Below are 72,089 nucleotides of genomic sequence, written 5' to 3'. Positions count from 1 at the left end.
TACATATCACTCTTCGGTGTCTTTGCTCTCCTTTTGCCCTTATACATCAGACTTCTGTGTCTTTGCCTCTCCATGTGCCCTTACATATCACTCCTCTGTGTCTTTGCTCTCCCTGTGCCCTTACATATCACTCCTCTGTGTCTTTGCTCTCCCAGTGCCCTTACATATCACTCCTCTGTGTCTTTGCTCCCCCTGTGCCCTTACATATCACTCCTCTGTGTCTTTGCTCCCCCTGTGCCCTTACATATCACTCCTCTGTGTCTTTGCTCCCCCTGTGCCCTTACATATCACTCCTCTGTTTCTTTGCTCTCCCGGTGCCCTTACATATCACTCCTCTGTGTCTTTGCTCTCCCAGTGCCCTTACATATCACTCTTCGGTGTCTTTGCTCTCCCTGTGCCCTTACATATCACTCCTCTCTGTCTTTGCTCTCCCAGTGCCCTTACATATCACTCCTCTGTGTCTTTGCTCTCCCTGTGCCCTTACATATCACTCCTCTGTGTCTTTGCTCTCCCAGTGCGCTTACATATCACTCCTCTGTGTCTTTGCTCCCCCTGTGCCCTAACATATCACTCCTCTGTGTCTTTGCTCTCCCAGTGCCCTTACATATCCCTCCTCTGTGTCTTTGCTCTCCCAGTGCCCTTACATATCACTCCTCTGTGTCTTTGCTCTCCCAGTGCCCTTACATATCACTCCTCTGTGTCTTTGCTCTCCCAGTGCGCTTACATATCACTCCTCTGTGTCTTTGCTCCCCCTGTGCCCTTACATATCCCTCCTCTGTGTCTTTGCTCTCCCAGTGCCCTTACATATCACTCCTCTGTGTCTTTGCTCTCCCAGTGCCCTTACATATCACTCCTCTGTGTCTTTGCTCTCCCAGTGCGCTTACATATCACTCCTCTGTGTCTTTGCTCTCCCTGTGCCCTTACATATCACTCCTCTGTGTCTTTGCTCTCCCTGTGCCCTTACATATCACTCCTCTGTGTCTTTGCTCTCCCAGTGCCCTTACATATCACTCTTCTGTGTCTTTGCTCTCCCTGTGCCCTTACATATCACTCCTCTGTGTCTTTGCTCTCCCTGTGCCCTTACATATCACTCCTCTGTGTCTTTGCTCTCCCTGTGCCCTTACATATCACTCCTCTGTGTCTTTGCTCTCCCAGTGCCCTTACATATCACTCTTCTGTGTCTTTGCTCCCCCTGTGCCCTTACATATCACTCCTCTGTGTCTTTGCTCCCCCTGTGCCCTTACATATCACTCCTCTGTGTCTTTGCTCTCCCTGTGCCCTTACATATCACTCTTCTGTGTCTTTGCTCTCCCTGTGCCCTTACATATCACTCCTCTGTGTCTTTGCTCCCCCTGTGCCCTTACATATCACTCCTCTGTGTCTTTGCTCTCCCAGTGCCCTTGCATATCACTCCTCTTTGTCTTTGCTCTCCCAGTGCCCTTACATATCACTCCTCTGTGTCTTTGCTCCCCCTGTGCCCTTACATATCCCTCCTCTGTGTCTTTGCTCTCCCAGTGCCCTTACATATCACTCCTCTGTGTCTTTGCTCTCCCAGTGCCCTTACATATCACTCCTCTGTGTCTTTGCTCTCCCAGTGCGCTTACATATCACTCCTCTGTGTCTTTGCTCTCCCAGTGCCCTTACATATCACTCCTCTGTGTCTTTGCTCTCCCAGTGCCCTTACATATCCCTCCTCTGTGTCTTTGCTCCCCCTGTGCCCTTACATATCCCTCCTCTGTGTCTTTGCTCCCCCTGTGCCCTTACATATCACTCCTCTGTGTCTTTGCTCCCCCTGTGCCCTTACATATCCCTCCTCTGTGTCTTTGCTCTCCCAGTGCCCTTACATATCACTCCTCTGTGTCTTTGCTCTCCCAGTGCCCTTACATATCACTCCTCTGTGTCTTTGCTCCCCCTGTGCCCTTACATATCACTCCTCTGTGTCTTTGCTCTCCCAGTGCCCTTACATATCACTCCTCTGTGTCCTTGCTCCCCCTGTGCCCTTACATATCACTCCTCTGTGTCTTTGCTCTCCCTGTGCCCTTACATATCACTCCTCTGTGTCTTTGCTCTCCCAGTGCCCTTACATATCACTCCTCTGTGTCTTTGCTCTCCCAGTGCCCTTACATATCACTCCTCTGTGTCTTTGCTCTCCCAGTGCCCTTACATATCCCTCCTCTGTGTCTTTGCTCTGCCTGTGCCCTTACATATCACTCCTCTGTGTCTTTGCTCTCCCAGTGCCCTTACATATCCCTCCTCTGTGTCTTTGCTCTCCCTGTGCCCTTACATATCACTCCTCTGTGTCTTTGCTCTCCCTGTGCCCTTACATATCACTCCTCTGTGTCTTTGCTCTCCCAGTGCCCTTACATATCACTCCTCTGTGTCTTTGCTCTCCCAGTGCCCTTACATATCACTCCTCTGTGTCTTTGCTCTCCCAGTGCCCTTACATATCACTCCTCTGTGTCTTTGCTCTCCCTGTGCCCTTACATATCACTCCTCTGTGTCTTTGCTCTCCCAGTGCCCTTACATATCCCTCCTCTGTGTCTTTGCTCTCCCAGTGCGCTTACATATCCCTCCTCTGTGTCTTTGCTCTCCCTGTGCCCTTACATATCACTCCTCTGTGTCTTTGCTCCCCCTGTGCCCTTACATATCACTCCTCTGTGTCTTTGCTCCCCCTGTGCCCTTACATATCCCTCCTCTGTGTCTTTGCTCCCCCTGTGCCCTTACATATCCCTCCTCTGTGTCTTTGCTCCCCCTGTGCCCTTACATATCACTCCTCTGTGTCTTTGCTCCCCCTGTGCCCTTACATATCCCTCCTCTGTGTCTTTGCTCTCCCAGTGCCCTTACATATCACTCCTCTGTGTCTTTGCTCTCCCAGTGCCCTTACATATCACTCCTCTGTGTCTTTGCTCCCCCTGTGCCCTTACATATCCCTCCTCTGTGTCTTTGCTCCCCCTGTGCCCTTACATATCACTCCTCTGTGTCTTTGCTCCCCCTGTGCCCTTACATATCACTCCTCTGTGTCTTTGCTCTCCCAGTGCCCTTACATATCACTCCTCTGTGTCTTTGCTCTCCCAGTGCCCTTACATATCCCTCCTCTGTGTCTTTGCTCCCCCTGTGCCCTTACATATCCCTCCTCTGTGTCTTTGCTCTCCCAGTGCCCTTACATATCCCTCCTCTGTGTCTTTGCTCCCCCTGTGCCCTTACATATCCCTCCTCTGTGTCTTTGCTCCCCCTGTGCCCTTACATATCACTCCTGTGTGTCTTTCCTTTGCCCGTGTCCTTACAAATCTCTCATCTGTGCCTTTGCTCCCCCTGTGCCCTTACATATCACTCCTCTGTGTCTTTGCTCCCCCTGTGCCCTTACATATCACTCCTCTGTGTCTTTGCTCTCCCAGTGCCCTTACATATCCCTCCTCTGTGTCTTTGCTCCCCCTGTGCCCTTACATATCCCTCCTCTGTGTCTTTGCTCCCCCTGTGCCCTTACATATCACTCCTCTGTGTCTTTGCTCCCCCTGTGCCCTTACATATCACTCCTCTGTGTCTTTGCTCCCCCTGTGCCCTTACATATCCCTCCTCTGTGTCTTTGCTCCCCCTGTGCCCTTACATATCACTCTTCTGTGTCTTTGCTCCCCCTGTGCCCTTACATATCACTCCTCTGTGTCTTTGCTCCCCCTGTGCCCTTACATATCACTCTTCTGTGTCTTTGCTCCCCCTGTGCCCTTACATATCACTCCTCTGTGTCTTTGCTCCCCCTGTGCCCTTACATATCCCTCCTCTGTGTCTTTGCTCCCCCTGTGCCCTTACATATCACTCTTCTGTGTCTTTGCTCCCCCTGTGCCCTTACATATCACTCTTCTGTGTCTTTGCTCCCCCTGTGCCCTTACATATCACTCCTCTGTGTCTTTGCTCTCCCAGTGCCCTTACATATCACTCCTGTGTGTCTTTGCTCCCCCTGTGCCCTTACATATCACTCCTGTGTGTCTTTGCTCCCCCTGTGCCCTTACATATCACTCCTGTGTGTCTTTGCTCCCCCTGTGCCCTTACATATCACTCCTCTGTGTCTTTGCTCCCCCTGTGCCCTTACATATCACTCCTCTGTGTCTTTGCTCCCCCTGTGCCCTTACATATCACTCCTCTGTGTCTTTGCTCCCCCTGTGCCCTTACATATCCCTCCTCTGTGTCTTTGCTCCCCCTGTGCCCTTACATATCCCTCCTCTGTGTCTTTGCTCCCCCTGTGCCCTTACATATCACTCCTCTGTGTCTTTGCTCCCCCTGTGCCCTTACATATCCCTCCTCTGTGTCTTTGCTCTCCCAGTGCCCTTACATATCACTCCTCTGTGTCTTTGCTCTCCCAGTGCCCTTACATATCACTCCTCTGTGTCTTTGCTCCCCCTGTGCCCTTACATATCCCTCCTCTGTGTCTTTGCTCCCCCTGTGCCCTTACATATCACTCCTCTGTGTCTTTGCTCCCCCTGTGCCCTTACATATCACTCCTCTGTGTCTTTGCTCTCCCAGTGCCCTTACATATCACTCCTCTGTGTCTTTGCTCTCCCAGTGCCCTTACATATCCCTCCTCTGTGTCTTTGCTCCCCCTGTGCCCTTACATATCCCTCCTCTGTGTCTTTGCTCTCCCAGTGCCCTTACATATCCCTCCTCTGTGTCTTTGCTCCCCCTGTGCCCTTACATATCCCTCCTCTGTGTCTTTGCTCCCCCTGTGCCCTTACATATCACTCCTGTGTGTCTTTCCTTTGCCCGTGTCCTTACAAATCTCTCATCTGTGCCTTTGCTCCCCCTGTGCCCTTACATATCACTCCTCTGTGTCTTTGCTCCCCCTGTGCCCTTACATATCCCTCCTCTGTGTCTTTGCTCTCCCAGTGCCCTTACATATCCCTCCTCTGTGTCTTTGCTCTCCCAGTGCCCTTACATATCCCTCCTCTGTGTCTTTGCTCCCCCTGTGCCCTTACATATCCCTCCTCTGTGTCTTTGCTCCCCCTGTGCCCTTACATATCACTCCTCTGTGTCTTTGCTCCCCCTGTGCCCTTACATATCCCTCCTCTGTGTCTTTGCTCTCCCAGTGCCCTTACATATCACTCCTCTGTGTCTTTGCTCCCCCTGTGCCCTTACATATCACTCCTCTGTGTCTTTGCTCCCCCTGTGCCCTTACATATCACTCCTCTGTGTCTTTGCTCTCCCAGTGCCCTTACATATCCCTCCTCTGTGTCTTTGCTCCCCCTGTGCCCTTACATATCACTCCTCTGTGTCTTTGCTCCCCCTGTGCCCTTACATATCACTCCTGTGTGTCTTTGCTCCCCCTGTGCCCTTACATATCACTCCTCTGTGTCTTTGCTCCCCCTGTGCCCTTACATATCACTCCTCTGTGTCTTTGCTCTCCCAGTGCCCTTACATATCACTCCTGTGTGTCTTTGCTCCCCCTGTGCCCTTACATATCACTCCTGTGTGTCTTTGCTCCCCCTGTGCCCTTACATATCACTCCTGTGTGTCTTTGCTCCCCCTGTGCCCTTACATATCACTCCTCTGTGTCTTTGCTCCCCCTGTGCCCTTACATATCACTCCTCTGTGTCTTTGCTCTCCCAGTGCCCTTACATATCACTCCTGTGTGTCTTTGCTCCCCCTGTGCCCTTACATATCACTCCTGTGTGTCTTTGCTCCCCCTGTGCCCTTACATATCACTCCTCTGTGTCTTTGCTCTCCCTGTGCCCTTACATATCACTCCTCTGTGTCTTTGCTCTCCCTGTGCCCTTACATATCACTCCTCTGTGTCTTTGCTCTCCCAGTGCCCTTACATATCACTCTTCTGTGTCTTTGCTCCCCCTGTGCCCTTACATATCACTCCTCTGTGTCTTTGCTCCCCCTGTGCCCTTACATATCACTCCTCTGTGTCTTTGCTCTCCCTGTGCCCTTACATATCACTCTTCTGTGTCTTTGCTCTCCCTGTGCCCTTACATATCCCTCCTCTGTGTCTTTGCTCCCCCTGTGCCCTTACATATCACTCCTCTGTGTCTTTGCTCCCCCTGTGCCCTTACATATCCCTCCTCTGTGTCTTTGCTCTCCCAGTGCCCTTACATATCACTCCTCTGTGTCTTTGCTCTCCCAGTGCCCTTACATATCACTCCTCTGTGTCTTTGCTCCCCCTGTGCCCTTACATATCCCTCCTCTGTGTCTTTGCTCCCCCTGTGCCCTTACATATCACTCCTCTGTGTCTTTGCTCCCCCTGTGCCCTTACATATCACTCCTCTGTGTCTTTGCTCTCCCAGTGCCCTTACATATCCCTCCTCTGTGTCTTTGCTCCCCCTGTGCCCTTACATATCACTCCTCTGTGTCTTTGCTCCCCCTGTGCCCTTACATATCACTCCTCTGTGTCTTTGCTCTCCCAGTGCGCTTACATATCACTCCTCTGTGTCTTTGCTCTCCCAGTGCCCTTACATATCACTCCTCTGTGTCTTTGCTCCCCCTGTGCCCTTACATATCACTCCTCTGTGTCTTTGCTCCCCCTGTGCCCTTACATATCACTCCTGTGTGTCTTTCCTTTGCCCGTGTCCTTACAAATCTCTCATCTGTGCCTTTGCCTCTCCATGTGCCCTTACATATCACTTCTGTTAGTTTTTGCTCTTCTTATGTCCTTGCGTATCACTCCTGTCTGTCTCTGCTTTCTCAGACGCCTTACATATCACTCTTCGGTGTCTTTGCTCTCCTTTTGCCCTTATACATCAGACTTCTGTGTCTTTGCCTCTCCATGTGCCCTTACAGATCACACCTCTGTATATTTTATTTTCCCTGTGCCCATCCCTCGCAACCCCCTTTGCCTTTATCCACCACTTCTACATCCTTTGCCCTCTGTGCCCCTTCTGCATCAGTCGCTGTGTCTTTCCCTCTCCTAACTGCTTCACTTTTGCCTTTAACTTTATCTCGTATCCATCGCTCTGTCCCTTGCTCTACTTGGGACCTTATAATAATCTGTTAGTCTCCGTCCTCTTCCTGTGCACTCATGCACCTCTCCAGAAAACTTAAATAAAACCACCATTCTAAGGGGCTGCTAACCGTATCTACCTGCCAAAAATTAACCCATATCCCACAGCACTCTATCTTCAACCACCTCCTTCATCACACTCTACATCCTGCAACGCGTCCTCAGACCCCTCTGATCTGTCACAAAGGACAAAAAAGCACTCCCCCACACAAGATCCCAACAATACACCCTGCCTACCACTCATCCCCCACTGTGCAGCCTGCTACCCGCCTGAAAATGCGCTACCCCGCACTGCAACGGGATATGAAGCGCTATGAGAGTGACACAATACGCTACCTTATCTCTTCCTATCCATCACTTACCCATCTCTCCTCAGCTTCCTTCCCTCTCACTGTGTTGCCACGCGCCTCTCTGTCATTGTGCCTCTCTAGCTTCCCCTGACCCTCTTGTCCTCTCATCTCCCTCCCTCAATGCCCTTCTCCTACCCTTTACTCTTCTCATTCACCCCCTCTCACCCGCCCATCGCTTTGTCACTCCTGACTCACTTTTAACCTTTAATCCCAATGCTCCATCGCGTTCTCCGTTTCAAGCTGCTGTTTAGTTTCTTCCCTCTATCTCTGCCCCTATCCGCCCTCCTCTTTGTCTTTCGCCGTGCCATTTGACCCCCCCCAGTCTAGTCTTTATTCTCCTCCGTCCATATTGTCCCTTCCTGCTCACCCCTGTGTCACTTTTCCCCTCTCCAAATGTAACTCTTATCTCTGTGCCCATCCCACGCAAGCGGTTACTCGCCCACAGTCCACTGCGCCAGAGCCTCAGAGGCGCCATACCATGGTACCGGGTGCCATCAACTCAAATATTACTTTCACACAAATGCACGTCTTAAGTGCAGTAACCCCACGTGCTGCCTCCTCAGGCAAAATGCACAAACCACCATAAAGCCACTACTCCCCCACACTACACACAGAGACACTGCACTGGTCACTATTATGTGGATGTGGATTACAAATATGGATTATTATTATAAATACCTGTCACCACAGAACTCAAGTGCCCAGGTCTACATGTGGGCAGCTCATCAAATCCACGTTTTTTTCTATGTATTCTGGGACTGGCAGTCCTGTATCTCTAATTAACCGGGACTACAAGTCCCACAATGAAAAGGCTAAATTTAGACTGTGTGTGCGCCTAGAAGCGCGAAACTTGTCAGCTCTGCACTCTTTCACCATGAAAGACTCAAGACCCTGACCCCCTTCCACCCCGCCCCCAACCCTGCCTTCTGTGGAGGACCATTGCATGATGCGTCAGCCACCTTAACCCCCACACACTTTCTCCCCTATACAGGGGCGTAACGCAGGCCCCCGCAGCCCACGCGGTGCGGGGGGCCCTAGCTCCAAGGGGCCCCCTCAGCACTAAACTCTGGCCTGGAGAGCTCCTGATTGAGCCCGGAGGGGGCCCCCCTAAGTACCGTGCAGGGAGGCCCCTCACTTTTCGTTACGCCAGTGCCCCTATACCCATCCTCACCTCACCAGAGAAACTATTCAACGCCTCTTCAACAAAGACATGACAGGGACCCTGACTCTTACCAAACCTAGCCTTTTTGGAATCTCTGGCATATGGGTTGAATTGTAAACTGAAAGTAACAACGCTGCACCACATGCTTAGAGGTCGTTTTAAAAGCAATTTCCTTTTGCCTTAGCTGCGTTTTCATGTTTTACTACTCCGAGACCGAGACTCATTTTGTTTTCATTGTTAAGATATCTCTGTCATGCTTTGGTGTACGTCTATTCCCTCTTCAGATAATTGCTGCTGTAACACCTGTTTTGCGAGCTGCATTATCATTTACATCATGTAGTCAGTGTACTTTGTGAGCATAGCGGTATTCTTCATTTCCAGTCCCTTTCCTTGTTTTGTAATTATAGCTTCATCCTCAGCACAAATCCCCTTCTACCTGACTGGTGTTCTCATCTTTCTCTCCAGCCTTTGCCGCATGACTGATGTAGCATCTTCCACGTCTTAAAACCGAAATGAGGGGCCCCGTAGGTGTGCCATAAAAAGCACAAAGAACCAGCAACGAGCAATCTGATGAAACCGTATCACACTTTTCGCGCTAAAAATGTCAATAAAAAACGGATCACTGTTTTTTTTTGAGTTGTGAAAGTTTCAATTTAATATGTTAGATGATATAACTATATCGGGCAGCATTTATTAGTATTCCTAATCTGGCTTTACCTTACAATTAGAAAGATTTATGTAGGAAAGCTCTCACAATGATGTAGTGAGTTTGTCAACAGGCACTATTATCTATAGAGTAACATGATACTCTAAAGCACGTAATAAGAAGTGTTCACCTATTTTCGCTGTTAAGCAAAAGTACGCAGAGTGAGGTAAAGTCATGGTTTGCCAAGAGTAACATCATTCAAGTAAATGGGAGCAACAATCTGAGCTAAAGCTGCCTGCCTGCCTGGCCGGTGGCCAATGGTGGCCACCGCCGGTATGCTCAAGGGGGGTCGGGGGGGAGGGTGTGGAGTCATGGGTGGGGAATTAAACTGTTAAAATAGTTGTTCACCTATGTTCACTGCTAAGCAAAAGTACGCAAAGTGAGGTAAAGTCATGGTTTAACAAGAGTAACATCACATCATTCAAGTAATTGGGAGATAAAGCTGCCTGCGCACACAGTCGCCATTGAGACCGATTCAGAGCAGAATATTGCATGGCTCATTCTACAATAGAAGCGGGCTTCACAGAATGGAACTGACTTGCATAAAATGTGACATGTAAGAGTTCTTCCCTGCATATAATTTGTAGATGTAGACCGATGTAAAGGTACTGGAGGGACATAATTGCCAAAATATTCATTATTCTTGAGAACGAAATCCCGATGATGACACTCCAGTTTGTAATACTAGGAATCCCTAATGATGCTGTGCTGCCCAAAGCCAAGCTCTTATTCTCTGTACTGGTGGTGTTCATGGTAGCTTAGTGACTTATTTTAGTGCCCGGTCCTATTTTCTGTCTCATTCTAACTCTGATATTTCTTTGTGGCATACCGTTGTGGGGAATGCTGTTGTGAGCCCGGCTATAGTCAAGATAGTGGCATTTCTCTACAGTATTAGATGGATGTGAGCTCTTATTTGTACATCTGAGAAAAATGCCACCATGAACTATGTGATAGGTGGCTATCTGTCAATCCTGGACTGCGTTGATGTTCTGTCTATTCTGCACAATAGGCCTGTTTTATGTTTATGTGTGTTACTCTTTAGCAGCTAGCGCTATTAGGAGCTGGATCAGCACTTCTTCAGCTGCGGGGGCCGTCAAACCTATCGGGGAGTTCACAACTGTTTAGAAAATTAAATATCAGCAGGTAAATCCAGTGCATATACAAAATAAAACAAAATTGAAAGTTTAACAATTGTGTGAATTTTAACTAATACTAAAAATTAAGTTGGTATTGTTACCTTGATTTGTGGGAGCAGCACCAGTACGGCAAACGGAATCAAGTATGGATGATTAGTGGCCTCAATTGAAGCAGCACTGGTATGCACCAGTAAAAAATAGAGCATGAATAAGGAGCCAAAAATACAAAGTGATATTGTTGGACTTGGCCCTTTTTGGCTAAAGTTCCCTAAACTTTTGCTTCCCCCCTAGACCTTTTTTCGGACTTGGTGTTGCCAACTTAGATGCTTGGGACACTTTACCACCCCTAATCAGTGTCAAAGTGTAAGTGCTCCCTGTATACCGTATATTGTTAAATGGTTGTCCATGATTGGTATGTTTGCCTTACTTGTAAAGTCCCTAGTAATGTGCACTATGTGTGCCAGGGCTGGTAATGCAAATGTTAGTAGTGGACCTGCAGCACTCATTGTGCCACCCACACAAGTAGCTTTAAAGAGGGAACTCAGGCCTGCCACTGCAGTGCCTGCGCACAGTTTGTTAAACTGCCATGTTGTTCTGACAACTCACTTGCCATACTTTACCCTTCCCTTTCTGTGCACATCAGACACCCCTATGGTAGGTCCAGGGTACTCCCTGGGCAGGGTGCAGTGCATGTGAAAGGTAGGACATGTACAAAGGTGTATACCATGTCCTGACAGTGAAATAATGTCCATTTTGTTTTTCACTGTTGAAAGGCCATCTTGCCCATGTGATAGAATGGGGAGGCTGAGCAATATGTTTTCCAGACTATCTTCCCAAAGGCTTAATGTGGAGAGGTGAAGTTTAGTGTGCCTGACCTCACAATGTAATAACACGTCTTTTTATGAAGGTGGTTTTTGCATTGTGTATTTAGAAGGCACTCTTTTAGAAGTGGCTGGGTTTTTGTGCTCTAATATTTCTGTGTGTCTCTGGTTGGTTGTGGAATGACTGTCTGGATTTGAAAGAGATAGGATCGGGGGAATGTCTTGACCCAGGGGAGGAGGTGAGACAGGAACAGGCTGACCTGCATTTGGAGTGTAGGGGGAGGAGTAGCCCCTAGAGGCAAAGAGGACTGGGTTGCTGCTATAAAACAATTGTCCCATCTGAGAATCCAGACCCCCTCTAATCAAAGGAAGAAGGTGTCACTGGCAGGGAGGCACTCAGAACTGTTTTGAACAGGGGTCAGTGCCCCCCTGAACCCAAAGACTTCAAAACCATTTAGGGGTATAACTATGAGAGCTGAAGCCCCTGAACTTTGGAGAATGGCTTGATCAAGATTGAACAAGACTGGAGCTACTTTGTGGTCAAGAGGAACCTTTGCCAAGGAAGAAACAACTGAATTGACTGAAGGAAAGGACTGTGCCTTGCTGTGTGTTCTGGGGCTGGCCTGCAGTTTACTGTTTTAACCAAGAAGAGGCTAAAGGGACTTTGCAGTGGGCTGTGTCCCTCTGCTTGAAAGGACTTTGCTGTGCTTTGTCCTGAAGTAACTTATCCCCAAGGGCCTGAGGTGAGCTGGCTCCCTGTTGCAGAAACTCAGGAACACAAACGTTTCCAGGTGAGTCTGTGTGCGTGTGCTTTTTGCAGCCTGAGACCTTCGTGAGGACTGCCTTGTTATCGTGCACACCCGGAATCCAAGTGAGTCTCAGCGACGCTGTGTGCCTGTGCTATGTGCAGCCTGGGACCTTCGTGAGGATTGCCTTGTTATCGTGCACCCGGAGTACAAGTGAGTCTCAGCGACGCTGTGTGCGTGTGATTTGTGCAGCTGAGACCTTCATGAGGATTGCCTTGTTATCGTGCACCCAGAGTTAAAGTGAGTCTGAGTGATGTTGTGTGCATGTGCTTCTTGCAGCCTGAGACCTTTGTGAGGAGTGCCCGCTGATCGTGCAGCCGAAGCTCAAGTGAGTCTCAGCGACGCAGTGTGCATATGCCAGGTGGCAGCCTGAGATCTTCGTAGCAGTAGCGGCCTGCACCGGCAACCCCAGAGGAGATGAGCCGCCGGCCCGAGCCCGCCGTTGCCAGAGTGGGACCTCGAGTCAACGTCATCAAGGGAGGATCCCAGTCCCTCTGCCCGGAATTCACATAGATTGCATCAAAGGCCCAAGTCGCTGGAGGCGGAGAGGAGAGCGAGGTCGCAGCCCCCCAGGTAAGGTGTGTCGACGCCTGGGGCGGTGTGCGGGCTCGGAGGGAGACGTTCTCGGCCTCTCTCATTCCGGCAGGGCGAGCCCCTGCTTCGGCTCATATCGCGGCCCATACTTGCCAAGGGAGTGGCAGTACCGGGGCCGGAGTGCGGAGCTGCACTTTTTGTTACACCATTTTGTGTTGGGGCAACTGTTGACAGAGGTTGACTGCGAGTCAGAAGGAGTAGCGGAGAGACCACCTAAGGCTCCGTGATCAGTGCTGGAGTGTATTACGCATTGCATTATTTCTGTATAACGAAGTACCTGATTGTCGTATTACATATTGCATTGTTTCTGCATAACGAACTACCTGATTAGCGTATTACATATTGTGTTATTCCTCCATAACGTACTACCTAGTTAGTGTATTACGCGTTGCATTATTTCTGTATAACAAAGTACCTGATTGTTGCATTATGCATTGCATTATTTTTACATTGCAAAGTGCCTGATTCTAGCATTACACTTCATAATATTGTATTAGGACTGCAGTGGAATGTTTAGAAGTGCTCATTAATATCGCCAGAACTTACGAGGACTGGCTGGCCTAACAACCGGCCAGGAGGAATATTGCAAATACGCATATGTTGGATTTATATCTTGTGGTCTTACCGTGTATCTTTTTATATACATTTATACTCGTTTTTATGAAACTCGTGTGGAGTCCATTTGTGGTGTCATCATTGGGTTGCTGTGAGCATGGTTGCAAATACTTTACACATTTGCCTTGAAGATAAGCCTGGTTGCTCGTGCCAAGCTAGCAAGGGGGTGAGCAGGGGCTATCTCAGAAGGTGTCCTTCCTTTCCCTGACGTGGAAACGAGGGTCCCTATTTGGCCTAAATTCCTACCTCAGCCAACCATGGATCCCGGGTCTAACAGATATGGTAGAGTCTAGCACATTGCATCATCAACTAGAAATAAATCTTTATTTTGATAAGCCCCAACCTTCCCGTTATAATTCAAGTTTTGATTTTTGCATTAGCGGCTTCTATTGGACGGGGGTGGTGGGGCAGGGGTGGGTAGAAAGAAAAAAAAAGGGGGGAAAGCACTTACCTTGGAGCAGCCGGCCACCACCTCTCCTCCATCCTTTTCATCTTCCTTCTTCCTGTCTCCAGTCGGGACATGTCTCCAGTCCCGGCAGCAGGAAGCACCCAGGCTCCTCTAAGCCAATTACAACGCTACAATGCAGCATTGTGTTTGGTCTGAGCACCGCCGTTCAGGGCTCAGACGGCAACAGGGAGCCTGTGCATGTTCCCCATCGGGCTGTGCATTACAACCTAGTGTGGACCATGCAAAGCGCGCATGACTGTTTGGCGGGCCAAGACGGCTGGCCAAAGAGTAATACGCATTTAGGGAGTGCTAAGGCAGAGGGAATCGTAATTATCATTTTATTTTTCCTATTGCAGTCAATGGCGGGTGGGGCTGGCAAGGGGAGGCGTGGTTTACGCCTCCCCTTGCCAGCCCCACCCGCCATTGACTGCAATAGGAAAAATAAAATGATAATTACGATTCCCTCTGCCTTAGCGGAGGAGCGCCACTGGATTTTTGCATATTTTCTGTTTGTAAATTAAAAAATTATTTCACAATTTGTGTATTTGTTTAATGTATACTTCTTTGTAAAGTTTTATATATTGTTTTTGAGGAAGTTAAAATCATAGTAATTGTGTTAAGTGGGGATCACCAGCTTCCAGTTGTGATCTGGGGATCATTTTGTGGGTAACTGGGGTTAAGGGGTGAAGGATAAATATCTACAATCGGGGATGCAAATTATGGGTAGGCCAGAGGTCACTGGCAAAGGATTGTATGTGACTAAATTGTGGATGAAATATAAACCTACAAAAATATTTCACCCACTAAATCAACTACCACTACATTATCAAGATAAGTATATATTTACTTTTCTCACTTCCCCATCCACTTAGCTAGACTTATCCTGCAATATTGTGGTAGGTTGGTATTGTGACATATGCATAGTGGTATTCCACTCTAGGTAAATAACTTAAAGGGATCAAAGCACTAAAAATTATAGATCTTTAACTAAAGATTGGTAATTGTAGGCTTTACCAACTCCTTGAGATAGCTATGAGAACAAGGCCATCCAGGATTGGCCTAAGAAGCACATTGCGGTATACCAGATAGGATTCATAGAGCCAGATGCAGTCCACCAGAGATGCAGATGGGCTCAATGGCAGCAAAAGGATTGGAAGCAAGGCAGAGCACAGTGCATTGAAGAGAAGACAAAGGAGACGTATGGGAGAAGGAGGTCAGCACAGAGGAAATCCATGATGACCTGAGAAGAGGGAGCAAGGGATAAGCGGTGGCGGATGCGCTGCACAAAAAAGTTTACAGCGCAGTGGTATTCCCAGGACTTGGGTGGATCTGGGACGGTGATAACCTCAAATGATGAGGCAATGTGTCCCAGAGAAAAGGTACAAACAGTATTTTAACACCTTAGCCGCGGTGGGATTTACCGCGGTGCGCTGAGTTTTTTTTAAACCCGCGTTACATGACGAGCTCAGCTCGTCATGAGTGTACGAGAGGTGTACCTCATGACGAGCTGAGCTCGTCATGAGCGTAGAAGGGGTTAAAATACAGTCAAATAAAGAAAGGACTGACTCAAAAAGTGAGTTCTTGTTCGGACTTTAGGAAACACCATGAAGCTTTATTACAGAATTTAACAGGGCACACTACAGAAATAGTAAAGTGCAGATGCAGAAAATCTCATTTAAATGCATAAACCATTGTCACGAAGGCTCTCAGTAATAGAACACTGCAGAATTATAGGAAAAATCAGTAATAGGCAAAGTCTCAAATGTGTAGCAAAAACAGTAAGAAATCAGGCAGCATCCCTAGTAGCATAGGAAAGATCTAAAAAAATGTTCTGGGTTACCCCGAAATTCATGGCTTTATCTAGCCCTTTTCTCCATAGAAAAGCCTTAGAACAGCAACATCGCCATGGTGTGAGCAAATATTTACGTTTTCAATAAATCAAATTACAGATTTAAAAAGTTCCCATAACCCTACCCCCTTAACTATAACCTTAGTTGCATTAACATCAGTGAGCCATTGTGAATGAATTAATTACTGTGTGCACGTGGAAGATCCTTGGAATCCGTTACAAAGCTGAGGCCCTTTTTCTTGAACAGTGCCATTTAGAAATACACAGTTCCTTATCTTGCTTGACTATGTTTAGCAGAAACATGAACAGAAAGCATGATCATGTGACATTCATTTTAGACAAGATGGCATTGAGGCCTAACTGAGGCCTGGTTAGCATAAACCAAGAAAACACCATAACAAGTCGTAACAAATTTGTTTCAACTGCATTAGTTCCATGTCAGTATGCACCTGTGAATTTGAGTGTGCGCTGCAGACTATTAATAATGCTGATTTTAAATAAAATGCACAAAAGCATCATCAGGGGAAAGGAAGTTGTGTAACTTGGCAATAGTTTACCACAATTGCAGGTTGCAAAACAATAAGGTACAGGGGCATTGGTTACTAGGTGCACCTTTAGAGGATTGTGGGTGCAACTCTAGAGGGTTTGGTGTGCAGCTCTGTCAAGACTGGTGTGCAGCTCCTGGTTGACAGCTGTGCAGCTGAATCTGAACGGTGTGTTGACATTGAGGAGTGGGATGCAGTTCTTGAAGAATTGGGGTCATCCCTTGATTCTCCTAGCCTGCTCTGGAAGGAACAGAAACAGTTCTTGGTTGATGGAGGCAGCAAAGAACCGGTGCAGCTCTACAAGGAGCTGTGGAAGGTATGGGATGCAGCTGATGGAAGGTTGGACTGGGTACCACTCTGAATGGATCGGGCTGCAGCAGTTGGAGGACTGGGCTGGTCTGTGAGGATCTGGGGTGCACTGATGGAGGAAAAGAGGTGATGCTCTGGATGAATTGGAGTGCTGCACTGGGGGGACAGGCATTGGGCAAAGCCTGGACATCAGCGGGTACATTTTGGGGAGCTGTGAGCACAGATCTGCTAGCAGAATGCAAGGCCATGCCAGCACCTGACGTCCCCTGGCACCAGTGATGAACCTGATCAGGGCACAAGAAGATGGACCATCACTCTCACTTGGGGCCCGATGTAGGTCACCAAATACCGGTCGGTAACGGCCGAATTCGGCCGTTACCGATCGGTATTTGGTGATTGAGATGTAGGGGGCTATATTTTACAGATTCGGTAAATTTACCGATTAGGTAAATTTACCGAATCTGTAAAATACCGAATCGGTAATTTTTCCGATTCGGATAATTCCTGATGCACTGTTTCCAGTGCTACAGGCCTTTCAGATTCGGTATTTTACCACCCAATCCAATTGGGTGGTTAAATACCGAATCCAGGTGTGCATGCACATGTGTGCATGCACACCTATGCCATGTGACAGACAGACATGCCCTTAGGGCATGTCTGTGTGCCACATAGCACACATGCCTGTATTTGGGATGCTAGAGGGTGTCAAAGTGACACCCCCTGCACACTTGCTAAAATCGGTATTTACCGAATCTGTAAATACCGATTCGGTAATGCCCATTGATTCCTATGGGCTTCAATGCCCATAGGAATCAATGGGCATTACCGAATCGGTATTTACAGAATCGATAAATACCATTGTATCATATCGCGTTCAAGGTAACCAGCGGTGTACAGGCTCATTACCACCCTCGCCTAGTCCCTCCGAACTCCCCGACCACCTCTCTCTCCCCAACCCCCTTCTGCCCTCTTTTTCTAAGCTGTCGCTGCAGCGTCTAACACGAAGGGGTTTCTCACTGCTGGGCTTTGCCGTCAGGGACATCTTAAGGATTTTTGGGGCCCTTGGCCAAACTTATTTTGGGGTCCTCTTTTTGGAACAGCTTTGAATTTATGATCCAATTCGAGCTCTTGCATTCCCTCTTTGGCCAGGTCAGTGCAGTGCAGTGCACGTGCACACTCGTCTAAATTCTAAATATGTTTAAGTCTAATATTCAGGGATAGTGACGTGTGTTTTCAATACTGCAACAATAAATCTGTGGTATATACTCACACACAACCCACATTAAAAGTAAATTAAAGGAAACTGTATTTAAATCAATCTCTTTTAAGAATTATTCAAGGGCATCAGGGCAGAACAGAGCTGGCTCTATCAGGGGCCCCCCTGAAAGGCTGGGGCTCAGGGCCAGAGCCCACTTTGACCAATCCTTAAAAGGTCTCAGTTCGCAGTAAGGTGCCGGCAGGGCGATGCGGACGCTGCTCGTTGGCTGGCTGACTCTGCCTTCCTCCGTTGCTATGGAAACCGGCTTCGTGTCCCCGAGGTACCTGTCTTTATTAGATTCCACAATTGGCTCGTCCCACAGAATCGAGTGATGGATGTGGCGGCCTCCGGCTCTGAGGCCCGGCGCTGCTTGTAGTTTAGTGTACAATGCCTGTGTGCACTGCCTGTGTGTGCGCAAAGCCTTGGAGGGCGCTGCCCGTGTTTATGTGGCGTATAGGTGAGAACTGCATGTGTCAGCGCTGCCTCTATGCCCCCCCCCCCCCTCCGCAAACTAGGTGTCATATCTGTAGGAGCACACTGTACTCTACGTGTGCGAACAACGTGTGTGCGCTCGCTGATAACGTGCCAAGTGTCAAGTTCATTCTGCCCGCGTGTGCAGTCAGCGGAACTGCCCTTGTTTGCGCGGCACATGGGCGCGTGATAACTTCATACGAGCTGTTCACGCGTTGAATGGTGTGCCAGTGTCCCCGACTGGAATTCCTCGTCCTCGTGCGTGGCGTCACCCCACCACTTCCGTGCAATGCCGAGTTAACGACCCAGTAGTGAGGAACAATAATGTATATTTCCGGCATTGTCGAGCCTTTTACCGGTCATGAATTCCACCTGCTTTTGGTAGGTGGAATTGAGCCCAAGCTTTACCGCAGGCCTGAATCTGGGGCGCACTAAAAACAAGCATTGGCAAATCCAATAGATCTTGCCATTGGAAACTATTGGCTTTGCCAATTCCTTTTAGCCATGCTTTGCAGCATGGCAAAAAGCTAAAGCAAAAAAACAAAACGTCATGGCCACATCATATTGCGTTCTCTATTATTCATGAACGACTACAAAATGGAATGGGCACCATTTTTTTTTACATTTTTTCCATCCCGCGATGGAGCAATAAGATTGCAACAAGAGATGTGCAAAGGCAGATGGGCCTATAGCACTTTGCTATTTGGTGCTCTGCAAAAAGAAAAAAAAGACATGGGTGGGGGCAGAGGACAGCAACAGGCAACGGGTGGGAGGATTGGACAGCTACGGGGAGAAGAGGGTTAGGAGGGGGAAGCAGCAGCGGCAGGTCCTCTGCTAAGGCGTCACCTTGCTGCTTTTCAGCAGCAAAAAATGGAATGAAAATAACAAAGGTTATTATAATGTATTTTTTCCTTTCTCACTTCCTGCGGCCGAGCCAAAGGCGGGGTCGTCCATTCTGACACACAGAGCTGCAAGAAGGAGGGTGGGTGGTGGCACTGCTCAAGTGCGGATTACGGCTTGGCCGGCCATCTAAGACCGGCCAAACCGTCATGCGCACTTCAATCTCTCCACCCAAGCTGTGCTGTACAGCCGGGTGGAGAGCAAGCACAGGGTCGTAGTCCCTTAGCGAGCGCCTAACTAGGTCACTCACACCAATCACAGCGCTGCGTCCATGCTGGGTAATACCAGCATGAGATCAGCGTCTGGATTGGTGTATGGAAGCTTGTGGCATGCCGGGAGTCGTGGGAGCAGAGGTCAGAAGAGCACTGACGCTGCAGATGGCAGTTAGGCATTTTACAAATTATTTTACTTACGCTGCCCCTCCAGCTCTGTCTCCCTCTGCACTGTCACCCCTAGCCCCCCCCCCCCTTGCCTCCCTCGCGCTGCCGCACCACTTTAATCCCCCAGCAACCGCCCCTGGGAAGAAGCACTCGGGGCAGAAGCACACAAGGTAGAAAGCAATGCTGGTACGGAGGAGAAGCACTAAAAGAGGAACACAACACAGAGAGGAGCGAGGAGAAGTGCATAGGCAAGAGAGAGTAATAGATAGCGTGGTAGAGTACGGAAAAGAGGTACATGAGAGAGCCTGAAAAGTAAGCAATGGAAGGACACAAGTAATAAGGGTGTGCTCCAAGGAGGGACAAACACAGGAACAGGTAGAAAAGATAATCCAAGCTAACAAATAACAACCATGCAAATGAGAGTGATAATAAAGTCAACCAATGGTAAGCTAAGGGTGGGATCTAAGCCTACTGTAAGCTGACAATAGGTTGTTTGGAGGTTTACAGCCAGAACAGGATTGCAGTTTCACTCGTAATCACGTTTGTGTTCGCAAGGCCTGTGGACACCTCCTCTGTGTGTTCACAGCGCATTACCTCCTCGTCCTGTCTCCCCGTCCCATTCCTGATGATGTGAGCAGCTAGTCTGCTCTACAGAACCCCTACCTAGCTGAGCTGTTGGCACTTCCCCCTAGGATGACGTCACCATCACGTGACTAAAAAGGGGGAAGTGCCGGAAGAAACATCCTGTTTTTTCTTTTCTGCAGTCTACGACCGCGTTCCTGGCTGTGCTGTTGGAGGCTTCCTGTGTTGGTGAGTCTCCGTGTTATTTGAATGTTTATTTCCAGCGGCCTGCTCTAGCGGCCGCCTGTGTTCTTTTTCTCTGCCGTTTCCCCCGCGCTGGCTCCGTTGTGGGGCTTCTTTTTTACACGCGGCTCGCGTTAGCGGCCGTCTGTGTTTGGGGCGCTATTTTATACGCGGCTCGCGTTAGCGGCCGTTTTATGATTGTTCGCGCTTGCTTGCTCACCTGGCTTGGGTTGGCCTGCTCCAGCGGCCGTTCCTGGGCGTCCTCCGGTCCGTTTTTTGCCCTGCTCTAGCGGGCAGGGGCTTTTATGTGGAGTTTGGTGTCCTGCATGCTTTCAGGGGGCGATTTTTGCGGCTGGCTGGGCTTTTTATGCCGGCCCAGTTTTTTTCTTCTCCCACAGGTGTTCGGGTCCTCGGCTATTTCTGGGGTCCTTGTTGGGATGTTTTTGTCCTGGTTTATGCCTGTTGGGAGTGTTGTTTGGACTTTGTTGCTTCCGCTATGGATGCGGATGCTTCTTCTTCTGCGGCCCCTCTGGATGCCCTGCGCCTCATTATAAATGAGGCTGTGGCTGTTGCTTTCCTGGCTAGGGACGCTGCTGGACCTCCTCCCAAGGTGCCTCGTGTTTCTTTGGATACGCAGGCTGCTCCTGTGGATGACTTTGGTCCTGATGAGGATGAGGGTGTCCGTGGTCGTTTTGTTCAGGGTGCTGAGCTCACTGAACTGTTTTCCCATGTGAGGTCCAACTTGGGTTTTTCTCCTCCTGCGGATGCTGTTGTTGAGGATGACTTTTTTACGCAGTATGTCCAGCCTGCTCCGAATTCTTTGCCTTTGCATGGTGCTGTGCGCAATGTGCTGTCGCACGAATGGAAGGAGGTGGACAAGTCTTCTTTTCCTCGTTTCCTGTCCAGACGTTACCCTCTTGAGGGTTTTGCTGATGAGTTCCCTCAGGCTGTGAAAGTGAACAATTTGATGGCTGGACTTTCCTCTCAGGGTTTGGTTGTTTCTGAGGACGCCCTTCCTGCGGACGCTGTGGATAAGCGTGTTGAGGGGGCGGTGAAGCGTTCCTATGCTGCTTCTAATTTCTCTGTCCGGGCGACTGCGTATTCCAACTATATGGTTCAGTCGCTCCTTAAAGACTTCCAGTCTCTGTCTGTTCTGCTGAATGACGGCGAGGATGCCACGCCTCTTCTGTCTTTGATGGAGTTGCAGGTACGCTACCTGTCGGACATTTCCTTTGACAATTTGGGGGCGGCGGCTGCTGCTTCTGGTGCGTCCATTGCTGCCCGTCGTCATATTTGGATGCGTTCCTGGACGGCGGACTCTTCCCAGAAGTCGGTTCTCCTTAAGTTGCCTTTTGAGGGTTCGAAGGTGTTCGGTCCTCAGCTGGAGGGCATGGTCAAGCAGTCAGCGGAGAACCGCAAGCTGGTGGCCCCGGTCTGTCCTCCTTCTCGGGGGCGTGGATTTGGTTATCGTCGCGCTTTTGGGCCTCCTGCTCGTGGCGCTTCTCAGCCCTTTCGTGGCAGGGGTCGTGGCCGGGGGGCCCCTGGAAGTGCCAAGCCCCGGGCCGCTGCCGGTGTTGCCGCCGCCGCTTCCTCCTCTTCTCAATGACTGTCTGCCTTTGCCCGTTGGTGGTCGCCTCCAGTGCTTCCGCGCCCAGTGGTTGTCTGTCCCGGACGCCTGGGCGGTTCAGACTGTTTCGGAGGGTTGCCGGATAGAGTTTTTCTCTCCTCCTCCTCCGGGTTTTGTACGGACTCCTCTGCCCCGTCTACCTCTGAGGCGAGATGCTTTGTTGGCCGGCGTGCGGCTCCTGTTGGAGAAGAGGGCTATTGTGGAGGTGTCACCTCTGGAGGGGGCATGGGGTGCTACTCCATTCTCTTTCTCGTTTCCAAGAAAGACACTTCGGATCTTCGGCCTGTCTTGGATCTGAAGCGGGTGAATCGCTTCGTGCTCCATCGTCCTTTCAAGATGGTGACTCTCCAATCCATCCTGCCTCTGGTCCTTCCGGGTGGCTTCCTGGCATCCCTGGACCTGATGGATGCTTATCTTCATGTCCCTGTCCATCCAGACGACCAGTGTTTCCTCCGGTTTGCTGTGGGGAACAGGCATTTTCAGTTCCCGGTGCTCCCGTTCGGCCTTTCGTCGGCTCCCAGGGTGTTCACCAAGCTGTTGGCCCCTCTGGTGGGTATTCTTCATTCCATGGGGCTGCTGGTTTTTCCTTACTTGGATGACTGGTTGATTGTCTCTCCTTCTTTTTCGCAGGCTCTGTTGGATGTGGACCGGGTGTGTCTTCTGCTGGGGTCCTTTGGGTTCCTTATCAACCGCAGGAAGTCCTCCCTGGTGCCCTCCCAGTCGCTGAAATTCCTGGGGGCTCTCTTCCGTATGGACTTGGACATGGTTTTTCTCTCGCAGGAGCGCCAGTCGACTCTGTTTCGTCACCTTTCCTGGCTTCTGTCCCAATCCTGGGTGTCTGCCCGTCTCTGGTTGCGGAGTCAGGGGGAGATGGCGTCCACTCTGCATCTCCTTCCTTGGTCCAGGCTGCATCTGTACCCCCTGTTGCATCATGTCCTGTCTCACTGGGATCCTGCCTCCTTGGACTACGAGACTCTCATCCCTGTCACTCCGGGGATTCGGGCGGATCTCCTGTGGTGGTTGTCCCCTCTGTCTCTGTCCGGGGGATTCGATCTCCTTCCTCCTCTGTCTGTGGTCGTTTTGTCCACGGATGCCAGTGCTCTGGGGTGGGGTGCCGTTCTGGGTGCCTCCAAGGCTCAGGGTCGGTGGTCCAGCTTCGAGTCCCTCCGGTCGTCGAACTGGAAGGAGCTGAGGGCGGTTTGGTTGGCTCTTCTTTGGTTCGCTCCTCTCCTTCGGTGTCGGGCGGTCTCTGTGCAGACTGACAATCAGGTGGTTCGTGCTTATGTGAATCACCAGGGGGGCATGTGTCATGCCCTGTTTCTCCTTTCCCGGAAGATCGGCCTGTGGGCCGAATCAAATCTCTTGTCTCTGACGGCGGTCTATCTTCCGGGGAAGGAGAATGGGCCTGCGTACTCTTTGAGCCGGGTGTTCCCGTCCTCGGTGTCCATCTGTCTGTCCCCGGATCTGTTCGATCTGATTGTCCTCCGGTTCGGCCTTCCTTGGCTGGATCTTTTTGCCTCGGAGGAGTCCGCCCTTCTTCCTCCGTTTTGCAGCATCGTCCCCTCTCCGCTGGCGCGGGCCACCGATGCTTTCTCGATTCCTTGGTCGAGGGGTCTGCTGTTTGCCTTCCCTCCGTTTGCCTTGATTCCGAGGGTCCTCCGGAAGATTCGTTGGGATCGGGCGGAGGTTCTCCTGGTTGTTCCGGATTGGTCTTGGCGGTCTTGGTACCCCCTTCTACTGGCCTTTTCTGTTCGCCCTCAATGGCGGTTTCCCCTGTGTCCCTCCCCTCTGAGGGTTCCTCTCCTCGGCCTTGCCTCCCTACGTCGCCTCCGGCTGGGGGTTTGGCACTTGAGAGGTTGAGTTTGCTGGATTTGGGTTGCTCGTTGGAGGTTGCCCAATGTCTTCAGCTTTCCAGGCGTCCTTCCACCTTGCGTTCTTATGCCCGGCACTGGAAGAGTTTTTCCACTTGGTGTCTGGGGAGGGGTCTCTCTCCTGACTCCTGTGTGGCCGTGAAGGTGCTGGACTTCTTGCGGGATGGTTTCATCCTGGGGCTTGCGGTTTCTTCCCTGCGGGCTCAGTGGGCTGCCATTTTTGCTTTTCGGGGTTCCTCTGTTTCCTCTGTCTCCCCGTTGGTGGCTCGCCTTCTGCGGAGTTTCTTGCTCCAGCGTCCTGTTTCCCATTCGCCTGTGCCTCCTTGGGATCTTCCCTTGGTTCTACGGGCTTTGACGGGGCCTCCTTTCGAGCCATTGGACTCCGTGGCCCTGAAGTTCCTTTCTGCGAAGGTTATTTTTCTAGTGGCCATTACCTCTGGGCGGAGGGTTGGTGAGATTGGTGCGCTGATGGCTTCTCCCCCCTTCTTGCGCTTCTGCGCTGACAAGGTCATTCTCCGTCCGAGTCAGTTCTTTCTTCCTAAAGTGGTTTCTTCCTTTCACTGTCAGGAGGATATTGTTCTCCCAGTCTTTTTTCCGGTTCCTTCTTCTCCTGAGGCGGTGCTCCTCCATTCTTTGGATGTGTTGAGGGCTCTCAGCATCTACTTGGAGTGTACGGCTGGGTTTCGTAAAGTGGATTCCCTGTTCGTCACCTATGGCCTGTCGGGTATGGGGCTTCGCCCTTCTCTGTCCACCTTGTCTCGTTGGGTCAAGGGCGCTGTGGTTTCTGCTTACGATTCTGCCCGGTGTCCCCTGCCTTCTTCTGTTCAGGGTCGGTCGACTCGAAGTGTTTCTGCCTCCTGGGCCATGTTCAAAGGGGCCTCTTTGAGGGACATTTGCAATGCTGCCACGTGGGCTTCTCCCCACACTTTTGTTGCCCATTATCGTCTGGAATTGGGGATGGCGGCCTCTGCTGCTTTTGGGGCTTCTGTCCTGTCTGCTGTACATGATTTGTGATCTGTACTTGTTTTTGTTGATTAAAATGGACCTGTTTCTTGCTTTATTCTGGTCTATTTTTTTCTTACAATCACCGTGTGCTTGGGTATAGGCTCACATCATCAGGAATGGGACGGGGAGACAGGACGAGCAGGTAATGCCCGGTTACTCACCGGTAATACCCATTACTCCGAGTCCTGGTCTCCCCGTCCCATTCCTGAGCCCTTCCCTCCCTCCCTGGTTTGGGGTGTCTGTGGGTGATTGTCTGTGTTTCGTTCTGTTGTCTTTGGTATTTCAGGATGTTTCTTCCGGCACTTCCCCCTTTTGTAGTCACGTGATGGTGACGTCATCCTAGGGGGAAGTGCCAACAGCTCAGCTAGGTAGGGGTTCTGTAGAGCAGACTAGCTGCTCACATCATCAGGAATGGGACGGGGAGACCAGGACTCGGAGTAATGGGTATTACCGGTGAGTAACCGGGCATGTCTAGTTGCACATGCATTAACCTCAACAGGCATTTCTAACGATATTTTAGAGTGGAAACAGAACTCTTTTCTTCTCCATGTTACAAACAAAGAGGCCGGTATTCGGAGGTCTGGCAAAGTCTCTTTTATTTATTATTATCGTCGCGCGGGTGCCCAATCTCACAGCGCGAGGATGGCTATGGGAAAAGTGAAGACTGTACAAAGATCTATCTGCAAGGTTATTTATAGTTGTTGAACGGGCTGTGGATGTGCAAAACATTTACTGATGAAAAAATCCCTGATTAGACAGCAAGGGCAGTGCTTGTTCTCTTCCATACATTGAATGGCAATCGAACAAACAAGTACAAACATTACAAGTGAATCAGGAGCAGGTATGTCAACAGCAGGTGTGCAAAGACACGAGCAAAACACGTCTCATTTGTGCTCACTGGAAACAAACAGAAAGGCACCAAAGTTCATGATTCAACATGTCAGAAAAATACAAACTGGAAGAACTGGTGTTCAAAATAAGAAAGGGAAATTCGTTTTTCACCTTACGACTAGAACTATAAACTACAGAAGCCCACCTGATACACATCTGTTCTGTATTTATTGGCCAGTGACTGCTTTCCTTTCCTGCTTGTGCCATTTTTTTTCTATTATGCTGAAATGATTCAGAGGTAAAACTTTGGAATGTCAGACTTCTTTGTCATGGACAGGGGCGTAGCTTGGTCAGTAAGATTCGGGGGGAGAGTGGGGGGGAGGTTTAGATTTTCCAACAATCGCGATGGCACATCTTGTTAAAATACAACATATGAGAAGCAGGGAATGAGGTGAAGAGTGCAGTTTGTTAAGAGTACTTTAAACTCAAAATTTTCTAAACAAAACCCAAGTGAAAACTGACAAACACCTCACCATACCCGACTTTAAGGACATGTACCCAACTATTTATTAGAGAATACATTTATTAAGGGGGTGTAATGCCCAAAACACCTCCCCAAAGCTATTTCCCTTTCTAGGGAGCCTTATAGGGTAGTAGCGTTGAAGGTGTGGAAGGAACATAATATTGTCTGTAATCACAAGAGGAATGGGGAAGGGAACTAGGGAAGGCTGTTCACGTGAAAACCTTTACCACAAAAAGAATGAAGGTACAAACAATATTTTGGGAAACATCCTGATATTCCCAATCCTTCAGATCAATGCAAGTGCATCATAAATCAAAAGTAGACTTAGATAGAGGCACTGCTTCCACCCAGATCTGATTACTGCCACCACCTAACCACTGGTGGCTTCAGTACCACCATGCTTCTGTCCCTGTTCCATGCACAAGCATCCTCCCAGATAAAGGATAATTCCCAGGGATCCATGTACTAGGGGAGTACACTCCAGGGAAGGAAATGTTAGACATTATGAGAACGCCCTTTGCTATTGTCTCAAAAGGACCCCTGTCTCCGTCACCTGATTCCACGGAGCTCAAGGGAAGGGGACCCCTCTTGGGTTGGCACAGATAAATCAGACCAGGAGAGAAAACACGGGGACTCCGTGAACTCCCGAGTGGGGAATACAGGGATCACCCCACACAGTCCCATCCTTCCTTGCTGCCACGCAAAATTTGGGACTGGACGACGACTGCCATCACCCTATTCTAACATGGCAGGCACACAGCGGACTGTTGATGGCGGTGGTGGTTCAGCCACCCAGTTGGTGGAATCTTTGTCTTCACAATATCTCATAAATAGCGACTGAGTAGCTCATGATGGGTCCTTAGTGGAGAAAGCCTTCTGCCTCCTTCACTCTAGGCCTACATAGAAGCTTAGGGCCATAAGTATCATTGAAATTCGCATTCGCAAAGGCCGAAATTCGCAGAATTTCGGCCTTTGCGAATGCGAATTCCCAATATGGTATGTGTATATGTATGAAGCAAATGTGGTTCAAAATAAGGAATCGCACAATTTGCGATTCCTTATTTTGCGATTGCATTTAAGGAACCGAAAAAATTGCGATTCCTTAAATGCAATGTATGATACAAAAAAATATTGCTAATTGTCCCTAAGGAATCGCAAATTACCACCAACTTCAAGTTGGTGGTAAGTTGCGAATTCTTTTAAAAAAGCATTTTTTTAAAAACAAAAGGTGCCATGTGACGCTCATACATGCCCTTAGGGCATGTATGTGCGCCATATGCGCACACATGTCATTTTCAGGGGTGCAGCAGGGTGTCCTTTGGACACCCCTGCACCCTTGAAAATATTCTCAATTTGCGATTAGCTAATTGCTAATCGCACATTTCCCCTTCATTTCTATGGGCCTCTTGGCCCATAGAAATGAATGGGAAATTATTCCTTAATTGCGATTAGCAATTTGCTAATCGCAATTAAGGAATATTAAGAAATCGCTAAAAAGAAGCTGATTTCTACATACATACCATTTTGCGATTTCTAAATAGCGATTCCTTAAAAATCGCTATTTAGGAGCCTTAGGTGGCGGGAAACTACATAAAGTGTCAATTGCTCTAGACAGTTTATCCCTGCGCTGCGCTATGTTAGGCAGGGGCGCAACTAGAGCCAAATCTCAGGGAGAGGGTGGGGGGGGGAGTAAGGGGGGAAGAGGCAGGGAGGAGTGATAAGAAATCAGAAGAAAATTTCTGTGGGGGGAATTTGACTCCTGTGAGGTACTCGGGTGCGGCTGTGTGTGTGCCACACACGAAGAGGGGGGGGGGGACAAGGAGGAGGGGGGCCCTTTGATCCCAATGGGCGTTGCACGTCTGATGTTAGGTAACCAGGCCCTAAAAGAGGAAAGTGCTGGTGTTACTCAGGCAATTAGTGCCAAATGTGAGGGTTGGGGGGGCTGTTTGGACTTTGGGCCGCAAGCCATGCTTTGCGCTTTGGAAAAATGCTTTTGTAAATCTAAAGCGCCCAATGGCCATAAAATCGTCAAAGGCATTAACCAAACGACACATGGCTTTAGCGTGCGTGCCATGAGCACTGCGTCATCTGCATAGAGGAGTGTGGGAGCAGCATGCCTTTAATTTTAGGTACATCATGAGTGACAGTGGTTAAAACAGGATGAGGTTCAATAATACATAAAATAAATAAAAGTTGGGACAGGACAGGGTCTTACACCAGACGCACATCTATATCCCCTGAGACCTCTCCTTGGGTACTGATGCCAGCCCTTGCCTTCATGTCTTTGTGCAACTAGGACAAACATTGCACATCCAGCCCCCAGGAGACAAGCACTGTCCATTAACAGGTCCAAAAGACATATTTAAAATCTTTCCATTTCCCAGCCCTACACATTAGTGTAAGTGTGGGAAAGGAAGGTCTGGCCTGTCAGAGGTTTTACTTTGTAAAGGAAATATGTTATCGAGCCACACAAATTGTGCAATATAAAAATAGGATATACAGAAGAAAAAACAACGCGTTTGTGTTATGACCCTCAAACAGGGGGGGGTAAACCCAGTTTGATGCACGTATCAGAGTCATTATTCAAACACAGTTTTAGAGTCTTATGGTTTTCTTCTGTGCACTTCATTTTAGGTGTACATCATTTGTCTGGAGGAATAAAACATGTATTGTAAAAAATAAATAACTAGCAAGTTGTATTGAACTATACCTTTTATATCACCACATAAAAATTGGAACGTGAAAACAAGGAAACCCGAAGTTAATCAAAAGGCTTTATAAATGCTGTTGAGGTATTATTCGATTATTCGTGTCTGGCCAGATCTTCCAGTGCCATGTGACTCAAGGTCTGGTAGAATGACCTTTAACATGTATTGCCACTGTCCTTGGAACCCATGGAATGAGTAACATTTATAGCTCAATGAGTTGCTAAGTATCTCCTCTATAGGCTTTCAGTGTATAGCAAGGTCAAACAGACAAGACGCACTATTTGAGGGTGGTGTGTATTATATGGTCTGAGTAAGGGCCTGATTACGATTTCAGCGGTCTATGGGAAGGCCAAACTCATGTAGGAGGTTACGTTCGGGGACTGCTGCACCAGTAGTCTAACTGCCGTATTACAGCTGTGGCAGTCGGACCGTGAGTGGACTGCCGCAGCCACCAGGGATCCGCGATCCCAGTCACTGGTGCGGTGGCCTTGATGCAGCAATACTCCAAGCATAATACAAGTTTCCTCACTGCGACCCTAACCACGGCAGTGAGACCGCATTTGTTAAGGTGGCAGTGAAGAAACAAAGGGAGCCCTGCAAGGCCCCCTAGTGCCTCATCTCCCATGGGATGCATGCATGGGGCCACCCCCCTGTGTGCATGCACACCCAGTTTCTGCCCGGCATGGACTTAGCAGTCCATGCCATGCAGGAACTTTCTTTGGCGTTCCCATTGGGGTACCTTTTTGGAAGGCACTGCTGAGGGAATGCCAAAGGACCACCCACCAGACTACGAGGAAACTCGTAATCTGGCCGGTGGCAGGCAGTTGAGTTTGGAAGTGTGGGAGTGGGGCGGTGACGTGCCGCCGCGCTGCTGCACCACCAAACTCGTAATTAAGCCCTAAGACAGCACATTTGTCATTCATAACAAGTATAATGTTCAAGCAGAGTTATTCAGTTAAAAATACATTGCCTCCTTCTTCCTTGAAAAGACAATTAAGATTGAAACTGATCTCCGAACAATGCAATGCAACCAATTGAGTGCCCCAGTCCCTAATAACCCTACAGTCCCTCCACTGCCTCAGCCTGCTACAGGTCTCTCACTCAAAAATAACGCCTTCTGGAGCCAATTCACTCCCTTTAACGAAATCTCTATTCTCAACCTGCTTACTACTTTGAAATCCTCAAACCACTTCAATGACCCCTTACCCACAAGTTTCTTCAATGAGATGAAATAGTCCTTAGTCCCTCTCTGGACTAAAATAGTAAATTCCCCCGTACATCAATGTATGATCCCTGAGTGTCTAAAGTCAGGGCAGATTACGCCTATTCCCCAAAAAAACAACACGGACCAAGAGGACCTATATAACTTCCGCCCAATCACTAGCATTCCAACTCTATCGAAGCTCCTAGATAAATGTGTACATGTCCAACTATGTAACCACATTGATCAATTCCAACTTTTAAACCAATTCCAATTGGGTTTTCATCAGGGCCATTTTACTGAAACAGCTCTTACTCACTTGGAAGATGATGCCATAAGAATTCTAGACCGGAACGAAGCCTGCCTTCTTATACTCCTTGACATCTCTTCAACCTCGATACGGTCAAACATGACAACCTCCTGAACTTACTGGAATGAAGGATGAGTCTGATAGGATCAGTGCTAAACTGGACTGCCTAATTTCTTAATAACAGAACACGAAGCTTTGAAGTCAATCAAACCCTCTCCAACTCTTTGCCATTCACACTGGGGGCCCCCCATTGATCTGCGCTCTCACCCACTCTCTTCAACCTGTTCACGGAACCTCTAACGAAAATGCTCAATTCATCCAAATTTCAATATCACACCCAACTTTACCTGAAAATGTCCTCCCCGGAAGACATCAGATCACTAAACTTAACCCTACTCAAAATGTTAAATGTTGTATACTTGTAAAGCGCACAGCTGCCCCAGCAAAGGGGCGTCCCGGCGCTGTATACCGCTAGGGAACCCGTCCTGGCTTTCCCTGTGGGATGGTCCCTACTGGGAATCCCCAAGGTGGAGCCAGGCATCCCCGGCGTTGATGGGGCCGTTGTGGAGATTAGGCAAGCTAATGCCCAGAGTTGCCGAGTGGGACCCCAGGTTAGAGTAGGCACCGAGGCGAGAATTGTCGAGTTCGCTGACCCTGGTCCACGACCCTGCCGCGTCGGGAATTGAACCCTGGTCCCGGGCCGACTTCTGCTCCCGGGTCTGCCGCCTCTAACCAGTGAGCCACACCACTCCACAAAACACAACACAGGCTGACCTCCTCAAGCTAAACTCATCAAAAACTGAATTTCTACATATCGCACCATCCAAACTGGCTTTTGTCACTGTTGACTACAAGAAAAACCTAACAGCTCTCAACTGTACTCCTCATATCATTGATTCCGCAAGGTCTCTTGGAAGAATACTTGATAAGACCTTGAGTATTCAGGAGCACATTAGCTCAGCCACCAAAGGAGCTAACTTCCACATGAGTATTTAAGAAAGATAAAGCCCTTCCTCCCTCTGGATGACTTCAAGTATAATGTTCAAGCACTAGTAATTTACAGGTTTGATTATGGTAGAGCAACACTCTGTGGGTTTCCCAGCTACAATTTGGCACCGCTCAGGGCATCCCTAAATTCAGCTGCGAGGCTCATCACAAGATCCAGAAGAAATAACCACATCACACCGGACCTGAAATCCCTAAATCACTTCCTTTTGAGGCGAGGATGTTTCTTAAAATTGCTTGCATGACACACAAGTCCCTTCACATAACACCTCTTTGTACCTAGCTCAAAAACTGGAACTTTCTGGTAGTTGCAGATCTTCTAGGAGTTCCAACACCCCGCTGCTAAATTCTCAAAAATTCCAAATAAAGAAAACCTATAATCGAGCATTCTCAGGTATTGCCCCGAGAATCTGGAACTCCTTGCCTCCGTGTATCAGCCTGATTCCCTCTACAGCATCTTTCAAAAAAGAAGTGAAAGCTCTATTGTTGAAAACCCTCTGAATGTACCTACTTCACTAGGTACCATTGGTTGTGGGGGTCTTTTCCGCTACAAGTGGGTCTCGCTCCTCCTCTACGGACTACCTCACCCTGAGTAGCGTTGCTACAATGCACTTCACACTTGATCCAATGACTTTGACCTCTTCTATGACCTATTGCTGCTCTCAACATCAATAATTATTTGTTGTGCATATATGCTCATATATATCCTTTTGTGATATCATGATACTTTGTTCCTGTTTTACTCCAATATCTTGCCTATCACTGTTGTTTCTATGAACTTACTGGCCTAAATCTTTGGTCCGGAAACATATGGAAAGCACTCTGATACCCGCCTGGGTCTTGTCTACTTTATATAAAACTTTGAACTAAACCCTTCTAAATCTGTGATTTTGGCTATCACTAGCCAGCTTTAATTTCTGGGACAACTCCCATTGCCAAAGCCAACTTTGTGTTTGTGCAAATCTGGTCTCTTCAGTCAGTAATTTGGGCTTCAATCTAGACTCTGACCTTAATCTGGACCGTCAGTCAGGCAGTTAATTTATATTTCTTTCCAAGACATATCTTATAGAAATGTACACATTACAATGTCTTTCAAAGAATACAATACATTCATATTCATTCAATTTATAAACAAGAAAAGAAAGTATGCTCATAACCATAACTTCTCCAACTGCTACATTACAAATTCATTATTTTAACACACAGAAATCAACATATTACTAATTAAACCAGATTAAAAGATTAAGAAACCACATACCAATCAACATTTATGCTCTGATACCACTGTTTGCCCTTAACATACATACGCCACCTCAATATATAGTCCTTTAAAATTTCTGTTATTGTATGAGTTGAATGTATCAAGAAATGAACACCGCAATATTAAACTAGTTAATTGCAAATAAAGTTCAAATTTCTTCGCTCTGTGATCTAACCCCATGCCTTACAAATAGAGGACGTAAGATCTTTTCCTTTCAATTAGAAAGAGGGTACAATCTAACAACAAATGGACAACAGAACACTTAATTTTCATAGTGCAGAAACAATAGCCATTGTTACCCAAAACTCTATATTTAAAACCAGCTATTCTCCAGCCAGCGTCAATACCTACTCAAAGCAGAAGGACAATACATCTCAACCGCCTTTATGGAACCTTGAGAAATACAGGAATGAGGTCTCTGTTCTTAGGAACTCCAGAAATGGGGGCCCTGAGCTTTTGTATGCTAGATAGTGTCTAGCAGCAATTTCAGAAGCTAGTTTGGCTTCTTCCTTGAAGAGCTTCTTCAGGGAATTTGCCCTGGGAGTATTTGCAAATGAGGCTATGTCGAGGTTCTCCCCCATTTTGCTCACTGACACTAAAAAGGTTCTCGAAAACTTGGCCTCGGACTGCCTAATGTCCAGCATCTTTGCATAGGAAAGTTTGGCATTGGTACGTTCCTGCGTTAGCCCGTGCACAAATCTAACTGTACGTAATCTGGCCAACAAAGCCCAGGAGGTAAAAGGCAATTCCAGCCTGAGAGCCTTTATCATGATACTCACTGTGAGGCCTAGGAGGACCCTTAAACAAGAGCTCTGTAGCGACCCCCAGCAAACAAGACGACCCAAAGCCAACAACTCTGCTCCATTAAGAGTCTACTATATTAATTTCCTTACCACTGCCCCCTTTAAAGGTACTACTGATAGACCACTGTACCTCAGATCAAACCTTCTCAGTACATTTACCGTACTTAGGAGCACAACTTTTGCCCTCTTCATATGACTGTATCACCTCCGGTTCCAAGCATAAGGAATCCCCAGATATTTATCAACTTCAACCTGCTCTAGTGGAGCATTATCCAAAAACCAAGTGAACTTCACCTTCTGCTTTGAGAAAATCAAGGGTTTAGATTTCTCATTTACTGTGAGAGAGTTAATACTGCAATAAGTGTGTAAAGTTTTTAACTTTCGCTTCAATAAAATCTGGGTATGGTCCGTCAGTACCAAGTCGTCTGCATATATCAAACAATGGGTATGCACCCGGCTTATTTTGGGGGAGAAGGAATTTGAACTGCTTAGCATCAGGAAGACTCTAGATGAAAACGCGAAAGAACAAGAGGCCTAGCACGCAACCTTGCCTCAGTCCATTATTCACTGTTTTTTTCTGTTAGAGAGCCTGGGCCATTGAAATGAATCTGTACCGAGTTATTCTCATGCAGCTACTGTATCATTTTTAAAAGACCCTGGTCAATTCCCCAACAAGCCAACGTATACCACAGGAACCCATGATTAACTCTATTGAAAAGCTGTCCAAAAATCAACAAAACAGCAACATAGGTTTTCGTCTGAACCAACTGGTCTCCACACCGCACCCCGTAGAGCAAAGCTGTGATCAACTGTGGAATACTCCGGCCTAAAACCCCCTTGATCTTTTGGAATGCACCCACTACTTAAGGCCCCGGCCATTAGAGCAATCAGGAGTGTTTGGGCTAAGATCTTTGTTGCCACATTGAGCAGGGATATCAGCCAATGATTTGCAGGGTCGTCATAAACTCCCTTCTTATAGACAGGTGTAATTATGGACCCTCTCCAAGAACCTGGTATTACACTATTTTTTGTCAACCAATTAAAAAAAAGGGCTTTGAGCATTGACCCACCATATTGAGTTTATCTTATAGAGTATTGCTGGTAACCTATCTAGGCCACCTGCCTGTGATGACTTTATATGACCGTTAATGTTTTCTATGCTGCCCATCTATTAGGTCTGGAGAAGATTTGGGCATTCCAACTAACTGACAACATTGCCACTTATTACATTTTTATCCAACATCTTATACATCATTGTAATGTTCGTTGTTCACTGCGCTTTGCAGACCTGAAATTCTAATTTTGACTGGGATTTTTGGTGGACGTTATTTACCACCCGCCACAATAAGAAAAAACTACCCTTTACTATTGCATCCTGAATTTTACTCAATTTGCTCTCATAAAACTCTTTCCTTTTCTAGGAACACACTGAGTGGTAGGTCCTTTTTATGGACTGCCAATCCTGCTGGGACCTTCCCTCACCTCCCAGGGAAATCAGTTGTTTTGCCTTATTAACTGCCTGTCGTGGGGAATGGCATCCTTCATCAAACCACCTAGTTTGTAATTTCCCTACAGCTCTTTTCGGTGAGCAGACTTCAAGAAGAGACTAGACTTCCTTAATCAAAAGCTCATACCACGTAATTCTCTTTCCATCGGCCGATATGAGTTCCTCCTTAACCCGTTCTGTGCTGCCGTCGGCCATTGGCCGACGGCAGCACTACCTCCCCAGTGCTGCTGTCGGCCAATGGCCGATGCGGCCGCGCCCGTTTTGTGGAAATGCCGCACTTCCGCAAAATCGCGGCCGCCATTAAGGCGTTAATGCTAATTTTTTCTAATTCACAAAGTTTGTGCTCAGCAGTAGAAATCTGTATTCTCTTACTATAAATCAAGGGAAAATCAACAGTCTGCCCTCTACAGGTAGAGGGATCCTGCGAGACGCTCAGTTCCATTGCAAAGTGGCCACTCAATCCTAGGTCCCGTATTTCAAAAGAATACATCACCAATATGCTCTATAGATGTAAAAATATAGTCAAAAAGGGTCCTGATAATACACTGGGTCATTATATATCTGCATGTAAGCTGAACAGAATCAGTGTTTATAATAACCTGTTTTTGAAAATAATAAAACCTTTCTATCCAAACATAAAGTCAATAGGACTTCTATTCATACCATGCCTGAAAATTTGTCTTGCTGGACTATCATTCTAAAAGCGTCCATTAAGATTGACTAGATTGTATTGTACAAGGGCTTATGCAAATACGGTGGCTTTTGAAAAAGGGCCCTTTGTAGGGCATAATGCAGATGGAATGCTATAGGAACTTAATACATCATATAAACACTCATTAAATGGACTAAGAGGGATTCTTAAATTGAAGTCACCTGCAAATTTAATCTGCGCAGATGCAAAGCGACAGTAAATTAACAATAGAAATTGTCCCAACATCATTTATTCAGTCTCAAACACATTGCAGTTAGGCGGGATATAAAAATAAACATGTCAAACAGCATTAAAGGCTTTTGTCAGCAATACTGAACAAGCTAATAGCCAGGAACATGTTGTCTCTAGATGGTAACTAGCTTAAAAGTAAGAAGAGATCAGAGTCATCAGCCCTCCCATAGCTCGACCAGAGAGTATTGGAATGGTTGCATACTTACCAATTATAACAAACCCATCTACTGAAGGGCTCTCCCTCTGTATCCAGGTCTCCTGCAGCATTAACACTGAATATTCCTCTAAGATTGAACTAAAGACACTCATTTCCTTCAGTGAATTATATCCATGAATATTCCATACCAAGATTTTATAGGTTGAGGCCTTACCAGGTAGAATAGGCCGATTGGGGTTGGGGTAAGACCCCATGATAACTTAACATCGGCTTACATGTTATATCTGAATTTGTGATTGGTACAATTGTACATGGACGTCTTGAGGAATAATCACATCCGTCAACTTGGCCTGGATCATTGCATTACCCCTTGGCTAATTATATTTCAATAATGTTTTCAGCTACTAAGCTAGAAAATGTCATCTCTTGTTTTTTTTTAGCTCATAATCCACGCTACATGTGAGACTTATGAAGGTACAAATATATGAAACCAAAACAGAAATTGACCAAAAGCACTAGGCCCCAAAATTGGGGTGTTGTGAGCCTGGGTCCCGATACAACTGCACCTACTGAACTAGAAATCCCTTAAAAAAGCCCAGAAAACTCCCCACCTTTTGCAGGGCATCTCTCTGAGGAACATGTCTCTATCATTTGTAATCTAAAATGAGCCTCCCACTCATATAGCATCAATTCCTTGAGGCTATCTCTTTGATGGTATCCGAAGATTTCACTACTGTCCTCTTTCTCCTGGACCGTTACTTTGAGGCCTGAGGGTTCCAGACGATCAGAGCGTCTGAACGTGACCCTGCTGGCCTCCTCCCTGTCACCCACTCAACTCACCTTGAACAACATGTGCATGAAAACAGAGGTCGAAGCGGATGGGATCTATTGGGACCCACACGTCCCATGCTTTTTAAATTTTACAAAAGCAGTTTCCCTATTTTTTGTTAAAAACAACCATGCATGAACAGTTATTGTGGCCCTTAAAATGCCTCTGTGTAAAAGTGAGGAGGGGTTTTTCTGTGCTGTAGAGCTCAGGAAGGGACAGAGAGCTAAGGGAGAAACAGGCCTTCCCACCAGGGTGCTTGCTACCTGAACAAATGTAAATGTGTGCAATTGGTTAATCACCAAACGTAAAGGCTGCTTGGAAGCCAGTTTAGGCTTCAATTGATGGAGTCAACTGAGGCTTCAAGGGGACAATGAGTCATTCTTTTTTATACTTAGGGCCTGATTTAAAGTTTGTCACACCGGGTTACTCTGTCCAAAACGTGATGAAAATCCCATCTGCCATATTAAAATCCATTATATCCTATGGCACTTATAATATGGCGGGTGGGATATCCATCTTGTTTGTGACAGAGTAACCCGTCCGCCAAGCTCTAAATCAAGCTCTTAATGCCAGGGTGAGTTCTAGAAAGTGTACTAGACAAAGGCCTTCACTTGGTGCAGTTTATCTATTTCTAAAATATATATGTTGAAAGCACTTGTTTTATTTTAAAACACCAAATCCATCTGAAGCAGGCTACCTTATACTGTGTATAGTACATGTTTGAAATAATGGCTTGCATGTTCACAGTGTTTTAGCACTGTAAATACACAAGACACTATTCCTAGCATCTGAAGTCGTCACATTACCCAAATGAAATACCATAACGTAAAATAAAGTATTTCTATCCGATTAGCTTAGCCTGCATTTATTTTTCGTTTGAGATTTCTGCATTATTTTTTATGCAATAAACTGAAAGTAAAAAGCTGAACACTTGAAGAATATTCTTTTTAGCCACGTTTGACCCTGCCACCATGTTGCTAAACGGAACAAAGTATTCTGTAACTGTCTTGTTTTTCCACTTTCAGTTACCTGACTATAAAATAATAGAGAAATCTGAAACGAAAAATAAATGCAAGTTAAGCTGATCAGATGGAAATACATTATTTTACATTATGCGATTCCCCATGCATGGTTTTAACCACTTCAAGGACTGCATGTAAATGAAGACAGACTGGAGACATGCCAAGGTGCCCTGCCAGACCATCTTCGTTTATAAGTACTTATTGAGCCCCTTGGAAATGCAGCCATGCCCCACCACTTCCAGGGGGGTGCGCCCCACAATTAGAAAATCTCTGCCCTACCTGTTTGGGGCTGTAGCTCAAGTGTAGGGACTTCTGATTCCTTTCTGTCGGCCTGATTTTCATGTTAGAACATTTGGGCTGTAGCTTAAATATAATTTTCCTTAATAAAATAAAATCTATGATTGCCCTGAGTTATTTACTTTGTAACCTGCAACGTAAATAATGTAAAATGATAATTAAAAAAACCAGAAAGATACAGAAGTATATATGCCTTTTATAGTTAGAGTAAAGACAGAAACTGCAGATGTACCTGCTAGGGCCACTACTCAAAAACGGTGGTAGATATAGACTTCTGGTTTCTTTTGGTGTCGTATTTCAATGTTACGTCATTTAAGGGGCGGGGTAAAAAGATCAACATCAAAATATCAATGTGCAAAATATAGACTTGCAACAACATCGACTCTAGAATATCAACTACCCCTATATCTTCACAGCATGTAAACATAAGTGCAGATTTACTATCATTGACTTTATTATACTATTTATTATAATTGAAATGTATGTTGCCAAAGTAAATAGATGTGGAGTTAAGAATAGTAAATTGATACTTACCTTGTTGACAAAATAGTAGTAATTTGCTGTTAACTTAACTGTACGTTATGATTTTAAAGCTAAGACTTTAAATCTGATTTTCCTTCAAGCAACAGGACAGCAGCACGTGTCATCGGTTAGCATTTCAACCTCCCAAATAGCAGATCACCTAACCCCATCTCCAGTGTCCTATATCGACGAGCTGCGGTTTACATTATTTATAGATGTAATGCCTAGAAGCACAACCCCTGAGTCATACCCCACAATCATTCTATGATACTACTCAAACCAACAGCTGTGAATGGTGACTAATAAATAGCCCTGACATGTAGTTTTGGACATTTCCTTTAGTGACCAGCTATCCTAAAAAACTCTCAACCCTGTTAAGGTGGAATAATTTTTAAATACAATATAAAAATCAACCACATAATGGTAATCTTAAATTTGAGAAATCATAAAATCACGCAAATTTTTTCTCCACTTTATTTTAGAAAGATTGCGTACACACAGGCAAAAAAACATTACTACGAGACATTACTACAACAGCAAGCGGGCCTTGGTGCTACTTCTTGGCGGCCTCCTCTGGTTTCTTGGCCTCTGATGTCGGGATCTTGGCGTGGCTCTCAAAGGTGACAGGGATGGTGACCTCCGCGGACTCCACGGCGGGCTTCGGCAGCGGGGCCTCCACCGTGAGGGTTCCGTCTGGTGAGAGGGAAGATACCACCCCTGTGGCATCGACACCAGGGGGCAAGCTGTGAGAAAGAAAAGGGAGAGTGGAGGTGAGTAGGCGGTTCAAGTGTAGAAACCACTTGCCTCGTGGGGACACATCCCAGACTTTAGACAACAAAGTTCGGACTTATGGAGGACCTACACCCAGGGACGGATTGGCACAGCGGGCAGTCGGGCATTGGCCGAAGGGCCGGTGTTTCAGTGCCGTCTGTGAGTCGTTTTTTTTTTCTTTCTCAGCCCACAGAGGGCACAGGACGTAAAGTAGCCTCGCTGGGGGGGCCGTGTGATATGACCCTTGGGCGAGGATCAGCGGTGGCCTCTCCTTGACCCCTTGCCTTGCCAAGCAATCACCCTGAAAGGGTCTGGGGAGCGGCTGATTGTGCGTGAACATCAGCCTCCCTGGGGGCCTGGTGTTGCCAAGGCCATTGAGCCATTCTCACCTCTGCCCCCCTGTAGCCCACACAGCCAAGAAACAGTGTTCTATTTGTTACATTGGTGGCGCCTGGTACGACAATGTTTCTTGGTGCCCGAACACCCATTACCTCCTTTTGCACAGATTTTCTTACTAATAGGCATTGATTGTTACGAGTGCTTAGTGTGGAAAAACAAAAACTCAAGGTTTCAAATTTAACACAGTGGTTGGGGTTGTATATGCTAATAAGAGTGTACCACTACCTAAATAAACAGTTTTTAGCAACCTTAGAAAGATTGAGAAAAAAAATACTTTCTAAACTCATGCCTGACAGTTTGCTTGTAGCTGTTTGATTCTGCTTCATAACTCACTGTGTTATTTTTGAAAGATTGCAAATTATAAACTGCAAGCACCAAAAAACATCTGTGTCAAGACCCACTGATCTTTCTACAAATAAATACAAGCATTTGCAGAAGGCACACTAAACCTCTAAGTTACAATGAATGAAAAGTACATTAATCCTCAGAGGTATCTTGCCATTATCAATATGCTCTGAAAACTGCTGGGGGCACAAAAATATTTGCAGCATGTGCTTTAACACTGAAAGATATCTTAAAATGCAGCATCATTGTGACCCACTTAATTAAAGTCAGCAAATATATTGCATAAGAAAGTGTTCTTTCTCAACTTCCATCCTACTAATGTTGATAAAACGAGGTTTGCTGGTTAATAAGTGGCCCTATTTCAAAATCAATGACACACAGCTTTTGAGTTTCTTTTCTAAATCTGTTTATTATTGTGTTACCGTGCAGCAGAGGGTGGGCGGGTTACTTTGTACCGGGGCATGCGTGGTCTCGAAGTAAGTTGTTGCTGATGCAAGATTCAGTGGTGCTACAACGCTTATCTGGTCCAGAGGTATGGGTTGCAGTTTAGGGAGGGTCCGGAATGATGGGAAATGGGACTTAGTATTTTACATGAGAGAAGCACCGGCTCAAAAGCTGAAAAGGATCCGGACAAACTATAATCGCATCAAGGAATCTCTTTGAAAATGTTGAGAAATCGCCCATGAAGTCTGTGATTTTTTTTCTTCAAACAACAACTGGTAAAATTGCAACCTTGCATGCAGCTCTTCCTCCCTGCTCTGTGGGCGCTACCTTTCTGCTGCACCTGAATGATACACCAGCTTCATAGCCCTCTGACCTGAATATAAATTGTGTTTTGGAAGTATAGCCATTGTTTACCAATAGAAGTGCATTCCTTTTGTCAAGAAATGAAGACTTAAAGCTGAGAAAGCCCTGTGCGGTGTGCACCGTCAGAGCATGAGCAGCATTGTTTGTCTTTTATTGCAGCAGCGAACCTCAGGCCCCTTGTAGTGCTGGCCCAACATGCTGTGTGCTCAGGGGGCTCCCGCTCACGGGCTGGCATCAGTAGCTGATAGGGAAATGGGTGTCAAGGCTTGGTGGTGGGGGGGTCATTCAGGCCACAACCACCCCTGCACACCGGGGGACAGAGGCGCTTGATAACAGGAAAAGGGGTGATCATGAGAGCGTAGTTCCTGGCTCCTCCATCAAACTGCTGACCCACCGAGGGCGGGAGTAAAGCAGTACTCAATGTCACATCTAGTTCTCCTGCGCCCAGAAATGAAGTGATTTGCTAGCAGATCCTTTCCTCTGTAGCAAGAAGGAACAGGTAGGAACCATTTTTATGGATTTATTTTACCAATTTCTTGCACAATTAAACTGGTTCATTTGTGTGCCAGTCAACCTTCTAGCTCTATTTTAAAGGCCTCATCCAAAATGCAGACAAGGAACTTATTTCTCCGTATGCCAGAAATATTAGTAACCTTTGGTTAGTTTTTGGCTGTAGTCTGGAGGTCATTCTGACTAGACTCTGTTTTAGATACTAGGCCATTCTGGCAACATGTGTGTGTTAATTTCAGCATATGTTTAAAACTGTGTAATGTGTGTCAGATCCCCGACGATCAATAATCACTCTGGACCCGATGTGGTATGTGAACAGATTCTTCTTTATTACACTTGCTTCTCAGTCTGCCATCACACATCTGTCCTCGTCCTCATCCTGCAGCCTAATGCCCCTTTCCTGTCCACCCACAGGAAGTGGTGTCCGGTAACCTGGTCACCGCCCTGTGACCCACAGGGTCCTAATGTCCGGCATCTCTGCCCTGGTCATCACATCTCCCCCTTTGTTACAACAAATGCTTTTCCCCATGTACAAATCCTTATCCACACTGCAACTGCCTGTGCTGCAGTTCGGGAGAGAGATATAGATATAGAAGGAGAAAGAGAGATAGCGAGAGAGAGAGAGAGAGAGAGAGAGAGGGAGAGAGAGAGAGAGAGAGAGAGAGAGAGAGATAGATAGAGATAGAGAGAGAGAGAGAGAGAGAGAGAGATAGAGAGACTCTCTACATTTCTTCTAATAGTCTCTTTGTCTTTTTGCACTCTCTTCTTGGTCTTTGTTCTCCGCTCTGCTCTGGTCCTCCACCTTCTTCTTTGTGTGTTGTCACTTCTCCGTTTGTTCCTTGTTCTCTTTCTTCCACTTCCGCCGTTGTTATTGCTCTTTCTTCTTTTTCCATTTTTAGCTCCTTGAAATGCGAACTGTTTCTTGTTACAGTCCGATTGTCTGACGCTGCGGTCACCATTGACCCTTTTACTCCAGTTATTACCAGCGGCTCTTTTGAAAAAGGGCTGTCTGATTTTCTGTGCTGGGTTTGTTTCACTATTACTATGTCCCCTTCTTTTAGTTGGTGTTCCGCTGCATGTCTCTTTTTGTCAGCGTATTCTTTCATTTTCTTTTTTTCTTTGCTGTCTCTTTTTGCGATTTCTTGTCTGTTGGTGTCTGCTGTTACTTCTCTCTGTGGTAGCCTCGTCTTGCTTGTTCTTCCTAGCACCAGTTCTGCTGGGCATTTGCCCGTGGTGCTGTGGGGGGTGTTTCTATAGTCTCGTAGCACCTGACACAGCGCTTGTCCAATGGAGATCTGTGTCACTTTTGCTCTTTGGATGGCCCTTTTGATGGTCCCCATGAATCTTTCTGCCATTCCGTTGGCTTGGGGCCACAGTGGTGTTATTTTCCTGTGTTTGATCCCCAGGTATTCCATGAACCTGCGGAATTCTTCTCCTGAAAATGGAGGGCCATTGTCTGTTTTCAGTGTTTGTGGTGAGCCCCAGGCAGCAAATATGTCATCCAGCACTGGTAAGGTGGCATTTGCTGACGTCGATGCCACTTCCCTTACTACCGGGAATCTTGAAAACTCGTCAATGACTACCAGCAGGTATCTTCCAGTCTCTAGTGGCCCATAGAAATCTGCCGCTAATTCAGTCCATACTGCCAATGGTAATTCCGACATCCTCAGCGGTGCAGGCTTGCTGGATGGTCCCGTTATTTGACAGGTGTAGCACTGTGCCACTTCTTCTTCTACCATGCTGTCTAGTCCTGGGAACCACACTCTTTCTCTCAGCATCTTCTTTGTCGCTACTATTCCTCTGTGTGACTCGTGTGCTATTTTGACTGTTCTTTTTCTTAGGCGAAGTGGTATTACAACTCTTGAACCTCTCATCAGAACTCCGTTCTCTGTCTCCGACAATTCTTCGCCTATCTTTTTGAACGCCAATAGTTCTTCTTTATCAACTCCTTCTTCTGTGATGGTGTTGTTATTAATATGTCTCCATCTTTGTAGCCTCACTATTGTTCCTATTGTCTTCATTGTCGGATCTCTTTTTGTCTCCAGTTCCAGTTCTTCACTTGTTATTGACGCTGGGGTGCTTTGTTTCACTATGAAGTTGAGGTATTCTTCTGCCATTGTGGTGCTATTGCTCCGGTGCGGGAGCGGGTGTCGCGACATATAGTCTGCTGGATTTTGATCTTTGCCTGGCTTGTGTATTATCTTAAAGTTGTAGTCCATCAACCTTATTCCCCACCTTTCTATTCTCGGCGGTATTTTCGCTTTTGGGTTGCCATAGATGGTCACTAGCGCTTGGTGGTCTGTCACTATTGTGAACGGTTTTCCATATATGAACATGTGGTAGTGCTCACATGCCCATACCACTGCCAGGCTCTCTTTCTCTGGTTGAGAGTAGGCTCTCTCAACATCTGACAAGCTTTTGCTTCCGTATGCTACTACTTGTCGAGGTGACTCTTTTCCTGGTTTGTGTTGTGCTAGTATTGCACCCAAACCTACTGGGCTGGCGTCCACTGTTAGTTCCGTGCATAAGTTCGGGTCAAAATATGCTAAGTGGTCAACTGCTGTCACTGACGCTCTTATCTCTTCAAACGCTTTTGTGCACTCTGTGGTCCATTCAAATGGCTGCCCTTGTTTTGTCAGTTCTCTCAAGGGTGCGCTCACCGTTGCAAAGTCCTTTATGTACCTCGCGCAGTAGCTGGCAAGGCCAAGGAACGAGCGCACGTCAGCAACATCTTTAGGTTCCCTCGCTTTTTCGAGCGTGTCAATTTTACTCTTGTCAGGTCTCATTCCTTTTTGTGAAAATATGTGTCCAAAAAACACCAGTTCTTCTCTCCCCAGCTCGCATTTCTTCTCGTTTACTGTCAGGCCCACCTCTACCAGCCGTGAACATACTGCCCTCAGTGCCGTGTCATGCTCCCCGTCCGACTTCCCAAAAACCAGGATGTCGTCGCTGTAATTTAGACTGTTCGTTATCGGTCTTATTATCTGCCTGATTGTTTCTTGGAATATTTCTGCTGCTGAGGATATTCCGAAACTCAGTCTTTTGTACCAAAACAGTCCAAGGTGCGTTGAGAAGGTCGTTATGTATCGTGATTGCTCATCTAGTTCCAGTTGGTGATATCCCTTGCACAGGTCTAGTTTTGAAAATTTTCTCATCCCTGTCAGGCAGCTTATCATGTCATCCAGATGTGGCCCTGGGTGCCTTTCTCTCTCGATGGCTGTATTCGGTATTCTCATGTCCACACAGATCCTTATCTGTGTAGTGTCTTTCTTTGGTACAGCCACTATTGGGGACACCCATGGCGTTGGTCCTTCCGCCGGCTCGATGATGTCTTGGGCCAGTAGCACCTTTATTTCCTCCTCTACTTGGGGTTGTAAATGTATTGGCACCCTTCGGTGATGCTGTGCAACTGGCCTGACAGCCTCGTTTATGTGTAGTGTTATTTGCTTTCCTTTAAGTTTCCCTAGGCCGTCTGTTAGCTTCGGGAACTCCTGTAGTATGCTCTCTTTTTCCGACATGTGATACATCATTTTCAGTAGTCCCATTATTTTTGCTGTTACGTTGCTTAGTAGGCATGGTGCTGGAATGTCTCCTCGTAACACGTGTATTTCTTCTACGACGGTTTTGCCGTTGTGTGTCATGGTGTCCGTGAACTTTCCCATGTTTGTTACAGGATGTTGTGCGCCCCATGTGAATACTCTTACACTTGATGGTTGTAGCGGCGGCTTCTTCTTCATCTTGTCATATTCAGAGGCACACATGATGTTGCACGTAGCTCCGCTGTCTAGTACAAACTTTGTTTGGTGTGGCCCTACATCAATGGTTACCCAATCTGTCTTCTTTATTGACTTCCTGTCTATTAGCCTGATATGTTCTTCTCCATGCCCTTCATCCGTGGTCATGAGATATAGGCGTTCTACTTTGCTTGTTATCTCTTCCTCCTCTTCTTCTGATCCCCCCGACGAGCTCCTCTCCGTCGCGTCCATGTGTCTTACATGTTTTGTTGTTGATTGTCTTGGTTTTCCTGGTCTGCCACGGTCACTTTTGAATTGGCCACCTTGGCACATGGTGGCAAAGTGGTTGCTTCTGTTACATTTTCTGCATGTTTGACCAAATGCTGGGCATGGTCCTCGGTGGGGAAATTCCAGGCCGCATCTATAGCATTGGGAACTTTGTTTCTTCGGCGCCTGTTCCTTGTGTCCTCCTTTCCAGTTCCCTTTTTTGCCTGTGTCTGTAATTCGATGTATCTGTTCGCCCTTTCGATCCATCTGTTTCGCTTGTACAGTCGCTCTTGCTTCTGCCCTCGCTAGGTCAAGTATTTTCTCCAAGGTGATCGGTTCTTTCAGTAATCGTGTGCGAAATTCCGTGTCTCTGCAGCCTTCTATCATTTTGAGACGAAGTGCCTGTTCATTGTCATACTTTTCAAATTCGCAATATGCTACCAGTTTTCTTAGCCTCGTTGCGAAATCATCCATTGACTCTTCTGGCTGCTGGTATGCCATGTGGAACGAATATCTCTCGAAATCAACATTTCTTTGCGGGTCAAACTTAGCCGTTAGACACTTTTTCAACTTGTCATAGGTTTCTAATTCACTTTGTGGGAGTGTTATGAGGAGGTCTTCCACCTCATCCCCCACTAAGTTTAGCAGTAGATCCAGCTTCTTCTCAGTTACAACATCAGTCGCCTTCAGGTATCGTTCAAATTTTGTGATCCACTTTTCCCACCGGATGCCCACCTGTGGTTCCGATACAACGAAAGGCACTGGTCTGCGGAATAGTGCACTCTGACTCTGCGATTTCGTGTCTGGCATTTTTACTCTTTTGACACTTATTTATTTTTTGATATCTCGTATGTTCCTTCCTTATTGTTCTTCTTTGTGGGGTGATACTTTGTCCCCCTTGTTATTGTTTCCTTTTCTTATTGCTTTCTATTCCAGACAGTCTTTCTTTCTTTTTTTTTCACTTTATTTCTGTTTGATCCCTTTGTTATTGCCTTTGTCGTCTGTTCCACTTTATTTCTGTTTGTCCCCTTTGTTATTGCCTTTGTCTGCGTTTATTCCTTCTTTTCTTTGTATTCGGCGCCTCTCCTTCTGTTTTTCGATTTTGCCTGCCTTTAAAATGGCCGCCCAAACTTTCCTGCTTTCTTATTGGCTCTCGCGCCTGACTTTAAGATGGCCGCCGAGACTCTCGCGAGACTTCTAGGCCAATCCGGGCACCGCCTGACTTCAAAATGGCCGCCGCCCTGAGTCTTCGTTTGATTGGCTCCTGCGCCTGGCCCCAATATGGCCGCCGAGACTCTCGCGCTGGCTCTGGGCTCCTTTAAACTTCGCGCGCTCTTCGCGCTAGCGCTTAGCGCTTACCAGTTTTCTTGCTCGTTTCTTTTGCGGCGGTTGGGGTGGGCTCCCACGTCGCCGCTGAATGCTGGACGGCGCTTCACTCTTCCCTCTTCTTCTTGGCTGCAACGCGATCCAGGGTTGGCTCCTGGCTTTAAAATCGCGACTTCTGTGTTTCTGCACGCAGGGACTCGATCCGCCTCGTCGCCAGTTGTCAGATCCCCGACGATCAATAATCACTCTGGACCCGATGTGGTATGTGAACAGATTCTTCTTTATTACACTTGCTTCTCAGTCTGCCATCACACATCTGTCCTCGTCCTCATCCTGCAGCCTAATGCCCCTTTCCTGTCCACCCACAGGAAGTGGTGTCCGGTAACCTGGTCACCGCCCTGTGACCCACAGGGTCCTAATGTCCGGCATCTCTGCCCTGGTCATCACAATGTGCTTCCTCTAAAGATAACTGTTTGAGCCTCATTCCAAGCAAGGCCAAGCTCGAGGCCTAAGCAAAATTTACAAACTTGACACTTCTTTCTCTGTGCAGCAGGATTGCCTTTTCTAGCATGTTGAGGTTATATGTCCTTTTTTTGCTGATTTTCTCTGTTTTTCATGGTTATTGCCATCCTTAGAAGAGCTTTTCTGCAAGATATTTGCCTCAGGTCTGTTTAAGGGCTTAGGCCCTGTTATGCCCAAACACATGGCTTTATTCTGCCTGCAAGAGGAGGGCCATTTGGTATTGCACAACTTTTTCTGGTTGGTTGTCTTTTGTTATCATGCATATGGCCCACAGAACGTGCTTCAGTTTTGGTGCTACAGCATGCGTCTTACACATGGAGGTGCATGTGAAGAATTGTGAGGGATTGTTACACAGAGGGAATATTTAAACCAGTATAACTAGTTGTCTATAGGTCACTTGAACCATGATTCTGAGAACAGAGGGTGTTTATTACTTCTTCTGAGTTCTGTGTGGCGTTTGATATATATTCTCTTGGAACAGTGAAGAAGGTTCACTTTGCAGGTTACATGTGTTTTGCTATGACTATAAAGTATTACCTAGATCTCTTATACTCATTATCTACCTACCTCTTCCTCTTTCTATAGCTATGTACCTTTTCTTCTGGCTACCCGATCATCCTGTCTTTACCTTATGTCTCTCTCCATCACACCTCTCACTACCTGAATTCTAGTTCTACTTCACCTCTCTCATTATACTGTCTCTTTATCTCTCTGTTCACCTCCTCTTTCCCCCCAGCACTCCAGTTGGTACCAACCAGCAGAACTGGGGATCACTGTCTAACTAGAGTAGTGCACACAAAGACAGAAGGGCGGTAGGGCAAGGTGGCAAAAGGTACTTATGTTCAGGGAAAAGTGCAAAATCTGTGAGGGAGCTAGATTTCATTTCTTTTGAGTGTTTTGCTAAATGTTTTTTTGGTTGGTATGCAAAATGTATTTCTTTACTGTTTGTCATTAGAGGTTCTATTTCAAAGGCAGAAGTTCCAAGATGCTCTTCCTCTTACTTTTGTTATTACATGTTCTGTTCCCAGAGATTCCAGTCTTACCCTTTCCCCTTGGCTTTGTACTAGATTTCTGTTATATGTGATGATCGGAGTCAAGGACATAGCTGGTTGGAAAAGAGTATCTAACTACATTGTGCAGGATGTTAAGACTGCAAGTAAGTATTCAGATTTCAGAACTGCAGTGCTCCTAGTCTGTACCAATGTTACCGGCTCTATAAGCTTTAAATGCTTCATTAACCAAACATTTCTCTACAAATTAGACCTCTGAAAATAACCAAATAGTGTTTCATGAAAGTGAACGCCCCGCGAATGTGGGCCTCTTATTTTTGGCAGTGCTCGGGCCAAATTGTGATCCCAATCTGACCCTGCCTTTACCTCTCTGAGAACCAGAGGGGAGGGAGGGGTGGTCAGGAGATTGGTGGTTGGGAACCTGGATTATATACTATGTAGTTGCTAGACTGTTTCTGATGCGAATACTATGCTGTACACATTATAGAGCCCACCTCCATATCTCCATAATGTCTGTTCTATTGGTTACTGATGTGTCTGAGATAACATCAATAAAAAATGTATTTTAAAAAAAAGAGTAGCGTCAACTCAACAGACTGTACTGTCTGATTCTGATTTTGGAATAGTTCAAGGGCAGACATGTCTCTGAAGCCCAGGTATGGCTGGAGCTGAGAAGGCCTGAGAGGCAAAAACTACAAAGCAGCATTGCTGACTCTTCACTAGGCCTCTCCGCAGGTCAGCAGCCAACCTTTGTGACTATTGGCCTTTCCTTTTGTAGAGCTCTGCTGCGTGATGTGGCTGAACCTCTGCATACAGACTCCATACTTCAGATCAGGGAAGATGGAGCAGAAGTGGGAGACAGGAGAGGAGGGGGGAGGGGCAAACACAGTGAGAAAGGATGGAACAAGGAGAGCAGGAGAAAGGAAAACGTTGTTTGTTAAGGAGATAGGGGGTCGATTTGAGGTATGGGGAGAGGCAGAGACTGAGGAAGTGGTAATGTGGGACCTTAAAACTGTGCAATACTCTATAAACTTCAAATACTAACATGTAAGCACTAAGCCTATGATGAAAGCAGTATATTACACTGCTCTACAAACTAACTGGTTTATCTATAGTGGAGCAGTGGTGGGCTGGACAGAGAGCATGTCCTGGCTTACAAAGTGGGCACGCTGGCCTCATATCCTAACATATTGTCATACACATGCTTTGAAAATATGCTTTACAATTCAATATGTAGCCCCTGTGAAAGAGTGGGTCAATTGTTTCTCCAACTTGTTGACTGAACGTAGGCTGAGATTGGCCCTGTTGAAGCCTGGCCAAAGTCTAAAGCAGTGAGTTGACACACTTTTGAGGAAGGGACATTCTGTTCAATAGACAGCTCTGGCCCTGTGTATCTGCACAACTGAGAAGCAGGTAGTTGCTGTCCAAAGCCAGCCAGGGCACTGGGGCCTAATGCAATGTGTCTGTCTGTACAGCTCTGAAGAAGGGGCCTTTATGAATATGCTGCGCATTGCCAGAGCCCAATGCAGTGTATCAGCAGATCTTGGTAACAGATAATTTCTCGATTACGTCACCCCAAGCACCAAAGCTCAATTCAGTGAGCCTGCGTGCATCAGTGCCAGGTGGCATCTCTTACTAACATCACATCTTGAGTGACAAAGTCTAATTCACTGAGACTCTGCTCCTTGAAGCCAGGACGTTTCTCTCACTAACATAGCATCCGGCGCACCAGAGCTCAGTGCAGTGAGTCTGCATTCCTCAAACCTCGGAAGCTTCTCTCGCTAGCATACCATCCCTTGCACCAGAGCTCAATGCAGTGAGTCTGCATTCCTCAAACCTCGGGAGCTTCTCTCGCTAGCATACCATCCCTTGCACCAGAGCTCAATGCAGTGAGTCTGCATTCCTCAAACCTTGGAAGCTTCTCCCGCTAGTATACCATCCCTTGCACCAGAGCTCAGTGCAGTGAGTCTGAATTAATCAAAGCTAGGGAGCTTCCCTTGCACCAAATTCCAATGCAGTGAATCTGCATTCCTCAAACCTTGGAAGCTTCTCTCGCTAGCATACCATCCCTTGCACCAGAGCTCAATGCAGTGAGTCTGCATTCCTCAAACCTCGGGAGCTTCTCTCGCTAGCATACCATCTCTTGCACCAGAGCTCAACGCAGTGAGTCTGCATTCCTCAAACCTCGGGAGCTTCTCTCGCTAGCATACCTTCCCTTGCACCAGAGCTCAATGCAGTGAGTCTGAATTAATCAAAGCTAGGGAGCTTCCCTTGCACCAAATCCCAATGCAGTGAGTCTGCATTCCTCAAACCTCGGGAGCTTCACTCGCTAGCATATCATCCCATGCACCAAATCCCAATGCAGTGAGTCTGCATTCCTCAAACCTCGGGAGCTTCTCTCGCTAGCATACCATCCCTTGCACCAGAGCTCAATGCAGTGAGTCTGCATTCCTCAAACCTCGGGAGCTTCTCTCGCTAGCATACCTTCCCTTGCACCAGAGCTCAAGACAGTGCGTCTGCATTCTTCATACCTCGGAAGCTTCTATCGCTAGTATATCATTCCTTGCACCAGAGCTCAATGCAGTGAGTCTGCATTCCTCAAACCTCGGGAGCTTCTCTCGCTAGCATACCTTCCCTTGCACCAGAGCTCAAGACAGTGAGTCTGCATTCTTCATACCTCGGAAGCTTCTATCGCTAGTATATCATTCCTTGCACCAGAGCTCAATGCAGTGAGTCTGCATTCCTCAATCCTCGGGAGCTTCTCTCGCTAGCATACCATCCCTTGCACCAGAGCTCAATGCAGTGAGTCTGCATTCCTCAAACCTCGGAAGCTTCTCTCGCTAGCATACCTTCCCTTGCACCAGAGCTCAAGACAGTGAGTCTGCATTCCTCAAACTTTGGAAGCTTCTCCCGCTAGCATACCATCCCTTGCACCAGAGCTCAATGCAGTGAGTCTGCATTCCTCAAACCTCGGGAGCTTCTCTCGCTAGCATACCATCCCTTGCTCCAGAGCTCAATGCAGTGAGTCTGCATTCCTCAAACCTCGGAAGCTTCTCTCGCTAGCATACCTTCCCTTGCTCCAGAGCTCAATGCAGTGAGTCTGCATTCCTCAAACCTCGGAAGCTTCTCTCGCTAGCATACCTTCCCTTGCACCAGAGCTCAAGACAGTGAGTCTGCATTCCTCATACCTCGGAAGCTTCTATCGCTAGTATATCATTCCTTGCATCAGAGCTCAATGCAGTGAGTCTGCATTCCTCAAACCTCGGGAGCTTCTCTCGCTAGTATACCTTCCCTTGCACCAGAGCTCAATGCAGTGAGTCTGCATTCCTCAAACCTCGGGAGCTTCTCTCGCTAGCATACCATCCCTTGCACCAGAGCTCAATGCAGTGAGTCTGCATTCCTCAAACCTCAGGAGCTTCTCTCGCTAGTATATCATTCCTTGCATCAGAGCTCAATGCAGTGAGTCTGCATTCCTCAAACCTCGGGAGCTTCTCTCGCTAGCATACCATCCCTTGCACCAGAGCTCAATGCAGTGAGTCTGCATTCCTCAAACCTCGGGAGCTTCTCTCGCTAGCATACCATCCCTTGCACCAGAGCTCAATGCAGTGAGTCTGCATTCCTCAAACCTCGGGAGCTTCTCTCGCTAGCATACCTTCCCTTGCACCAGTGCTCAATTCACTGAGTCTGCACCACTCGGTGCCACGGAGCTTCTCTTGCTAACAAGCCATACATTGCACCAGAGTTCAGTGCAGTGAGTCTGTACCTCTCAGAGCTCAGAAGTTTCTATTGTTAACATACCATCCGGGCATTAGAGCTCAATGCAGTGAGTCTGCATCCCTCAGAGCTCATGAGCTTCCATCGCTAACATACCATTCCTTGCTCCAGAGCTCAGTGCAGTGTGTCTGTATCCCTCAGAGCACGGTACCTCCATCACTAACATACCATCCCGAGACCCAGAGCTCAGTGCAGTCAGTCTGTATCTGTCAGAGCTCGGGAGATTCTGTTGCTAGTACCATCTCAAGCAGCAGAGCTCAGTGCATTGTGTCTGTATCCCTCAAAGCTCAGGTGCTCCTATTCTTGGCGAACTGTTTCCTGCGTTCAAGTCCGAGAGGCTGCTTTTATACATCTTAGCCACAGGCAGGGGCCCAGACACACATCTCCTCCATTGCTGCCTCCGTAGGGTACTGGGCACCGCACCTTGTAAAATCCTCCAGTCTATTTATGCAGGGATACATTTTCTGAACTTACGTGTATTTCCGCGTGAAGCACCGGGAGATGAATCCATGTTCGTCCTGCTTCTCCTCGTGCTTGCCTGAAAGACAAAGAGAGAGAGGGTAGGTCACCCATCCACCATTTAAAGTAGCACTCCGCTAGTGTGAGCCTCAAAACTAGAATCTGGACCTCACCTGAGGCGCATGCAGTGAGACACCCTGGCATCCTAAGTAATGCATTATTTATCATCATTGTTTTCTTAACCCTGCTTCCCCAAGAAAAGAGTTATGTACAAATGTGCCAAGATGGCGGCTGCAGTTTCCTTTAAATGCCATGGTTTTGGTTTGTTAAAGATAGGGTGTAACAAGAAAACTGCCAATAAAAAGTCACATTTAGAACAAAATTGTAAACGACCGCTCATTAGGTCTCGCCTACGCAGCGCGCGAGTGTTGCTTTGGAGTGACCTTTTGGAATCACTCCGTACTTTTTTGGAAACTCGTGCATGTACTGTACTGTTTCCAATGAGCCCTCGAGCATGTATGGCGTTTACCTTGCGGGAGCGTGCAGCGGCACCATCTGTTTGCAATTATCGTGCCCGCCCCTGCTTGCTACCGTAAGGCAGGCCCGGACTGGCCGTTGTGTGCACCGGGCAATCCCCCGGTCGGCCGCAAGGGTGGGGGCCGGTTTTGGGCCCTGGGGGCCGTTTTTGTTACAGAGCCGTTTTTGCAGCATAGCTGCAAAATCGGCCCTGTAACAAAATCGGCCGAAAAAAGCGCCCCTGGCAAAGCGCTCGGCCCCCCGAGGGGGGGCCGGCCGAGCACTTTCCAGGGCCGGTTTTGGTTCCCAGTCCGGCCGTAAGGTAAACGCGGTAGATGGACTTTAACTTTCACAGCCGCTGGGCTGCGCTTGTCTTTCAGCGCTGGTTTCTTAAGGTCGTGTTACCTCTTGATTCGGACAATCTTCCTTTCTCCCTGTCTTTGCTGCCGACCGCCCGCTCCCCTGGGTGCGGCACTGCATGTGTGCATTACTGGGATTCCATGCTGAGTGCGCAGTGCATAGGCTCATCGAGGGTTCTTTGTGCACCTCACTGAAAGCCCCACATCTCCTCCCCCACCCTCATTACATACTGCCGCCCATCCAGCAGTGCGATATATACTGCTGTTGGCTTGCACTTGAGATCTCATGGGATGTATGGCTACCCTCACCACTCTACATACACCAGAGTCACGAGTATCTAAGTTAGAATCAAGGGAGGAGGGGCTTAACTGTGCGAGCCGCACTAGAGCAGTTAATGCAACTTTAGAACTGGAGAACCAGGTTTGAGTCTTGGCGTGATTTTGGGCACATCACTTATTTTCCCCATGTTTAACAAATAAATGAATTCGAACTTGTGTAATGTGACTCGTGCTCATTTAAGGCGCTACGATGCCTTTAGGCCGTGTTCGCGCTATATAATAAATCCAATAAAGTTACCCCCTCGCCTCCGAACCTGCAATAAAATCATTCTACCCGTCTGTACCGCGCTCACCAGACGCACGACACACAAGATAAATATGCAATAAATAACCAGTCCTGCGATACAACTGGAAATTTACCCAGGCCAGTTTAGTAGAGTTCCAAAAACCAGTGAATATTGAAATCAGATGAAACCGCATGTAACTTATCCACTGAACCAGGCGGTGGTTCTTTAATGAGACTGGGTCTTGGCTAGCATGATGCCAGGAGTCTCTACAGTTTGGGGTGCAGAGCACAACGTGGATTGAGGTTATGAATTTAGTTGAGTTAGGTTATTGGCCAAAGAGTCCCCTATTGTGGCGGTTCGCTGCCATCAGACCCCAGAAGTTCAGCAGAGCCCACCTGCCTGCTATTGCTTTATTTAGTATTTGGAGCTAGAGGACCTCCTATACGACACCTACCACACACTATCCACTTGTGACGAACATCTGTGAATTTGGGTAACTTAATCCCCAATGATTACATTTCCATCAGGGGTGGTAGGGAGTATGTTTTGCGTGGCTACTAAAATAATTTCAAATGTTTAAAAAGAAACAAATTGCTCCAGACGAAGTACATTGGGGTAGAAAAAGCAATGAAGTAATCACAATGGATTCTGCGAATCAGAATACAAACAATGTTAAGGAAACACAAAGTACATTTCTGAACAAAATGGATGCTTAATTGGACAATGATTAAACATGGCTTAGGGATGAATAATGAGAGGCCTTCTATGCGCCTGTCCTAGAGACATTAGAGAAAACATTTCTTTACCAGGACAGACATGCTAGGTGGGTTTTATTATATGACGTCGCGAGAAGGTTGGAGTGAGGATGTGAGGGGGCATCTCATACTGCACACGTTCACACCTGATTTCACTCAATGCATAAACCAACAAATATGTAGAAGACACTGTGCTGCATTTAGCAGTGCTTTTCAAGCTGCGAAGTGCCTCCATCTTATCGGTAGAAGCTACATTCTTTCTTTTGACTTAACGCACATCATAATATGGACTTGTGTTTATGTTTCTGCCCCTTCCCCACTTCCCAGGGTGATTCTGAAGGTGCATTAGTAAACAAGAATTTGCAATGCAATAGGTCTCGCATTTGCCAGAGTTTAAGCTATTGACATTGTAATGTCAATGCCTTTTATTTATTTGTTTTCAAAACCCACACATAAATAAAAAGCATTGTAATCTATAAAGTCAATAGCTCAAACTCTAGCAAATGCGAGACCTATTGCATTGCAAATGCTTGTTTTTCATTGGCAACAAGCCTGAAAATAGACAGAGGTCAGTGAACGCAAGCGCTCGGAATAGTATGTCTCCAGGAAGAGACTCATCTGAAAATTACAAATGTGTTTAGACCCCCTCAATGCACCCTTCCATCTGAGAAGAACCCTGAGAGCTCCAGCAACTTTAAAGACTTTCTCAAGCACAGGGGGTCTACACGGGAGCTGGAGGAGTGAGGTAGACAGTCGGCTACCTGAAGGAAAATATGCCATGCTGGGTACCCCTGTGCCCACAATGAAGGCTAGCACACATAATGTTTATAATTTGATGTTGACAAGCCCTGAATGAGAGAGTATGCTGGCCTGAAGTAGAAGGAGAGAGGGTAGAGATGGAGAACTCTAATGTTATCTAAAGTGGCAAGTCATGGAGGACTCCAACAAGAAATAGTTTAGCCTAATGGAGGAAGAGCAGGAGTGAGGAAGCGAAGCCTGATGTGGAGTCAGGTGGGAGGGTGGAAAGGACAGGGCACAGAGAGCGAGTGAAAACTTGGGGAACCAGAGAGGGCTTGTAAACCATGATGTGAGGAGAAGCATAGCAGCCTGAGGCGTAGTGATGGACCATGTAGGAGAAACACAGAAAATTCACAGGCCACCAGGCACAACCAAAATCTTCTGTATTAAGCCCCATTGTCCCCCAATATAGGCATAGGTAGATACAATGCCTTTTACTTACATGTGTCCTACCTTGTTCTACATAACGGCTAGGGTGCTGACCTTTTAGTTATGTACCGAATAAATGTTGTGTGGTTTTAACTAGCCTCATTTAGTATGCATAAGGATTCTTAGTATCACAGCAGGATTACCATCTTCTGTATAACTCTATACAAAAGTTACCGCTATAGTTATCCTTGAACGACAGACCCACAGTACCATTACACATCTAGGTAGACCCACTAAGGGTACCTTTTGGTTATTTAAGCATCACATCTTTGCTTGGCAAACTAGAGGAGAAGCTTCCATACTGACACAAGACGCTGGAGTTAATCCACGCAGAAACTCCAGCATGCAGTGGTCTGACATCCCTTGCGGGGTGTCCAACTCGAGACCAAGAAGGGGTCCCTCATTCGTTCCCATCAGGTAATGGGGTTGGCTCTTTCATAGGGGAATTCTTTGCTTCACACCTACAAACATGCTAGGTACACTTAGCTAGGGTTTGCATCTTAGGAGTATTTTTGATTATTGATATGTATCTATATGCCTGAATATATTCACTGTTTTAGCACCATGGTAAAATTCTACCTTTTATTTATTCTGTTGTGCTTGCAATCTTATATATCTGTTTCTGTCTAATGTTTCTCGCAGCACACGTATTTTGTATTAGAATGACGCTGGTTCAATAAATGCCTTTTGAAAACGTTCCCATTGTTTATTCTGTATATCTCTCTGAGAGGAAGTGAGCACAGGTGACTGATCAAAAAGTACTATACTATTTGCATGATCCCTGAAGGATCAAGGGTTGCGATGTACGATAGTTGCCAGAAACCATTCGCTCCCTGGTAAGGTTAGGAGGCTTATAGTGGCACTGTGAGCTAGCAGGTCTAAAGGCTTAGTATCCTTGGGGGGTGTCTGGAATCAGTCTGTACCCCAATCCCTTAGTTTATGTTGTCTCAACGTGCAGATCCTATGTATTATTAGGAACTACACAACACTTCCTTTTCTGCAACTCAATAACAAAGCTGCACCAGTGTCTCAGTAAGGTAGAAATGAGCCGCCAAGATAAGCTAGAACCATGAACACAAACTGGACTGCTGTCAAGAAAGAAAGCTGCCCAATAGAGCGTGTCCATACAAAGAGCACTTAGCTAGGGTGACCACGCATCCCTGATTTGCTGGGATAGTCACAGATTTACACCAACTTTACGACAGATTTTTTCCGTTTATCTGAGAGGGTCGACTTAAAACAAATGGAGGCTTGTTGTGTGCTCCAAGGCATGACTAGTAAGCAGCTCTTATCAGCGAGCAATTTAATTAACAAGTACAACACTGAGTCTTAAAGTTTAATTTAATTTATAGTGCCTCCATGTGCATGCTTCTATGTTGATGAGTACTGTCATTCTATACCCTTAGGTTGATGTAAAATTGTAGTCCTTTTGTTTTTGCGAAATTTCTCTATTTTTGTGTCTCGAAATCCTATCACCCTACACTAATCACAAGTCGGATGCGGAAATCAATGATTTTACCAAATATCGTGAGATAAAATGGAAAATGACAAGTGCACGGTTATTTGGCAATCCCTACAGAGATGAAACTTCAATTAAAAATAAAATTTGCAGATTTGGAGTAACTGAGGCCATCAATTGCCAATTAGTTTATTGATAACCAGTTTGAAATTACATAGCTGAACATATTTCACCCAACTATCAGTATGTCTTTCCTTAATTCTCCCCAGATATTCCTACAATGTTGTTTATTAGCAAAATGGGCGCCTCGTGACAGGACAAGTATGTTTCACTGGTGTGCGCATGATGTTCGACTGATACAAGTTTGCAAAAGATATGTGATTGATCTGGAGTTATATAGAACAGAGTAAAATATGTGTCCTTGGGGAGTACAGACTCTTGGCTGAATAACTGCTGTACTTCTCCTATAATGTCCTTAGCTCTTAAGTATATTTTGCATCCTGTATTTTCCTTGTGTTGCTTAGAATGAGACTGATTTGTTGAAGCAATTGCCCTTCCGTCTATTGATGGTGCATTACAGCCTATGAGGCCAGTGGCACGTCTTGAAGCCGTAGCTATGTTCTCACTAGCCAACTAATGACCGGAAGCGGCCCGTGCAGGTAAGCGGAGTGGGGCTGTGAGGGGTAGGGGGAGTCAACAAACGACAACGGGGGGAAATAAAATAGAAGGAAAACCACTTACCTTGTGCTCAGCGCACTGCCGAATTGACGATGCGGCGAGGGCAAGGTGAGTGGTTTTCTTTTGCTTTAATTTTCCCTCGTCATCGTCTGTCGACTCCACTCCCCACTCAGCCTCACAGTTCTTACCTGCACGGGCGGCTCCTGTCCATGACCCCAGAATATCAGTGGGACACAATTTTGAGGACAAAGTATGGTAACACAAATATCGATAGGTAAGTTTAGATTTTCTATAACTGAGTCTACTTATATGCGGCTCCGTGGTGTGGCGGGATGGCGAGAGAGGAGGCGAGGACTTCGGTACACTGAAATACAGTGGCCATTTCCTCCCCACCCGAAAAGAAGGCTCATGGAGCACTGACTCCTACCGTTTCTAGCTTATTTTCAGAAATACTGACAGAGCTTACATGATAACAATACCAACTAGGTACTGTATTTTTACGTCACTCTTTGTATATAGACACTTATTTTTCACCATTTGATAGCAACATAGTGAGCACCTAAGGGATCATCTTCAGTCCTGATGAAGAAGCCTTGATGCTTCGAAACATGTTGACATACCTAGGAGTATCAGCACATAAAAGGCGTGATATCTCCGAACCACTTTTTTAACAGTACCAGCCTATGACCGAATAAAATTTCTTTAGTCTGTAAGGCCAGGTACTTTTTAAGCCACACATCTCATCCACCCCTGCACCTTTCTCACACTACATATACACCACTCATAGCACTACAATAACAGTGCTCCAGCGTAGTCGCTAGTCATAGCACGCCCCGTCCCGCAGCGAGGCGGGAAGACCCGTATGATGAAGCATGACACCAAGGGCCCTTTTGGTGTGTGAGGGGTATTTTAACAATCACAGTGTATGACCTACCAAGTCTCTGGACATACTCCCCTTCTGACCTCTTTGAGGTGGATCCCTTTGTTTCTAAAGTAATCGCACTGAGGAGGACGCATCCACCCTAGTGCCCTTGAGGGGCATAACCTCTTCACTCCCTAATTCTGTTCTCTAATAATCAGCGTGTAGGTGGTCAAGGTGTTACAAATGTGGGATTAATGCATTTTAATGCGGTGATATGGACCACCACATTAAAATGTGTTAGTCTAACGCCTGACGCATGGTACTTGGCAGGGCTGACTGTGACTACTGCTCCGCCGAGGCTGGATTGGCCACCATCCCGATCATGCACACTAGGGCTGCACCAGTTCAGGCTGTTAAGGGTTGGCTTTAGGAAAGTGCGACTGGTGCGGCCGCACTGGGCGCTGAACTGTGGAGGGGGCGCCGACCTCAGGAGGGCCGTTGTATTTAGCAATATCTCATAATTAGAGAGATGAGGGACACTTTTGCCCGGTGGTAATGGGAGAATCTGAGGAGGCGGTCATAGGGGTTGGGGGCCGCAAAAGTGATTGTCACACCGGGCGCCACCAGCGCTAAAGCCGGCCCTGCGGAGACTTGGCAGTGTGCTTTCTGCTACAGAGAGGCATCGGGCGCTGTGGATAAAATTATGTGATGGCCCCTAACCAGGCAGCTGAAGTTGCCCTCTGTACTCCAGCTGAGGCAAACAATAGCATATTCTCTTGCTTCAGTCCATGCTTTAAATCGCATTTCTTTAATGTGAATGGGAGAGTAGCAGCATTTTTCAATTGAAACATGCATCAATATGTAAAAAAAACATAAGTGCCAAGACTCTCGTCAGGAGGCCACTGAAGATTGCCCCTGCTATGCTGATAATGATAGAACAACACACATACTAACCATCACACTCCTACAAGTGTGACAATTCGGACCCCTAAACTTTAGGAATTGCTTGGATGGCAGGTAATAGTCATTTTTAATGTATACTGAATTATTAATTAACTGTTGTTGTGGTCATCTCTAAATTAGCCAGACAGCGCCACCTTGTGGCAGACTGTCACAGGCACCAGTGCTGACAAGTGCCGGTGCTGACCACCGCCTCAAATTAAGCACTGCACTGGTAGCGAGTACCAGCGCTTAGGTATTTCCATTTCAAACATTAGTCCTAGTATGTAGTGAGCAGCACTGCAGCATGTAAGGTACCCTGGAGTTGCAGCCGAGATGGATACCCAGCTGTGGTAGCTTACTAAGAAAAATGTTGGGCACTGGCACGGGTAGTTCTTCTTTTACAAATTAAGGTATTGGTCCCATTGAAAGAGAGAACTGAAGCCCACTACGTACTGTAGTAAGTATCCTGCATTGTTCACCTCTCTAGAATATTCCAAATTCTTTCCCCCCTTGTCAGATTTTATTTTCACCCATTAGCATCGGGGCCTGGGCACAGGTCAGTGGATGGACAATTTACCCTATAGCTAAAGGTCTAATAAGACAACCAGAATTGGCAGCTGAGACCTGCATCACAGATGCACATACAGACAGTCAGACTGCAGACACTTCACCCCTTGCTGGTCTCCAGGTGAATGCACCAGCCTGGCTGCTCCGAGGCATGTGCAGGGTGGCAGAGTAATGGGATTAAAGAGATGTTGCCTTTATGCTAATCTGTAACAACACCCCTCGGTCCCTCATTCTCCAGACCCTTACCGTGGGAAGCTGAAGGGACACACAGGTCCATATTTACTAAGATTCGCTCAAAGCAATGCTGCAGGAAAGTCTGTGTTTGTTGTGATGCACAAATGCCAAAGAAATACAGGGGTAGAACACAAAAGTGATGCAAACGTGCGCAAAATGTTTTTTTGTAATCTAATTTCAATACAAACTAGTGCTAAGTGTTGCTGTGCATTGATCTGCGTCAAGGGGGCATCCATGTGTGGTACATGGGCGTTCGCGTGCAACCAGCCATATGTATTTTTTGCAAAACCCTTTCTACTAATAACAGTAGATATGGTTTTGCACCAAAAAATAACGCCACTTGAAAGCAGGCGTTAAAAAGGAGAAATGCTTATATTTCTCATAACTTTACCCACTATGTATGTGTGCTGCATTAAACAGCACACATCCAAAGTGTGAAAAGTTTTAGAATTAGACTCAGCATAGTGTTTTGTACAGGAAGGGTGCTCTTACAGTACAAATCCTATACTAGACTCACACACTATAGTGCAAAGGTGTATGTGGTGAACGGCATCCAAGCTGTGCATCAGCACCAGGGAGCGAGCAGGATACCACTAAATCTTAGTAGATGTGCCGCTTTCCTGCTCTCTTTTTCTGTCACACAGCTCAGCAACTTCTTGTCCTGTCATGCATTGGGTAATAGTCTTGACAATCTGGGCCGCAGTGTTATAGTTACCACACGTCTGTGAGTCACGCTCGTGCTAAAAATGTCTGGGCTTATTTATGAAGACTGTCACATCGCTGCATGAAAACAGCTATGCAACACTTTTCACTGCACCCTCCTTAGGACATGATGGATCCGTCATAGTTACTGTATGACACATCATGTTGCAAGGAATAAGTGATATGTCAGTATTACTGATGTATTTGTCAGCGAAAAACGGACTCATTGCTGGGGTGTGTCTGAAAACAAACGCAACTCCTGCAGTGTGTCCTTTCACACGGGGCAAGCCTCATATGAAAGGGCCTGCGTCAGTCTAACGTCTGCTGCGTGGCAAGCGTAAGAAATTGACGCAATGGCATTCTAGAAGTGGTACACTGAAATCTTATATATTTCAATGCTCCACTTCTACAAGGCTTTTTGCAGGGAAACGCCCACCCTGCATACAATATACCTGGTGCAGGTATAATGTGGCGCAAGGGTTTACAAAGGGGCGCATCTGCCTTGATGCGTCACTCTGTAAATAGGGCACAACATGGCCCATTTTTTACACCGCTAGTACTTCACAAAAAGTGATGCAACGGTGGCATTTAAGTGACGCAAGGGCTCATAAATGAGCACTATCGTGTTTTGCAGTGTTAAACACGAGCCATGCCACATGCAAAGGGTAGCAAGTGGTGAGTTACTTTCAGTGCAAATTTCTAAACACATACAGCCATTCAAGGGTAAAATGCATCATGTGTACAACTATGCTGAAACTACATGTATTTCACATGGAAAATCACGTGACGTACCTTTTGCCATTGTTTGGCCTGTTACCTTTTGGCGCTAGAAATCTACACAAAGCTCGTGCTGCTTTGTATGACTTCAGTCGATGGGACACTGCCCAATCCTAGTGTTTTTTGCTCTGTGCTCACCCTGTTTCACCCACTTCCATCATTACAAAGGTTTTGTGCTAGTCGATGCAATGCTCTTTCAGCGCATAAAATCCTTTTGTGTGCAAAAGTCAATCAATTCTATGGAATGCTCCAGTTTGCGGTAGCACAAGCAAAATGTTCATAATTTTGGGTCACGTTATCTGTATCAGGGCTCGATGGCCTGCAGCTTCCATGGAAAATGTTGGCGTCTCAGCGCCGGCGCCCTGAAAGGCCTCTGGGCTGGGACAAGTCAGTCACATCCCAGATGGGTGTAATCCCCCTCCCCCACCCCCTAGAGATCCCTCACCAACTAGCCAGGATACTCTGAGCTGCTGACCACGGTCTGCGTTCAAGGCTCGGCTTGTCAGCTGACGCGATCCTTTCAGCGTCTCCCCTCAGTGGGCACAGCCACTTTCCTCGAGAGGGAACACTGGCTCTTCTGCGCCATATGGCCCCAAGTCTGGGCTATATTTATACTACTAACACACACGGCCCTGTGCAATGTTCCTGCCGCACATTCCTTCCAATGAAGGGAGAGGTGTGGCGCCGCGGCCAGGGCGACTGACGCTGGAATCTAGGGATCAGGGTTCGATCCCCGGCTCCGGCGGCAGGTTAGCCCAGCACCATGGGACTCTGGGCAAAAGCTTGCTTAATCTTCCCGACGGCCCCCAGCGCCTAGAGACCCTTACGGGTGATTGTGCGTTTTACAAATGTGGATTATTATTATTATTATTATCTTTCCAAAGTGGCCCTCACCCACTCTCCACCAGGGCGCACCCACATGTGTCTTGTTGTGTCTGGCACAGGGACCACAGTCCAACCCTTCAGGAAGCGCTGTCAGTCTCGACTGTTCCCAGGATGCTTCTCTCTCCCTGTGTAGATTATGGGATTTTTCACATTGCCTCAGTGCACCAGAGGTCAAAACAACACCTGTGTCACCCCTTGAGCTATGTCTGCCTCTTTACATGTTTCTCTGCTTCTCCTGTCTTCCTTTTTACTTTCCTTTTTTCACTACTTCTCTCTCACTGTCTCCATCTCTCGCCTCCGTTCTCTCATTTTCCTTGGCACTAGGCTTCTCACCCTTCCTCACTGCCATTCTTTGTCAGAGTATTTTTTTCTCACTCTTGACCTTGCTTTCTCTCTTTCATCCTGCTTTTCTTTTTAACTTGTATCTCCCTTTCCCTCACTGTATCTACTTCTTTCTTCCTTTCTCTCCCTCACCAGTCCCTAGGCCACTCCATTGTTCCCCATTCATTTGCGATCTAATTATCTCTCCTCTTTCTGTTTTTATCTCCCTTGTTCTTCGTCTCTCCCTTTTCTCAGATATTTTCTCCTGTGTTTCTTTCTTCCAGCTTTCCTCCCAGTGCTTAATTTGAGTGGGTGGTTTCTGGTGCTGGCACCAGCACTTAATTGTCAACACTGTGCTAATGACAGTCTGCCACAAGGTGGCGCTGCCTTGCTAATTTAGAGCTGACCACACAACAGTTAATTATTGATTCAATATACATTAAAAATAACTATTACCTGCCACACAAACCAATCTTATAGCTTTGGGGATCTGGAATAGGCTGAATTGTCACACTTGTAGGAGTGTGATGGTTAGCAGTTGTGTTGTTACTATTGTTGACAGCATGGCAGGTGCAATGTATGGTGCAAGGTGCAGTGGCCTCCTGACGAAAGCCCTAACACTTATTGCTTTACAAATTAAGCACTATAATTCCTCCCCTTTCCCATCTACCTGTACCCCTCTGTCCTCCTTTTCCTCATTCCCACTATTTCTCCTCCTTTACTACCTCTTCCCTTCTCCTTTTCTGTATTCAACTCTACCCTGTGGCCCGCTTTTCCCTCTCTTTTTCTCCTCTGCCTTCCTCTCTGTCTGTGTGTCTGTCTCTCTTGCGCTTTCTTATTCTAACTTACTCTCTTTAGGACTTTTGCAAGAGATATTGCGTACAACAGGAGGCTTGCAGCTCGCCCATTGCTTATCATTCATTGTCTTCACAGTCATTCTTATTTGTTGCCTTCTAATTGTCCTGTGTGTGCTGGCTTCACTTCCTCTTCTTGCGACTGGAGCCTGGACCACGTACTGATTGCTTAAGCTTGTTTGCTGTCCTTCCACTGATCATGCAGTGATTTAAGGACAACTTTTATATTTTCTTCTTCCCTGTCATCCTTGTTGAACCTCTTGTCATTTAAAGGTATGTTTTACTATACCACACACACTTCAAAGAAGTCTTTCTCTCCTTTGAAATGGATGTTTATTGTGACAACAGAAGTTATCTGTTTCAAAATGTACTTTCAGTAAGACTTGCTGGCATCATTGCTTTCTATATGTGATAGGATTTGTCAAATGTCATATTTTATTTCTTTTTTCACACATAGGAAAATGACCTGATTTGCTCAGAATCACAGGTGTGTTGTGCAGAGATCTAACAAGCATTGGCATAAACAAATAGGTTCCGCCTTTGAGACTGTTGCCGCTGCCATTGCCTTTTGTTCACGCTGTACAGCATGGACGACTTTGGCAAAGATTTGTAGCCATACTGTATAGCGGTATGGCTGCAGTATAGCTAAAAATAATAATAAAAAAGGGACCATGATGCATCAATTGCTGATGCTTTTTTTTTTAAGTGCGGTAGCCTTGGCAGAATCATAGCGCTTTTTCAAATTAGTGTTAGACACACAGCAAAGCATCCACACTGCTTTAGAGCATGGCCAAGGCCACTGGAATTTTTCTGCAGGGGAGGGCTGAATTATGCGGCAGCGTTGAGTAAATGATGCAGCAGGAAAAGGCAAATTATGTGGTGTAATATGGCCCATTTTTGGATAGTAATACTTCATTGTTTTGTCATTTTTAAACTTGTTCACACTGGGCATCGGTTGCACTTCATTGGTACCAGTCTAACACCCAGATATAGTAATAAGCAATAGAAATGTGACCACTTAGCCTTTGCAAAGGGCCTGCTGCTGCTTAGCATCACGTGTTGCTGCATTTTTAGTAACCTGTGAACCATTTGAGCTAGCAAAAAAATGTTAAACTGCAGATTACCCGTTAGTTGTGGCAAATGTATAATTATGTGAAAATTGTCGCTGTCGCACAATCGCATAATTCCAGTGGCCCTGATTATGACTACAAAACATTGCCAACGACAATCACACTGATAGGCGAGATCTATTGGCTTTGCCAATGCTTGTTTTGCTTTTTCTCCAACTCTCCCAGGACTGGTAAAGTCTCACTTATGGAGGCCCCTGTGGGTGCACGGCCCTTTCTGTGATGCCCAGCCCTTCACTCTGCTTGCTCCGTCTCTATTTCTCTCTCCGCCTCCCATGCTCTCTCTAGTGACTCTAGTCTGCGGCCTCGCTCCGTTGCTCCCTCATTCCTTCTCCCACCCACCCTGATGCCTCCGTTTCTTCTTTCTCATCTTCTCTGTACTCCTCCCCCTCCAGCTCTCCCAGGGCAGGTGAAGATTTCCTTCAGCTAACCCCATTAACTGTCACCCCCTCCTTTAAATGTTTTAAAGCCCTGTTTTTAGGTCTCGCCTGTCGATGCGCATGCGCATCGAGCTTGCGAGCCTATTGCGGCTCAAACAACGTTTAACTACGAAGCAAGGAATCGTGGCGATTCCTTGCAGTGCCCGTGACTTTTAAGCTCAATGCGCATGTGCATTGAGCTTAAAAGCGCGTGCACAGCCGCCCGCATTCCTCCGACACCTTTGAAGTGAAGCTTAGCTTCACTTCAAAGGCCCGGCTTCTTCACACCCACATGCCGCTCTCGCTCTCCCCGCTCCGCTCCGCCCCCTCCCCTGCCCGGCCGGCTTCTTCACACCCACATGCCGCTCTCGCTCTCCCCGCTCCGCCCCCTCCCCTGCCCGGCCCGGCTTCTTTACACCCACATGCCGCTCTCGCTCTCCCCGCTCCGCCCCCTCCCCTGCCCGCCGTGTGACCTCGGCTTACACTCACCCCTCCTTTCTCCCCTTTAGGCTGCTTTCGGATGCTTTGTTCGCAGCTTGTCATTTACTTTTGCATTGTGGGCGTATTATGATTCCTCATCAACATTCACTTGGATGAGTCAGAACATATTGGCCCTCAATATGGTAAACTTGAGCAATTATTGATTTAGCTGATCCAGTCCTTTTTCTGTTTGATTGTTTAACAGCACCACACCCATAATCTTTACTGTCCTAAATAGTCAGAAATCGTCAAGTAGAAGTGGGAGAAGGTCTGGTCTCAGTGGCGCAAATACAGAGGGAGTTGAGGTGCCTAAAAGTGTGTATTAAATGTATGGATGTATAATCGATCTTGCCTGTTTCATATACATCTAAAGTTGCCGCTCTGGCCATAAACTCTTGTAGCCGACCCTAGGGTCGCTCTTGGGGGTCGATGAATGTACTTGACATCCAACAAATGTTACACAAATTGACAACTGTATTGCATGCATGATTAACAATGAAAAGTATGTATTCAACTTGAGCTTGTTTTAATAAAAAAGATTTTGGGATTAAAGATCTTGCCCTAGCTTCTTGTATGCATGGTGGGGAAAGCTGTGATGAGTCCGGGGAACTAATGTGCATACTGGACCATGCAGTTTTGTTTTCCACCTTTAAAATGATTCTAATGTTTTAGGAGAGGACGCTTTGCAGTCTGGGACTAGTAGTTTCAGGTTTTACCATTACAAATAAGGCCATATACATCTCGCTAGGCAATCTCCTGTTCTTAAAGCATGGTGATGGTGCCATTGCACAGTTAAAAGTACAAAATAACAATAGCACGTTGCAGGGCTCCACTTAGTAGTTATTGAGCCGACTTCACTATTGGGGGTAACTGAATAACGAGAGAAAGCTGGGCGGATTTAAGCATCGTAGTTCATCCAGTCACAGACAGATGACCCGCGTCGTATATAACCGCCTCAGCCCGCCTTAACTATATTTTGTTTCAAACTGTAATTTATATTCTAGACCGGCCTGACTTGTAGGTCCTGATTAATGTAAAACCTGAAACTACATGTCCCACAATGCTTGTGCGTTGCTGAGACTAGAAGGCAGTGTCACATGGATGCATTTGGGCAAATCCTAGTAATTCCGTCGTTAATCTGCTTCAGCGCCACGATCCGGAAATAATGCGCTGCATTAATACAAATGCAGTGAGCAGTGTTAGCTTTTCTCAGCTCCTTTCCCCTCCCCCAGGTGCATATCCCACATTCCTGCAAAACAAAAGTTGCTATAGTTTCTAAAATCAACAGGCACCCTAAGTGTGTGTTCCCGTGCGTCCATGTAAATGTGTGATGGTATTGTAAATATGCAAAATATAGCTTTAGCAAATTATTACCTGCTTTATGTTCCTATTTAGAACAAAAATTCCTTTTTTATGTGAAAATAAATTCAGTTTTAGCAAACTAAAAGTGTTTGGAAGGTTAGTCTTGGTGTTTATGTATTCAAGGCTTTACAGCGACTCACTGGCACACGGCGCTGCTTGCAGTTAAGTTACTCTCCCGTATATCTTCCCCAAACACCTACCGCCCCTCACGGCTTGTTATTTAAGAGTAAGATTGTTCGTAATTGTGCCACTACACCCATTTTGTGAAAAAAAAACTCACTCCCTTACATAAAGAACAAAATGCTGCGCTGCAGGAAATAACTGATTACACTGATTACACGCCCAAAAGGACATTAAGCTGTCAACAGATATACAATCCAGAGCGAAACATAATACGAAAATAAACCGCAAAGCAAAATACGGGCTTTCCTACTCCGCTTACCCAGGCTCTTCCTAGGTGGCTTCCCCCTTTCATTTCACTGCGTTTCCATAGGCCTTTTTCAAATTTTTTCCTCTGGCTGTTTTCTCTCCCATCCCCCCCACTTTCTGTCGCTCCACACCCGTTTCCAAATATAATGTCCTGCTCCAACTGCTAATCCAGGAGGTGCCTGCCCCCCCGCAGCTCTCCAGTTTGCGCTTCAAGTCTGGGATCCAGTGTAGATCGATTCATAGAGCAGGACAGCCAGGGAAGTAATGCTGCCAGCAGCTACTTTTACCTACCTCACTTGGCCCTGCTGCCTCCTACCTATCTGCTCTACGTTCTATCTCAGGGGTCAACAGTGGACACTGCCAACACTCTAACAGCTGCCATTAATACATAAACAGTGAACAGTACCATCACAGCACTAACTAGGAGTGGCGTGCTACTGTAACCGCACAGCTGTGTCTACCGCAGTGATAACACACTAATAATGGGCACTAACAACACTACACGTTCACTGACAGCTGCCATTCCATATTGGGCGCAAGTATCCGCTTGCTTACTGTAATATGTTCTCTTAGCCTGGCATATTTCTTTGTGACCCGAGCTGGGTTGCTGCAGGTTGGCGTCTGCACTTTCCCCCAAATAGTTCCCATATGTACAATTAATAACACTCACCCTCACTCACCCTCACTCACCCTCAAACCCTCACCCACACTCACCCTCACCCTCACTCACCCTCACTCACCCTCACTCACCCTCAACCCCTCACCCTCAACCCCTCACCCTCACTCACCCTCAACCCCTCACCCTCACTCACCCTCACTCACCCTCACCCACCCTCACCCACCCTCACCCTCACTCACCCTCACCCTCACTCACCCTCAACCCCTCACCCTCACTCACCCTCAACCCCTCACCCTCACTCACCCTCAACCCCTCACCCTCACTCACAACACATATTGTGTTACAATAGGTGTCACATTTGCGAAAGATAAAACTATCTAGAGATGTAGCATAACGACCAGAGCTGCCATATAAGTCACATAAATACAAAACATGTTGCATTCCAAATGCTATAGGTGTCACATTCGCAAAAGTTATAACTATTGGCATTGTAAATGACAAAGCCATCAATTTAGCAATTTTTAACGACCAGAGCTGCCATATAAGTCACATAAATACAAAACATGTTGCATTCCAAATGCTATAGGTGTCACATTCGCAAAAGTTATAACTATTGGCATTGTAAATGACAAAGCCATCAATTTAGCAATTTTAACAACGAAAAAATAAATAAATTGTCATTTACAAGACCAATAACTACAACTTTTCTAATGCGAAACCTATTGCATTCCAACCCCACTCACCCACGCAACGTCACTCACACACGCAACGCCACTCTCACACGCAACGCCACTCTCACACGCAACGCCACTCTCACACGCAACGCCACTCTCACACGCCACTCATCCACGCAACGCCACTCATCCACGCAACGCCACTCATCCACGCAACGCCACTCATCCATTTGCAAAACGAAAAAAGTTAAACTCTTCTATTGCGAGACCTATTGCATTTTCAATGCTTGTTCAAGGGGACAGCTGTCGCCCCTCCTACTTCGCCACCCTGTTGTCACCCCCAGTGCCAGCTGACGGCCACAGCCTTTCTATTTTAGAGTCTGGTTCACTGAATGCCCCGCTACAACTCAGTGGCTGCACCTCTCCCCCTCCCCTCCCCCCCGGAATGGGACAAGGGGCTCCCGAGTCCCCCATTTCTTGCAAATGTGAACTTGCCTTGGGCTGAATGGGACCCCTTAAAGGTTTGCGGGCCCCCGCGCCGCAGGAGTCTGCGTGCGTCACGCCCTCGTTCCAAGTGTCCCCCCCCCCCCCCCCCTCCACGAATCTGCGTCAAGGTCCAGGAAGGGGTTCGAGACCGAGTCACCGACTGACACTGAGGGATATTATCACCTGTTTTGCGTCAGACGATGCGCGCGCGTGCAGCCGGAAGGTTTGCTGCACACGGGGAAGCGTCATGTGTTGCTTCACGGTCACCCCTGGGCCTGGACAGGAAACAAGGACAGTGAGGGTGGCACTGAAGCACAGGGAGGCTGTCAGTGCCACGCTGGGGAGGGTGCTGGGACTGGCAAAGACGCTCTAAGCTGCCCAGGGAGGACTGGCCGATAGGGGACTCTGAAAATGTGTTTGTCAGGCCAGAGCCTCTCACAGGATGGTGGGGCTGTAGCAGAGTCAGTTATGTTTCAGAAGAGGCCTAACAAGCGGCTGGCTGCGCAGCATCGTTGCCAGTTAGGAAATCTTACAAGTCATTACTTCACTGCACTTTAATAACCATTACTCCCATTTTTCAGCACATTAAGGGGGGCGAAACAGCGGTAGACTAATTCATTTGCCCAAGATCAAACAATGTTGTGAATGGGGTGGGCTAGAACTCGGGCCTTCAGATTGCGCAGTCTCAGACTTACAGGACCTAACACTGAGTCTAAAGACCTCATTTAGAGGTGGCCAGTGATGGGACAGCTCCAGAAACACACTAGATGCTGCATGCATTTCTCTCAATTATAACACTATTAAACATTTAGTAGGTTGTGCACACAAGGAGGCACCATGGAGAATCATTCCAGTCTAGTGGCTAAGCTGTGGACCGTGGATCTACACGTCCTGGGCTCTCAGCTCGCCTTTTATGCCGGCCCACTGAGTGCCTAATCATCTCCCTCAGCCTCGGTTCTAATGTTTAACAACATTGGCAACACTTATCAATCGACTAAATGTTGCTATTAGGCACTTCTGTTAGTTGTTACTCATACATTACCTGTGTTCCGCATACCAATGTGAACTTTGTTTGCCACTAATGAATGTCCTTTGTTACTGTGCAAAGGGTTAAGACTGCACTAAACGAAAACAAGTAAAATTAAAATAAAACCTTCATAAAGTCTCTTTTTATGGTGTTTTATTTGTCTTTAAGATCTAGGGAAACTCACTCACTATAGACCCCTTTAAGACAACGGCCACACCAGTGGAAAGTGCCAATAGACCCTATATTATTTCTGCTGGATGCAGTTGGCAGCATATGTTTTTTGTTTTACATATCATTAATAGTTTGGAATAGAATTCCAATTAAATTCTGTTAAATGATTTTAGCTTGTAATTGCTTCTGGACACAGGTAGTCCAATGATCACAAACCCATATGCCGCAACAAGATTCAGCGGAAACCAGTGTCATCTGGTCAAATGAAATATGTTGAGGGACCACACGTTTGGGCCCACCTGACCTTCCTCAGAGGTAAGCCAAGGCCTGCCCTTCCGTACCTGTGATCTCCACGATGCCATCCTTGGTCTTCACCATCAGTTCCTCCGGGGCGAAGTGGTTGACGTCCAGGCTGATCTTCCATCGGTCTGAGGTTTGGCGTATCTCCGAGATGCCACTGCTCAGTTGGCGGCTCAGCGCGCGACTGTAGGTGGGGATGGCGGCTGGTGGGGCTGCGATGGGGCTGACTGCGGCCACGGGCATCGTCTCAGTGGCGTTGGGCAGCATCCGGACATAGCCGGGCCAGCTGGTGCTGGGCCAGCGGTACCAGTCTTCTGGAACCTGGGGGAGCCCGAAGGACTGGTCGAAGAGGCGGCTGCCCTGGTACCAGTCCCGGAAGGGCTCCCAGCTGGGGGTGCGCAGGAAGGTGAAGGGGATCCGGCGCTCTGACATGACTGGGCTGTGGAGGGGTGGGTGTCCTCGGCTCTCCCTGCTGTCCCGAGTGACTGACTGCCCCGGGCTCTGGAAGGAGCAGCTCTTTATCAGAGGGCAGAGGGTTATTTTTAGGCGGCCGCCTCACCTCCTATTATTGGAGCTGGCACTGGGACGCAGAGGGCCTGCCAAACTTTCCTACAAAGATAGGACAATGCTCGGCTCCAGCAGAGTCATGCCGCCAGATTTATGCCTCTGATGGTTACTTTGTCTGCCTCCCATCCCCCCCACACTTCTGCAGACTGAAGTGTGCAGAGATGGGCGAGGCATCACCGAGAGCCGGAGGTTTCACCAGAGACCACATATTAGCTTGTAATTGTCTGACAGGGCTG

The 72,089-nt window shown here is 47.0% G+C and overlaps 1 protein-coding gene across 1 annotated transcript; it reads right to left on the bottom strand.

Moving 5' to 3' along the window:
• Positions 1-39,021: 39,021 nt before the first annotated feature.
• Positions 39,022-71,788, bottom strand: HSPB1 (heat shock protein family B (small) member 1). Its single transcript, XM_078679650.1, has 3 exons — positions 71,328-71,788; positions 52,504-52,567; positions 39,022-39,307 (listed from the first exon to the last, which is right to left on the bottom strand). Exons 1-3 carry the CDS (start codon positions 71,716-71,718, stop codon positions 39,118-39,120), a joined length of 645 nt encoding a protein of 214 aa, XP_078535776.1. The 5' UTR covers positions 71,719-71,788; the 3' UTR covers positions 39,022-39,117.
• Between the last annotated feature and the right edge of the window lie 301 nt (positions 71,789-72,089).

This window comes from Lissotriton helveticus, chromosome 3_1, assembly GCF_964261635.1.
Source record: "Lissotriton helveticus chromosome 3_1, aLisHel1.1, whole genome shotgun sequence".
In the NCBI taxonomy this organism is placed as follows: domain Eukaryota; kingdom Metazoa; phylum Chordata; class Amphibia; order Caudata; family Salamandridae; genus Lissotriton; species Lissotriton helveticus.
This window is presented reverse-complemented; position numbering and strand designations above follow the sequence as displayed.

Bases quoted from the DNA above. Each gene is read 5' to 3' on its own strand.
- HSPB1 (XM_078679650.1), bottom strand. From the start codon at position 71,718: ATGTCAGAGCGCCGGATCCCCTTCACCTTCCTGCGCACCCCCAGCTGG. The intron at 52,568-71,327 runs GTACGGAAGGGC...TTTGTCTTTCAG, and splicing joins TGGCATCGTGGAGATCACAG to GCAAGCACGAGGAGAAGCAG. The intron at 39,308-52,503 runs GTAAGTTCAGAA...TCTTTCTCACAG, and splicing joins TGCTTCACGCGGAAATACAC to CTTGCCCCCTGGTGTCGATG.